This window comes from Convolutriloba macropyga, chromosome 8 (assembly GCF_964194025.1).
Source record: "Convolutriloba macropyga chromosome 8, txConMacr16.3, whole genome shotgun sequence".
Taxonomy (NCBI): domain Eukaryota; kingdom Metazoa; phylum Xenacoelomorpha; order Acoela; family Convolutidae; genus Convolutriloba; species Convolutriloba macropyga.
The window spans coordinates 17,662,554-17,734,642 of record NC_134475.1 but is presented as its reverse complement, the minus strand read 5'-3'; the positions used below and the strand labels follow the sequence as shown (position 1 = coordinate 17,734,642).

At 36.5% G+C, this 72,089-nt stretch overlaps 1 protein-coding gene and 1 non-coding gene across 2 annotated transcripts; one reads left to right on the top strand and one right to left on the bottom strand.

The window, feature by feature from the left end:
- Window positions 1-14,518: 14,518 nt before the first annotated feature.
- Window positions 14,519-66,917, top strand: LOC142344532 (replication protein A 70 kDa DNA-binding subunit-like). Its single transcript, XM_075396277.1, has 8 exons — window positions 14,519-14,799; window positions 20,877-21,281; window positions 21,894-22,179; window positions 22,381-22,565; window positions 28,130-28,261; window positions 33,506-33,680; window positions 65,318-65,487; window positions 66,098-66,917. Exons 1-8 carry the CDS (start codon window positions 14,536-14,538, stop codon window positions 66,359-66,361), a joined length of 1,881 nt encoding a protein of 626 aa, XP_075252392.1. The 5' UTR covers window positions 14,519-14,535; the 3' UTR covers window positions 66,362-66,917.
- On the bottom strand, window positions 30,728-30,799 carry Trnac-gca (transfer RNA cysteine (anticodon GCA)). The gene has a single exon. It is a non-coding gene; the product is annotated as a tRNA-Cys (tRNA).
- Window positions 66,918-72,089: the final 5,172 nt, after the last annotated feature.

The window sequence follows — 72,089 nt, the reverse complement described above, 5'->3', positions numbered from 1 at the left end:
GTAGAAATTCTTAATGCATGTGTAATCAATGCGTAGCAACGTTAAAATTATATGAAATCTTTGCTAATAAACGCAATTTTTTGCAAGGTCTGCGCTTAGAAACCCTTAGAAACGCTTAGTTAGAAAATTAACCGCACGTTTATAAATTAAACGGTTTCACAGCATAATTATGTTGGAAAGACACCAATTACTGCTTACTTTACGTAACTTTGAAAAACTCCTCGGTCTTGTCTACTGATCACGTAATTTTACCAAACGCTTTCAGGCAAAAACTCGTTTTCGGTCCAAAACACCAGAAAAGAAAGCAAAGTAAAGCAGGCGAGAAGGTTCAATATTTGCAGTAAAAATTTTTAAACAGTTTTCAGTAGAACGACGCCGGTGGAAAGACGCTTTTGCACAATGATTTCTTATTTTTTTTTTACTTTTTTTGAAACTTGCTCCCTGGAAACGGAAAAAAAAAATTTTTCAAATTTCTTTCTGAGTTTTTTGTGAAAATTGAAGGACACACGCCATGAATTGTTAATCCCTCCGACTTTAGACACAAGCAACTTTACTTCTAGCGCTGAAAGCAGTGTGCAACTCTGAAGAAAGAACAGAAGAGACATCCCAGGCCGAATGTGTGAAAAAAACTTTGTGCACGTTGCGAACTCATACACATAATTTGTGCGTACATCTAATCACAGTTAGTTAAAAAAGCACAAAAAAACAGTCTGAACCGTACCACAGCAAAAAAATTCAAAATAGATTTCGGAGCACAAAATAATATTGACGAGATGGAGTTATGTGCGCATGAAAGTCTAACAAAAATATATAGTGAAAGCATATGAGGTCTTGGCATTATTATCAATGTTAGTTTAGGGAATTTTTTTTATCATTGTTAGTTCTCGCTGATTCTAAATTAGGGAGAGCCCTGGTTTTGACATGGACTTTTATATTTGTATAATATATATTATATATATATATATATATATATATATAATCTGACACATAGTTATGTAAATATATATATATATATATATATATATATATATATAAATATATATATATATATATATAATATATATATATATATATATATATATATATATATATGAATATATATACATTCTTACATAACTATGTGTTCGTATATATATATATATATATATGTATATATATATACACAAACACATAGTTATATAAAAATATATATATTTTTTTATTTGTGTGCTCGGGTGTTTGTGTGTATGAGTTTAATCTGTCATAGGATATGGTTCTCAGTATTACTTTGCCTCGTAATTGACCAAATAAACAAGACGCTAATCCAAGTTTCCTTAATTCCTCTTTAATTTTTTTATGTTTTAGTAGTTTCACTCTACTGTTAGTCTTCATTTTCATCTTATATAGACTTCATTTTTTGACGAGATAATTTGTCCCCAAATTTTTGCAAGGAATCTTTCGCACTTATGCCAAATTTTTCATTTTATATCTTTGCTTTTTACTAAATCTTCTTCTGCCTGCTTCTTCTTCCTCAGTGTCCTTAGAAAATGAGTCTGATTTTGCATAAGACCATTTCTAAATTTAGACCAAATGTAGCGCATTCGAGAAGTATCGTGCCGCCGACATACTATGAAGAATTATGGGCTTCTCCTCATACGCTCTTGCAGCCTGAAGCGTGAGGTTGACAGTCCTCATGGTTTCCGTTGTCCACGTTGTCAAGCCTCGCATACATATTCTGACACTCAAATAGATTAACCCCATGCACAAAATTATTCGCTCTCCAATGTGTCAGGTGAAGATTGCATTAAAAATCCCACGCTGCAATTTACACACCCTTCAAAACCTTTTGCCGGGCGAATGATTGGCGTTCGCCAATTGGCGTTGGCAAAATATCGCAATGTTGTCCCGTATTACTGGGCAGTGCTTCAAAAAGCTCATCAAAAATGATATGTGGTTTTTTGAAGGCGATTGCCAGCTCTACATAGTTCAAAAATGTGGTTTGATTATGCTTTTTAATCGATGCAGTCTCTATATGACGATCCCGATAATTAAGCTGTTCTGTTTATGAACGCAAAAAATCTCTCAATTGCCCCAATCAACAAATAACCTTGAAATTATAATAAAATTGTCCCGCTTTAAACTGTGCTGCTCAAAATTCAATCAGAACCTAATCCGACCTGTTTCAGTGGTCACTTGTTTGCTGTACAAAGAAGGCACTGCCCAAAGGTACTTTATTGTCATGGCAATGTCTAATTTAACTTCACTCCCATTGATTGTACTTTTGCGCAGCTCTAGTGTAACACAAAATGATACGGGGACAATGGCCGTGCGTTAGGGAGCCTGAAGAAAATGCTGACTTTCTTCAGGAGTTTATTCAATTGTGTTAAGTTTTTTGGATGCCTAATAGAAAATTTTATCTTGCAAATTAATTGTGAAAGAAAACACGAACTCCAAAACTTGTAAAATACTCGGAAGAAAAGGCTTCGATGTTGTATATGGCTGTTGATCCATTTGGCTTTGTGGGCAAAAAATCTAATAGTATTTTCAGCTGCTTACAATTCGATGGCATCGAAAATACCAGGAAGGATACAAGACCTTCTCTGTGTATGAGATCATTTGGAGTTCAGAGAGATTGCGTGGCTTAACATGTTATTTTAGGTAAAGCCAAGGGAGCAATTATCTAAGCCCAACGTCAATTTTTCTTTTTCGGCGGCTTTCATTAATCGCTCTAAGTTATGGTCATGTTGGCTTTAAACCCTTCCCGATAAGGACGTCATCAAGATATGGCGCGAAGCCCTCTAGGTCTTTTCTTGATTTGAGGTGATCCATGATTCTTTGGAAGGCCGGAACTGGATTGGTTATTTCCAATGGCATCGTAAGGAACTGGTGTATTTTACCACAGGCGGCCAACTCCGTATATTTTTCATCTTTATCTGAGAGCGGTACTTGGTGATATGCATTTAAGTTTCAGTTTATGAAGTCGGCTTTGTCGGTTTGTGAAATTTCCAAGGACAAAATTTCCTATTTAAAAAATCTTTGTTCCAGCCAACATATTGTCCTTCTGTTTTACATAATTGAGATGTTTTTAGTGCATAAACTTTGCCTCCAAAAATGTGAGCAGATGCTATATCGATGGCCGCAAACGTCATTGGTTGACCAGTGTAACATTGGTGAGCCCAGGAATTACCAACTCCGGTTTTTCACTTTGAAAGAGCATGGTGACCTAATTGTGACGAGAGAGAACATCGAGTCCAATAAAATCATCGGCCACTGAACTAGAAAATATTGATAGCCTTGCAGTATAATAATGCTGACCTATTGTTATCAAAGTGTCGCGAGTAACTAGGATTTCGAACTTCTCACCATTAGCTAGACGGATTATTGCTTTGATCCCAGATTATTTTAGACCTAACGGTGAATAAATATCCAAGGTAATATAAGAATGTTGTTGTTGTTTTTGTTGTTGTTCTTATTGTTGGTGTTGTTGCTGTTGTTGTTGTTGTTGTTGTTGTTGTTGTTGGGGATTTCCAGCCACGGTTGTGGGGACCTGGTCCCTGTCGTCTTAACTAAATCATGGTCCGGTTGTTTCTACACGTTGAGCAGTCGTAGCCTATTTTCCACCTGCAGATGTTTGTTTCACAAAAATTTTTGTTGAGAAATCTCCACATCATCTCGAGAATGCGACTTTTTAGTGCTTTAGACTGGCAAACGTCTGTGTGATGGCTGTACGTGGCTATTCGATTGATGACTCGGCACGTTCTAAACACAAATTCGTTTTGTGTTCTCACGGTTCACCTCTTCGGCAAAGTGAAAATCTCGTGCTGTCAACTCTCTTCCTCAGGAATCTCTGGCAGAACCAGATTGCAGTTATTATCCTTTAACAGCAGCACAAGTAGCAATACGTCAGACAGTTGAAGAAAAATGGGCAGTGGAATAAAATTCAACAGTCTCAATTGGTTGAGATAGTTTTGTTCTCCCCTTCCGCTGATCGATTTCATCACCTTTCCTTGAAATTTTTTTAGTTTGTTGAGATCTTTGGGTGACGGCGACACGCAGTTAAAGCCGTAGAGTAGAACCGGAAAAACGAGTGATTGTTAAAGACCCAATTTTACGCTCATTCTGAATTGACATTGTTCGCCTTACAAATTCTTGTGTCAACATGAAGTCCCCAAAAAACCTTTTTTTGCATTGTGACAACAAGCTCTTTGATTGCTTGCCTGCTATCAAGCTTCCCGCCAAGCAGCTTCATTTGATTCGAGACGCCTTAGAAAGTTATCTGCAAACACTTTTGCATTGCAGGATCCATTTTATTTCTTATTACCCATTTTTCTAACACTTGCAGGTTGTCCTCGAAATTCCAAAAAGTATTTCCCAAGGACAATAGCTTCAGACCATCAGCATAAAGGAAGAGCTCTGCAAAAAAAAGCACACCGGGAAGATCGTTTATAAGAATACAGAACAGCAGAGGACCCAGAAGAGAGCTTTGCGGTACTCCACTTGTTACTTCTAGTACTTCACAACATACCTTGTCCACTCGCACAAACTGGTTTCCTTCCTTGAGGTAGTCGAACAGAACTTCAAGAAGACAATCGCCAATGCCAATATGGGCAATTTTCCTCTGCAGCTCACAATCAGAAACTTTGTCAAAGGCCTTGGCAAAGTCAGTATACAGAGCAGCAATTTCAGTTTTGGAACTTTGGCGATAGCCTCATATATCTGTTGCAAAATTTTGAGCATTATAGTCCTAACTGATTTTTTGCTCGAAAAAACTGCTGTTGCTTGCACAAGAATTTGACAAAGTGCTTATACAGACTCGATTATATGCTTTTTTCGAGAACTTAGCTGACTATGTTTTGCAGCGAGACTGGTCTGTAATTGTCTACAATTTTTCGATCTCCCTTTTTGTGAATTGAGGTTACATAAACAACCTTCCAGCTTTTTGGAGTTTTCCTGAGACGTTTAATGTTTTTGAACATCAAATGCAATGCAGAGTTGATCTCTCTAGCGGTTAGTTGGACGAAAGACGGTGGTATACTCTCTGGGTTACGAGACTTCGAGACATCTAAGGACGACAAAAATCTACTGATTTGCTTCTTCGTTATGCAAAAATTGGTCAATGTTGGGTTTTTGTTCGAAAATCTTCAATTTTGAAATCTGATTTTTACGAAAAAACGGAATGGAATATTTCACTCTGTAATTCAAGTTTTTCAGACTATAGCGGACTAACTTGTTCAAGTTTTTTAGGGTGCTTGAAAATGGATATAGTGTTGCGTGCTTGCCTTAGCTTCTCTTGATAGTTTCTTTTGTCCTGTCCTGCTCAGCAGAATCAGTCACTTCGTTTTAAAGTTTTAAGAGAAGTTGTTTAACTAGTGGGACGTCGAGTCAAAAGTTCTCCTTGACTTTTCAATCATTCCTTAAGATTTTAAGTAAACGCTGTTATCCAAGGTAGAGGGGATTGTCGATGCTTTGTGCGTAGTTATACAAAAATTTTATTGACGGATGAAAGAAAAGAATAGAATTCCTCACTGGTGTTTTCAATTTTAGCGAGACGTTTGGGTTGGAATGAGTTTGACGATAGATAAGAATTTTTTCATTGAAATCAGCACTTCCGAAGCTGTGAAAGACCTCAAGCACTAGTTTTGCGAATTGAACGGGACATTAAACCAAAAGGTGAACTGCTTCGATGTCCGAGCAATCATAGACAAACGAGAAATTTGGCAGATGCTTGCAGTGACTGCACGGTTTTTGTAAAACCTCACATCAAGAATGTTGTGCTTGCATGTTGGGACGCCGATGGCTTTGTAGAACAATTGGTTGTGAAAAAGCTCCAAAGTTTTTGGTTTCATAAGAGCCCGTGCTACTCATCGTGAGCTAATTTGTTTCTGGGAAATTTATGTCTCGACAAACTTGTTTTTCGGGAGATTCTTCAAGAGCAACTTGAAATCTTCTGCTTCGAATCAAAAAGAGCTTTGTTCTGGAGGGTTGTAAGAAGAACAAATAACAAGTGTGCACTAATGTTTCACAGTACAAGCGACGCACAACCCCGGCTGATTGGATGTGATTTTCTCGCTTTCAAGCGTAATTTCGACCTCTATTGCAATATTTTTCATCTGGGCTCGGCCAATCTGGACAAAAAACACAATAATTATGTAGCGTAATTCACAGCTATGGATCTGCTCGTTTAACCATGTTACGCACAAACAGATGATATTGAACTCGTTTAAAAAAACGGCATTTTCAAAATTTGCTCTTCTTTCAACATTTATTAAACTTCGGGTATTGAGTTGGAGGATGATCAAGAACCCTAGTCAAGCTTGAGGCTAACAGGAGTTGGTAGAGGGTACACTTCACGCCCTCGTTGCACAGCTCAAGATTTTTAAGTCTTAATTTTTCTCTGGGAACACCTTCATGCAGCAACTCTCTTCTTTTCTTCAGAGATTGGTATTCTTCAAAGGCTTCATCTTGGACAGAGCTGGAAGCACAAAAAAAGTTTTTTAAGAACTTCACAGTTGTCTTTACATCGAGTCAACACCAGTCTCACATTGAACGTGTTTCATAGCGTTACCAAAACTGTCCTTGGTTTTTACTGTTTCTATCAAACTTTCCCAATCGCTTAATGTCAGTAATTTTGGTTGTCACGACAATAAGCTTCAGTACTTTTTTCACTTATTCAGTAGTCGTGACAAAATTTTCTCCTTTTGACTTTGCAGGTTCTAATTTGACTCCGTGTATACGAAAGCATAACTTTGGGTTGTCGTGCCACTTAGCTTTCATTTGCGGTTTCATCGATTTCTAAAACTTTCCTGTAGATTTCTCTACAGCTACAACAACCAAATAGGTCTGTTCAATCTTCTCCCAAGTCTGCTTCATAGCTTTGCCGATTTTTCGTCAACAAGATTGGTCAGTCTCTGCACCAATTTTTTCAACTTTTCTCCTGTGTCAAGGTTGTCGAGCTGGGCGCTCATCTTCTAACTCAAACTTTCGTTCACTGATGCAAGTGCTCTGCCTCTGATGAATTTACCAGGTTCATTGTTCTCAACGCCTGCATTGCGCAACAGTATAGCGTTCTCTCCGAGTTCTCGATTTCCGTTGATTGCTACAGGCGAAAGTGCTGTGCAGTCAGAAGTCAAGTGAATCTGGGCGTTGCACCAAACATATTGATACACTCTTTCATTCGAATTTACGATTTTCTTGCAAGTTTTCCCAATTGTGGCATTAGTTATTTGGAATGTCTAAAGGGACCTGTGCAAGAAAAACAAGCAGTTTACTCGGTTTTGCCTAACGCAATCTTTGAGTAAACAGATAGTTGCTCACAAATTATTGCCGGAAAAATTTACACCCACAAATTTTATTTAATGTGGCGCCTAAATGAACCTTTGCAGGCAAAAACCTAAGCCGCTTTCTCCTTGGCAGCTAAAGGGGCCTTTGAGTAAGCAGATAGTGAAATGTATAATACCTTTAAGGGGCTGCTGTCTACAGTCGGCAGTCGCAAGAACCCCGGTTTCTCAGAAACTCAAATTCTGCAGTGTCTCCAGCTGCGTGAAGTTGAGGTTTGAACTTTTGGTAGAGAATTTAACTTTTGATGAGATTGTTGATGTTGTTGAGACCTTGCTTGTTCAGATCTGAAGTATCTCATTCCATTGACGAAATTTGAAACACTACAATACATCATATTTGTGAACTCGCTGGTCATCTCTTCCGTCTTTTTTTTTCTACTCTTCTTGACTTGGGGAACTCGAGGGGCTGTTGCCTCAAGAGGTTGATTGACTTTTAATGCTCTTTCTTTATTTTCGTTTCGTACGGGGATTCCAAGAACGAATACGTCTTTGGCCAAAGTGGAGACGACGTTTTCAAGATCAAAGATCTCCTTCGATACTGCGCTGGCAGGCTCTTGTGAAAGTTCAAAGCCGTTGAAAGCGTTGTCTCCACCGATGAATAGGATGATGGTTTCAATTATATTAGGCGGGGGCAGCAGGTCGTATGCGTGGGTAATCTTGGCACCGGGGAGAGAGAGAACGTTGAGTACCCTTAGTATATTATTACCCTCAGTATAATATCTGGCTTGCGAATCAACTAGAAAAAGAGTCCTGGTTGGTGCACTTTTGTAGAGATGATATTGTATTACACTAGTCACACAGGATAAACATGCAAGATCTTGTCACTAAAATCCTCCAATTGGAGACCTGAGATACGAGAACATCATCATTACAATATAGAACCATTACAAAATAAAACAAATGTTTATATTGTAATGATCATGATCTCGTATGTTGAGCCTCCAATGTGAGGATTTTAGCGACGAGATCTTGCATCTTGATCCTGTGTGATCTAGTCTAATGCGATATTATCTCTACAAAAGTGCACGGGATCGCATTCATAATGACGCCTTTGTATCTCTCGTTTTGACCATTGCCTTTCGCGTGATAAGGCGATGATCTAGAAAACGGCATAGTAGTAGCACTAGAGGTACAAGTTTTGGGCTATTGCCCCTGGGGTGTCAATCCCAGTGATTAACAGTCTATTTCGGTGTATGTTTTTCAAGTTGTTTCATGTTTGAAATTCGCACATTATTGGCCAGGTGCACTTGTTCAGTTGATTAAAACTTCTTTTGAAGTATTCCCATTAAATCTTGGTGATTTTTTGCTTGTTGAGTCCTTCGCCGTAGTTTCTGTATACACGGGAGACAATATTGTAAAGGTGCTTTGTTCGATGTAATAAGTTTTCATCTGCTTTTGCAAGTCTATTAATCCTTATTTCAAATTAACCTCTGCTATTTTGCCTCCTATTTTTTTCTCCTCATATTCTCAATTTCTACATCGTATTCACTCCTGTTTAGCGATATCAGAAGCAAGTCGCGCATCTCAGCATAAATACTAAGTGGTTGTTGTTTGAGCTTTAGTAGGCGCTCCTTATATCCTGATACTTGTCCATTGGCAATCCACGTTGTCGCTTTTATCTGAAGTGATTCGAATTTCAATAGGTTTGTCTTGCTGACAAACCACGCTTGAGAGCAGTACCTAAGGATTGGACAACATATCCTGCGTACGCGTGTAGTTTTTTTGAGATGCTGCTTTTGTTTGATATGTTACGCTTTATCCGGAAAAAGGCATCAGTTGCTTTTTGGATCGGGATTTCACAATTGTCTGTCCAGTTGACAATTGAGGAGATGAAGAGCCTTCGGTCTCGCTATACTGGGACTTTTTTGAGGTCAGTTTTGTTTAGAATTGCTGAAAGCTGACCTTTTAGATTCAGTAGCTTGCATTTTGTGGCTTTTAGCTCCGTTTGGTTTTCCTTGCACCACATTTCGATGTAGGTGGTTCCGGCTTCCAATTCCCTTTGGATCTGTGCAATCATTTTAAAGTCATTTTCAAAGCCGTAGTTTTCTATTTCAGGTTTCAAATTGGGTAGAACATCAATGAAAATCAGGAACAGAAGGGATCCGAGGATGGATCATTGGGGCACACAACTCGTGACATCCAGGTAATCGGAGGAATCATCATTTATTTTTACGTACTGTTGTCTGTCTTCAAGGTATGAATGCAGAAGTGTCAACAATTTATCACCTACTTCAAAGTTTTTGAGCTTCTCTATAAGGATATGATAGAAAACTTTGTGCACAGCTTCGGCGAAGTCCAGATACAAGACTGTGAGCTTTTCAAGCGTCTCATTATCGTACTTACTATAGATGTAATCTAGGAAAATCAAAAGTTGAATTGTGGCAGATCTGTTTTTTCTAAATCCAAACTGCTTTTGATGCTGCCATACTTTGCGGTGCCTATAATGGGCAATGAAGATAAGTCTTTAAAATACTTTAGAGATGCAACAATGAAGACTGATGGGTCGGTAACACTTGAAGTCAGCTTTATCTGCAAGGTAACGTCGGCTTTATATGTGGTTTTCATGCCAAAAATTTGGCGAAATCCGTTGACGTCAACTGTGTTCCTCGATATGAATGGATAGAGTCAGGGACTCCAAAAATGCAAAACAATTGGTCAGGGACTCCAAAAATGCAAGCATTTAAATATTTCTTAAGATTTGATCTATCGTAGTGGATATGCGAAGTGAATCTGCTGTATTAGTCGATAATAGTAATAACGAAAATATTCCCCACTCTCAATGATTGCGTTTTATGGCTAACCATATCAACAGATAGTCGCTCTAAAGGCCATGACTTGATTAAGCCTCCAGTCGCCTTGACATTGATTTGAGGCATAAGTCAGTGGCAATTTTGACATTTTAGCTATCGCAGATTTCACATAATTGAAACTTAACGGTAAATTTTGGAAACGAATGAAATGCCCCAGTCGTGTGATACCAGGATGAGAGAGGCGATCTTGGATATTATATATATATTTAGAAGAGTAGTCTGCCAAATGTTCGCTAATCGTGACAAAATGTCAGCGCCCCAGTTGAGATGTCGAATTATGAAAAGACCGTGGTCGACCAATATCGGGTATAAAACGACCGTGTTCGGCAAATGTTGGGTATGAAATCATTTTAGTAGTCTTGTAGTCTTGGTCGGCTTTAGGTCGATCCTAAAGCTCATGCTCCACTTTAGGTCGACCGATATGGTCATGGTCGAATTTAGGTCGACCGATATGGTCATTAACTACTTTAAGTCGACCGATATGGCATTGGTCGACCTTGGGTTTTAACTGATGCATTTTTGAATATAATGTAGTTGCAAGTGTTAATGGTTTTACTTCAGTTGGCAAAATCTTTTGGCCAAGGACAAAATTTCCTTTTTAAAAAATCTTTGTTCCAGCCAACATATTGTCCTTCTGTTTTACATAATTGAGATGTTTCTAGTGCATTTAATTTTCTCTTTGTACATACAGAGTGCTCAACACTGGGATTTAAAGAACCCATGAACCCCAAAAAATGCACCAAATATTTGGTAAAAAGGACTCATGAAGTAAACTTTAGGTCGACTGTACTGGATATGAAAAGACCATTGGTCGACTTATGAAAAGACTTTAGGTCGACGGTATCGTCTGTGAACAGACTATGGGTCGATCGTTATCCGGGTTTGAAAAGACCCTACGGTTGACCAATATTGGATATGAAAATACCGTTGGCCGACTTATGAAAAGACTTTAGGTCGACGTTACTAAGGGAGTCGACCGTGTATTTAAGGTAGGGAAACTACCCCCCATGTCGACTTTAAAAGTCTTTCCATAAATTCGACCTCTTAACTGGGGCGGTGACGTTTTCAAAACCTAGTCTGTAGCAAATAGAGAAGAGAAATTCAAATAATTCTAGGCGCCATCTAATCAATTTATCTTTTTTACGGTTTTGTCCCGTAAAAAAGAGAATGATTAGATGCCGTCTGATCCACGGTTTTGTAAAACGGTAGTAGTTGACGGACATACAGTGGCTCAGTGACCACGTTTCCCACATTTCAGATAATTGTGTTTTGCAGGACATTTATTTGCTTTGTTTTCATGCCATCCACAAAGGAAAATCGGTTTTGATTTGTCGATTTTCTTTCGATTTTCTGCAGCAGCGATTGAACTAATAGGAGTCTTTAAGGCGGCATCTCTAGAAGTAATAAACATTTTTCTGGAGAAGCTTTGGTTTCCCATAGCTAGAATAGTTGCGCCCGAATAATATCTGATTTAATACTAGCAACCAGGCCATCTTGAAGAAAGATTTGCTTATGGTTCTTTATAGCAGGGTCTTTACTTTCACAGCGTCCTACCAATAATCGTAGTTTTTTGACAAAATCAGCTATGTTGTCTTCACCTTGTTCCGCTAAAAGAACCGGATGTCTCGCCTAGATAATTCGTGATGGCTTCAAGAATTGCGCGTCCGGATTATCAAGAACTTCAGTAAAGGTTGTGGCTTGTTCCAGCATGGCAAATAAATTAGAAGTACGAAGGAACGTCTTCTGTGATCTCGTTGGTAGTCAGACCATCTGTAAAAAATCTGCGTTGTGGTCAAAAAATCTAGTATTCTTTTCAGATGCTTACATTCTGATGGCATCGGAAATTCCATGAGGAATACAAGACGTTCTGGATCAATTAGTTTTCTAGTTCAGAGAGATTGCGTGGCTTAACATTTTAATTTAAGTAAGGCCAAGGGAACATTTATCTAAGCTCAACGTTAAATTTTCAGTTTTGGCGGCTTGTTTTAATCGCTCTGAGTTATGGTCATGTTGCCTTTTACCCTTCTCAACGATAATGAATTCATCGAGATATGGCTTTGCGCCTTTCAGGTCATTTCTTGATATGAGGTCATCCAAATGGCATCCTATAGAACTGGTATAGTTTACCACAGGCAGCAAACGCAGTATATTTTTAACCTTTATCTGAGAGCGGTACTTGATGATAGGCGGATTTATTTAGGATTCAGTTGGCTGAAGTACTGTTACTGGGCGGCTTCGTCAAGAATAGCAAGCATAAATGGAAACGGATAGGCGTCCAAATTTGTGTAACTATTTACAGTTTCTGAGTAGTCTATGACCATTCATGGTTTCCTGTCTCGGACCACAAAGGTATGAGCGCACCATGGCGAGAGAGAGGGCTGGATAATGCTCAATTTTTGCAGTCTACTTACCTCCTGCTTGATGAAGTCAGCGTCTTATTTGCGTAAATTTTGTTCTAATCTGTTTTGATGCATAAACTATGTCTCCAAAAATGTCAGGAGGTAGTAGATCGATGGCCGAAAATGTCATTTGGTCGACCAGTGTAGCATTGGTGTGCACAGGAATTGCCAACTCCGGTTTTTCACTTTGAAAGAGCATGGTGACCTAATCGTGACTACTACTACTACTACTACTACTACTAATAACATCGGCCACTGAACTAGAAACTACTGATAGCCTTGCAGGATCTTTTCCGTGTGTGCCCCCCCAGTACGTTATGCGCCCCCCAGTTACAGAGCACGTGCCATTACATAGTAAATCACTGTGTAAAAATATTGCACGTTCGTCTGGGGGGTGCAAATAATATGCGCCCACTAAGCTTGGGGGGGGGGACACAAACGGGAAAGATCCGCCTTGCAGTATAATGATGCTGACCTATTGTTATCAAAGTGTCGCGAGTACCTAGGATTTCGAGCTTCTCGTCATTAGCTAGACGGGTTGATGCTTTGATCCCAGAGTATTTTAGACCTAACGGTGTACAAATATCCAATGTAATATAAGAATTTGTCCAACCAGCGCTTTGACAGGATTGTTTTCCTCCCCGATGAAGATTCTTTTGTACACGCTTTTTTGTGGTTCCAAAACGGCACATAAAACATCAACCGAGATACTTCAATCGCCGTCTGCTCCACGGTTTTGTAAAACGGTAGTAGTTGACGGACATACAGTGGCTCAGTGACCAAGTTTCCCACATTTCAGACAGTTGTTTTTTGCAGGACACTTATTTCCTTTGTGTTCATGCAATCCACAAAGTAAGATCGATTGTTCTGATGACACAATGATTACTATTGCTCTTGTGTAGGATTGGCGGGAAGATCAGGAGGTCGAAACTTCATATTCCTAAATAGATATACGCTGAATAAATTGTTATGTTTTGTGACATAATTCACGCAGCCTTGTGACATAACTTTTTTTACTCCAGAGGCATTTTGATGCTCGATTTTAAAAATTTTCCAATCTGCTTCTGAGGGCGCCCAGACCTCGGATGCGTGGCAAAGAAATAGGAAATACGGAAACAGAAATGCAACTCAAAATATTGAATGAGTGGTATAAATTAGCCTGGTGGGCTTGGATAATGACTAGCACTGTATTGATATTGTGGACTGATTTTGAAAGAGAATGCACTGAAAGATAGATCTGACCGTACTATTGACTCAAAAATGGTCGGTGTCCAATATGTCGACGTAATGCAATTTGTTCAGAACTCTGCATGTACGGAATACAGATTCACATCTCGCCTTTTTTGTTCTCCTCTTGGTCAAGTTAAATATATCAGAGACTAGTTTTCATCTCAACTTCTTGCAGATCAATGGAGTTTTCTTCAGAGTACAGTTTTCTGAGCAGTAGGTTATCATTCAATTACATGAACATCTCCAGTGGCAGCAGGTTTAGCTTCTTCACTTAAACCTACTGCCACTGACGATGTTCATTCGGGCCAATGGTAATTGCCAATTTGCAAGACAACGTTCAACTGATTTTCGAATTTCAAGCATGAATCTATATCTCTAATTTTATGTAGGTTTCCAATTTGCTTGTCCCTTTTTGTTTCCATTACAAAAACATAAGGGCATCGTTTTTTTGCATTTTATGTGATTTGGTTTCCATTCAATTAGGTATCTGTTTTCCTTCAAACATTTTCAATTTTTGAAATGCTGTTTCTAGCATCAAGTTTTGACAGCAAATTGAACAATATCGAAATCACCTTTTTCTGAAATGTCATAACGTATATGATAAATATCGATGGTCTTGAAACTGTGCCCTGGGGGATACCATGGTTACCATATTAAAGAGAACACCATGGTTAACAACATATTTAATGAGCGTAGATTTACTGCGTAGAGGAAAACGGGATGTTACATCACAATGGGATGTTACATCATATTAATGTATTCTGGTTTTATAGAAAATAAATGTCAGTTCAACTTTCCGCGGGTGCAATTGATAACTTTGGAAATGGAGTCAAGTTTAGAAATGGATCCTGCCCAGTTGTACTTCAAATTCTCAATTCGAAAAAGATGCTAACTGGTGGCAGTGAACGTTTTCGTGTGTTAGTGTCAGATGGAGTACATTCGTTGAATTCGGCCATGCTGGCTCCCTCTCTTAATCCAATCGTGGAGTTGCAACAACCAAATGTAGTTTTCAAGTCCTCGAAGTACAATATTAATACTGTCGCTGTAAGTCTTAATGATTCATCCGTTGAGCTAAGAGTGCAGAAAATATACCGTTAAGACATCGAATCTGTTCCATTATAGCCTGTGTCATATTTCCTATTACCGTATTTATACCATAAGGGGGGCTATAATTTCGAGGGAGGCTAATATGGGGGAGACCCAAGTCTTCTATATCTACAGTTAAACAAGACGTCTGATACAAATCTGTGCATAGTCCTAGTTCGTTTTAGTCCTAGTACATGAGCTGATTGATCGTCCTATTGTAAAAGAAAAGTTTGAATGCTTCCTGAATCGATAAAAAAATATGTAGGCTGGGTAATGGGAGTTTGCAAATAAAGGTCCGACACCTCTCTAAACTCCAGAAGAAAAAATACAAATCCTAATTGTAATCTTGAGAGTGATCTTTCAAGATCTCAGATAATTCTGACGCTTTGACTGAATACTTAATAAACCAACCAATTTTAGTGTTAACAACTGACTGCATTTTTTATCCCTCAGACTTGGGTGGAATTTCTGAATAAAAAATCACTGAGTAGCTTTGCGCCTATTTGGGTAGAAAAAATATAAAAAATTTTTTATGTTCCCAGGCTTCCATTAATACCTTGCAAAATTAGTGAGAAAAAAGCTGAAGAACTACCCGGGTTGACAAAAATTTTTAATCACAGAACTTTCATATTATGGACCATTTTATTGCCATAAATGAAATTTCTATGACTATAAAAAGGTTTTAGATGGTACCGAAAATTCGTAATATGATATGGAGTGATTTCGAAAAGCAAAACAGTGAGATACTGATTTTCATGTCTTGATGAGGTTAAACATTTCATTGATATCAGCTAAAAAGATATTTTTCAAAAGCTATCGGATTCTTGACGAAATAATCAAGGGAAATGAAAAATGGCCTTTCAACGGAAGAATTTACTGTTTTCAAAAATTAACCAAAACTGCTCTATGAAGTTCTATGACAACAACGTTTTTTTCTAATTTGGTATATGAACTCCCACCTCCTGAGAGATAACGTTTCATTAAATATTTTAGGGGATGCAATAAGTTTTAAAAATATTTAATTTGTTCAAATTTTTTTAAAATTCTGTGTTTGCTTTTAAAACTTAATATTTCAAATTCTTTTTCAGTTTTTTTTTAAGTTTTTTGAAACAGTTTTTTCTCCTTCCCATTAAGTTTTCAAAAATTTCATGAAAATTCAGTTTCATAGAACTCCTTTTTCTGAAAGAGTTCTATGCCTACAACCCTTCGTAGACGCCATAATATGAAGTTGTACTTTCATAATTTGTTGAATTATGGTGCCAACCGGGGTATATAAAGCGGGCGAAACTACACGAAAAATAGTTCTGAAAAAGAGCTCCTTTGTACTTACTCCTTAGTTTTAGACTATTTTGAACTCCTAACCGGAAAAATGCATTAAAGTGAACCTTAGAGGGATCTTTTCCGTTTGTGCCCCCAGGTTGGTGCATTTTATTTGCACCCCCAGACGCACGTGCCCTATTTATAAATAACGACATACTATATAATGGTACGTGCTCTGTAACTGGGGGGTGCATAACGTACTGGGGGCACAAACGGAGAAGATCCCCTTAGAGGGAGCAACATTGTTAGCTTTAAACCTGCGTTTGTGTAAGGTTGCATTAAAACCAACTGAGAAAAGCAAAGTAATTTGAAAAATTTGAAATAATTGTCCCATTTTTTTTCAAAAGGGATGGAATTCTACATTAGATTTAACTTATAACGCTTCTCATAAAATTAAAATTCCGAAAAGTCAAACCTGGAAACAACATTAAAAGGAAGTAATCGGGACCCTAATAGCAAAAATACTAAAATTTGAAGCATCCGTTTTGAACACATTTTGACACAGCATGTATCATTACTTAGTAAATTATTGTAAAATGTGGCACGTCCTCTTGAGTGTGCAAATATTATGCACCCATGAAACAGGTGGGGGACACAAACGGAAAAGATCTAAAAATACTCATCAAACATGATGAGAAAGCAATTGATTTTGGATTTGAGCACTGAGCGCTCCTGAAACAAATCAAAAGATATTAGTGGGAGTTGGGATCTTTTCCGTTTGTGCCTCCCCCACAGCTTAGTGGGTGCATATTATTTGCATCCCTTGACGCACATCCCATATTTTTGATGATGATTTACTAGGTAATGGCGCGTGCTCTGTAACTTGGGGGAGCATAACGTACTGTGGGGCACAAATGGAAAGGATCAGGGAATCATAATAGATTTGGATCAGTGGAGTTTGAAAGTTGGTTTAGTGGCACCCAGAATTAATTAACTCCTGCTTTTTCGGGATTCCGGAGAACACGTTATTTTTTCTCAGAATTTTGATTTAGAGGGTGAAGGGCAGAAAACGGGATTAAGCATTTTTTAACTACTTTTAATATTATCAGGGTAGTTGCTCAAGCTGACAGAGCGTATTATGAAACATATATTATTGTATTATTGCATATATTATTGTATTATTGCATATATGTATTATTAATTTCCACAGCTATGTTTTATGATCCAGCGAAAAAAATGATGACCAAAAGAGTAAGTCGAAGTCGGATGTTGATTAATTGCTCTCAAACGAAGTTTGTAGCAATTATATTAGCACTGTCGGTCTTTTTTTATGCGATTTTTCGCTTTACCGATTTTTCGTCTGACGCTTTTGACTTTTCGTCCTCAAAAACGGGTGGCGCCCAGCGGGCATTAAGTGCTCTTAGAGCATTTCAACTCTGTCTCAGCTCAAACTGTTTTGGAGACTTATACTTATGGTGTGAAGGGCGGTTCTTAGAGGTTGAAGAGCACCCCCACTGTTGACCCCCGCCCCCACTATTGCAGCACCCCCCACCGCGCTGTTGCCCCCACCCCACTGTTGCCCTCCCCCACTGACGAACAGCCGATCGCTACAAACACGCAACTTTATACTAATTTTCAATTTTTTTAAGCTTTTTGAAAATTTTTCATTTTTGAGTTCCTTCAGCCCTAGGTGTCAAGGATACTCCTCTAAGTTTTTATAATAGGTTACTGAATAGTTTTTAGTGGTAGTGGAATGGTCTCAACATTTTAACATCACGAATTTTGTGTATTTTTCTTGAAAAAACGTGCAAATTTTTTCCATTTTTTTCATCCAGGCGGAGGGGCCAAAAAACTTCCTTAGGGGTTTGATAATAAGTTACTGAAAAATTTTTATTTGCCATGGAAAAGCTTTCAATTTTTTAATATGAAAAATTTTAGAGATTTTTTTTATAAAACTTGCGTTTTTTCAAGTTTTTTGAAAATTTTTTGGATTTTTCCAGCCTGAAGTGCCAAGGAACCTCCTCTAGGTTCTGATTATAGGTTACTGCATAGCTTCTAAATGCAATGAGATACTTTTCAAGATTTTATCAGCAATTTTTAAAAATATTTGCAATTGTTTCAAGTTTTTTGAATATTTCTTAACTTTTCTATCTTTTTTTTCCGGCACCCGGGTCCTTGGGACCTCCTCCAAGGTTTGATATTAAGCTGTTGCATGTTTTCTAGAGTTAATGGATTGTTTATCAATGTTTTCATGACTCCAGCTTTAGCAATTTTTTGCTAAAATTTTATTTCAACTTCTCGGAAAATTATCATGTTGAAGTTTTTGGATCATTATGAGCCAGTGGAACTATTTAAAGCTTGAAATAGGGATACTGGACGGTCTCTTGAGACAATGAAATGGTTTTGAAGATTTTATTATCTTGAATTTTCGCAATTTTTTTTAAAAATTCGCTATTTTCATCGAAAATTTTGAGTATTTTTGTCCTTTTCTGAGTTTAACGATCATTACTGGCCAAGGAAGCTGTTCAAGTCTTGCAGATGGGTTACTTGACATAACTCCAGAAGCAAAAGAATAGTTTTGAACTTTTTTACTGCGAAATCTGGAGGCTTTTAAAATTCTGCAATATTTTGTAAATATTTTTGAAATATCAGTTTTTATTTGATTTATTTACTAACAAGGCTAGAAAACTAAAAGTTGCAGAGTCGAATCCAGCCAAAGCCAGTCTCACTAAACCTTGGCTGGCTACTGAAGAAGCCAACCGCTCGCCGGTCGTTTGAGAGCAATTCGGCCGACGTTAGTCGGTTATGTTTATTCTCATTAACTTGGCTGTCTTTTTCCTTAAAAAAAATCAAATAATACCTTATTTTAAAACCTTAGAAGACCCTCAAGCCTGAAAATTGAGTAGGATTGCACGACAATACCCTCATCTTTATATATTTTCGCAGAAAAATCAAACTTTTTATTCTCAATTTTTGTTTCAAAAACGCTTTTGCGTTATAATTGGAACATCTGTTGTCAGTTTTTTACAATTAACTTCCAATGCATACAACTCTTTCTCAGACAGTTGTTTAAAACAGGGTGAAATCTGGAACGATATGGAAAGCTTGCATTGTTAATTCGGACAAAAACACTTCAATAATTATGTAACGTTATTCATATAGATCAGTAAAATTGTTGAAAATTGTATTAAATTAGACACTTTAGTGCCAAAATTTATTGGTTCCAAATGTTTTCGAACAATTTGTTTTGGAGGTAAACTTAAAGAGTGCTAACATCGTACTTTGTGAACTAGAAACAGACTTGCATATTTATTTCCCGGTTTTCTTGGAAAATGTATCAATAATGATTGATAGTTTCAGAAAGCATGTGAAAGTAACCAAAACGGAATTGATTGTCAAAAATCAGGGAATTTTTGATTGCATTCTCTATTTCATTATAAGTTTACCATACGCAATATTATTTGCTATGTAAAGTCGTGAAGTAATTGCTAGTAATGTTTATTTTTTCGTTAATATTATTTTTCGAGACGCTTGAATTCTCGACTTGGTTTCTTGATTTTTGCGCGATCTAAAAAGATCTACTTAAGGATTTAAGCCGCTCACGTGTTTCGCTGGAATTTAAAATTGGTATCATTTTGAATGTTAGCAGTGATCTATAATCAGCTCTAATACCATCATTTCAAAAAGAAAAGGCACAATGGACCTCATCTATTGTTTGAGAGCAATCTAATCAACTTCAGTCGGTTATGTTTTTAATCTGAAACAATGAAACGAAGAAATAGTACCCGACCGTAAATTTTTTTTGTATAAAGTGTTTGCTTTTGACAACGTTTTCAGTTAAAATTCTGGTTTTCCTTCATTGTGAGTCCACCGAAAATTGGTAGACTTTCAATTGCTCTGATTTCTTGAAAATGAAGAAAGCAATTAAGGGCGAAATACAGACAGATGTTTGCCAGTTTTCCGTATACTTGAAGTAAATATATACATCGTGAGCTGATTAGCTGGATTATCAAATTTAAAATATTTCAGGTGTGATTGAGCTTACTGCGGCTTCCGGAAAACTGGCAAACTTCTATCTGGATTTTCTCATTAACTGCTTGTCTTTTCTCTAGAATTTATAGTGATTGAAATTATATCGATTTTGAATGAACTCATAAAAATAACGAAAACAGAAATGGGTAACTAAACCCGTCTTCAAAAGCAATCAGCTAATTGTGTGATTTTTGAAATCTGAACGTCTACTTTTTTAACGAGTGTATTAACGCCATTTAGCTTTGCTCCAGGACCTCTCAATGTAAATGATTTGATTGATTGATTGAGTTGGCAATTTCATCGACAATTTTCCTTAGTTGGTTCTATCTATAATATGGGATATTTTGTCAGAATTTATTGTTTCGGCGGTTTCCTTTTGGGAAACCGCTAATGAACGACATCTTGTATAGTTAACGTGTTAAAAACGCAACATCGTAAGAATGTTAATATACCGATGCGGTTGTTTTTATTAAAGTAGGCAAATTCCAAAAATATTAAATCCCTTGATGTAATTTTGAGCAAGACCGTTAAGTAAAACATTTATTGCCGGGCAGCATCATACACGCAAGACTTAATGGCAAGGTTTTGCTGTTATTGACAAAAATACAAAGCAAACATTATCCAAAAATGCTGCAATGGAAACTGTTTTCCTGCTTCACTTGTTCGTGCATACTTATTTACGGAATTGACCACGGGGCTTCAAAAACTACTGTTTATAATCTGTGACAGTTTTGTTTGCTCAGGGCGACAGAAAAATTGTCGTTTTCATGGACGCGGAGGTCGTGAAAGAGGGTCACGATTGCGAACGGATTGGAAAGCCAGTGACCTGGACCAAGGCTCCTGAAGATAACACGACGCGCAATAACAACTCATCAGCAATTGCAACTAAAAACAGCCAAGCAATTACAACCGCCTCTCCCCAGCAAACTGGTGGCAGGGTTTTCTCTGCGAACCCTACGACCCCGCTCGCAAATCGGACGGGCGCACTTCAGCTCAACTCCCCTCGACCAGCTAGCGGAAGTACGCATCCTATCATGGGTATTAATCCGTATCAAAATAAATGGGTCATCAAGGCACGATGCATGAACAAAGGAACTCTTCGCAATTACAACAACGCAAAGGGACCGGGAAAACTTTTCAATTTCGAGGCAAGTACCAATGCTTAAAGCAAGCGGAAGTGAATGAAAATTAGAGGTTATGTGACTCTGATCAAGTTGCTAAGAATTTCCGGCATTAATCGACGAGCGCGTAGTTGTTCAATGTTTTAGCCAAAATCTCGAAGTGACTTTTCCAGAATCACGTAACCATTTTCAGGGGACCGCTGACGAAATCTCATTTCAATGCAGCTATGCTTGTGATATTTTTATACTAATGCATACCAATTCCACGCGGGGTTTCAAATTAAGCTGATTATGCTACTTTCAGCACTCGATGATTGAGTAGGGTCAACGGGCTACGTGCCGTAATCACCCTCAGTCTACGGGCTTCATTTCATTACATTAATAACTATGCGTCAGGGCTCTATAGTATACTTATTAGTTATTTGTGATCCTGTAGTTTCAGAAGAAAATAAAAAGATTCATTCTCTATCCCCCGTTAGTGCGTCTCCCAAAAGCATGGGCTATTTCTCGCATAGTAAGATGCTGTAGAGCAATCCTGGCAAATTGGGGGACACGCTGAGGGGGGGGGGAATAAATTCAAAACTTTGGAAGTCCGGTTATTAATCACGCTCTGGGCTTTGATGCAAACGCGCTTTCTAGGTTGCAGACAGTTCGGGTACGATCAGAATCACAGCATTCAATGAACAAGTAGACAAGTTCTACGATTCCATCGAAGTAGAGAAGGTTTATTTGATAACGGGATGTTCAGTGAAGGGGGCGAACAAGACCTACAATCATACGGGACATGAGTACGAGCTGACCATGACTAATGGGACTATGATCGAGCCGGTGACCGATGACGGAGAGGCGCCCAAGATGAGCTACGACTTCAAGACCATTGACAAGCTATTTGAGAACCAGCCAAACAGCATCGTGGATGTTATTGGTATGTATGTGGTCGAGCTATTGCGTTGAATGATCTCTCAAAATGCTTTCTACACACTTAGTTTACGTTCAATTGCCCTCAAACTATTCAAAGCTGTTTAGAGATCCCTTTATGCTCCCTTTAGATTGCTGTACGGGAGGGGGAGGGAGGCTGGGGGTAGGCGTCCTTTACCGTGCACTGAAATGATGTTTCTAATTTCAGCGGTTGTTCAATGTTTCGACGACTGTACCGAGGTGGTGTCTCGTCAGACCCAGAAGAGCTTTACGAAGAGGGAGATGACAGTCGTTGATCAGACTCAGAAGGCAGTCAGAGTCACTCTGTGGGGTGGGGATGCAGAGAAGTTCCAGGTCACTGAGGACAACCCCACGCCTGTCATCGCCATCAAGGTCAGTGATTGTGGATTACTGTATTATTAAGTACTCACAAGCACGTTCTAGATTGTGACTCAGCAGTGTCAGATTTAATAAACCAGATGTTCCTATAAACTAGCTGGAGGTAGAATTCTGATTTAATTTGGACAAACAGTTTTTTAATTACCCCGAAGTGATAGGGAGGCTGGCTATTATGCTCGAATTTTTTTAATAGCCGCGTAACGAAAGCGACTATTATTGGGGACATCGTGTTTTTACAATCCAATAATTGGATTGTGTTGCTGTTTTTTTTTACAATTCAAAGAATTTGAATTGTATTGGGCGCTGTGTTTTTTTAAGATCTGTTCACATATTTTTCAATAACTTTGATCTTTCAAAACGGGATAAACAGGTAAAACCCAGCGGGCATTAAGTTTCATTAGACTCCCAAAGTGGGCTTTAGTAGTCCTTCAAAAGCTTAGAGTGGTGCAGCTGCTGGGATGGTAAGGTTAAAAGGTCAGTTTTAGGAGTTTTCGGGCTCAAAATGGTGCAATTTTTCATGTTTTTTGTGTTTTTATTGCATTTTTTACTTTGCCTGAGGTTGAAGTTTTTAAAAGTTGATGAAGGTCTGTTGCGAGACAAAATTACTTGTTATGGTCATTTTTTGAGCTATATGTTTTGGTCCTTTAAATACAAACAGGCAAAATGATACTAATTTTTGCAATTTTTTTTTCAAGTTTTTGTAAGTTTTTTCTGTTTTTTAGTTTTACCAGCCTCAGGGGCTAGGGCATCTCCTTAGGTTTGGTAATAGGGCACTGCATAATTTCTAGTAACAATGGAATGGTTTTCAAAGTTTTGTGTTTTTCTGATATTTGTCCTTTCTCAAGTGCCAGAAAACCTATTCCATGGTCTGACAAAAAGTTACTGCATGGTTGTGAGTGTGAATGGAATTGTTTTCAACAAATTAACATTTCGGGTTTTGGGAATTTTTTTGAAATTTGCAATTTTTTCAAGTCTTTTGAAAATTTTTGTCGTTTTCTGAGTTTTTCCAGCCTCAGGAGCCAGGGAATCTCCTTTAAGGTTTGTTGATAATAGAGCACTGCATAGTTTCATAGTTTCTAGTAACAATGGAATGGTTTTCAACGTTTTAATGTCTCAAATTTTAGCATTTTGATAAATTGAATAAATCTGCGATTTTTTTAGTTTTCCAAATTTTGTCAGTTTTTGATATTTTTGCATTCTAAAGTGCCAGAAAATTTACTGCATGGTTATTAGTGTCAATGGAATTGTTTTCAAGATTTTAACATTTCGGATTTAATAAATTTTTTGATATGAAATTTGCAATTTTTTTCAAGTTTTTTAAAAACATTTGTCTTTTATTCGGTTTTTCTTGCCTCAGTAGCCAGGTAATTTCCTCCAGGGTTTGATACTTTGTTATTTAATAGTTGTTAGTGGGGAATGAAATGGTTTTCAACATTTCAATAGAAGGAATTTCGATTTTTTTAATTTTGCTTTTCTAAAGATTATTTCATGTCGATCTTGGAGCCATTGATTTTCTTAAGGCTTGCAATTGGGTTACTGGTTTGCCTCTAGCGATACAGAAATGATTTGAAAGATATTTTCAGCAACATTTTCAGCAACATTTCATTAACATTTGCAGTTGATTTTCTTCTGAGTTAATCGATCTTCAAGGGCCAGTGAATTTTTTTCAGGTCTTGCAGATATAATCCTGGACCGATTTAAGGTCCAAAAATTGTTTGGAACATATTTTTGAAATAGGTATATTTAAGGGGATTAAATTTTGCCTTAGTGGTAAAAGCTTCACGATTTTCAGCCATGAGTATATTTTTGTTTAGTTTGTTTGATTGTTTTAACTTAACTTTTTGATGATTTTGTTTGTTTGGCGCGCATTATTCAATTTATCTGCTGGTTGGGTAGAGTACTTCTAAAATTTTCTTTCATTTCTTTGGATTGTTTTTCAGGACTTGTCCTGTTGTGTTTTTTTTTTAATGTTTTCACACAATTTTGATGACATTGATCTTTCAAGACGGGATAAACAGATAAAGCTCAGCGGGCATCAAGTTTCATTAGCAGCCGGTAGCAGCGTTTAGTGTTCCTTCAAGGGCCAAGAGCAGTGAAGCTACTGGGAAGGCCGTAATTCAAGTTTTAATTGTCATTTTTAGGAGTTTTCGAATCCAAAATGCTGAAATTTTTTTTGCTGTTCTTCGACATTTTTCTAGTTTTTTGTTGCAAAATTGAGGTTTGTAAAAATTGCTAAAGGTTTTTTGCAAGACATATTTACTTTTATTGACCATTTTAGGAGCTATATGTTTCGGTACTAAAAACAAACACGCAATTTTATATATAAAAAAATTTTATCTTTTAAAAAAATTGTCCTTGTTTTTTCAGCCCTAGGTGCCAGGTAACCTCCTCTAGGGTTTGATAATAGTTTACTGCATAGTTTCTAGATGTAATGGCATGGTTTTCAGCATTTCAACACGAATTTTAGCAGAATTTTTTTTATAAAAGGACGAAGAAACACGAATTTTTTAAAAAAAAACTTCGAAATTTTTAATTTTATCATTTGTCATTAAAGTTTTTTTCCAACCGCGGGGCCCGGAAAGCTCCCGTAGAGCTTGATAATACGTTACTGAAAAAATTGTATTCGTAATGGATTAGTGTTCAACGTTTCAATATCAGAAATTTCAGCAGTTTTTTTCATAAAAACTTGTAATTATTAACTTTTTAATTTTTTTTGTCTTTAAGTTGTTCCAGACCCAGGTGACAAGAAGCCCCCTATAGGATTTTAAAAGGGGTTACTGAAAAATGTTAAGTGGTCATGGATTGGTTTTAACATTGTCATATTCCAAATTTTAGCAATTTTTTTTTTGATAAATTTTGCTCTTTGAAAAGTTGTCATTTTTTAGGCTTCTAATGCCTCAAGGCCCAAGGAACCTCCTCTAGGGTTTAATAATCTGCTACTGCTTATTTTCTAGTGAAAATGAAAGAGTTTTCAATTTTTAATCTCACGATTTTTAGCAGGTTTTAAAATATAACTAGCATTTTTTGCAAGCTTTTTTGAAAATTTTTCAGCTGCAAGTTTTTCCGGAACCATGGGTCCACGAACCTCCTCTAGGGCTTGATAATAGGTTACTGCATATTAGCTAGCGGTAATGGATTTGTTATCGATATTTAAATAACACGAGTTCTAGTAATTATTGATAAATTCAATTTTAAACTTTTCTGAAACCTATTTTCCGACTTTATCGTGCTTTTTGAGCGAATGAATGTATTTAAGGCTTGAAATGGGAATACTAGATAGTCTCTGGAGACAATGAAATGGTTCTGAAGATATTATCATCACGAATATTAGCAAAATTTTGTTAAAATTTGCTATTGTTAAATTTTTTGAATTCTCTTGTCATCTGAGTTTTACTTTTGTCATCGATCTTTACTGGCCAACGAAACAAGTCCTGCAGATGGGACATGACAGAACTCCAGAGACAAAGGGATGATCTAAACATTTTTTGTGAAATGTAGAAACTTTCCTTAGATTTGGCACTTCCCAATTTTCTGACGCATGTCATTTCTCCAGGCTCATGCGTGATTTAATGAGTATATTGAATTGTATCTGATTTGCGCTTCAGGGTAAAAGCTTCAAGAGTTTTAGCAGAGATTGTTTCTTTATTTAGTTTGTTTGATTATTTTAGTTTCTCAATTTTTGATATTGTTGTTTTGACTGGGATTGTTCAATTGATATGCTGGTTAGGTACAAGAGCTCTCAGATTCAATTCTTTGGATTGTATTTCAGGACTTGTCCTGCTTTTTTTTAAAGAAAAATTCGCTGTCTGCATCGATGATTCTTGCGACCATTGATGTTTTCAATTTCAAAGACTTCTCGTGCTTTGCAGTTAAAATTGGTGTGCGTGACCTCATTTTTTCGGCTTTTAGGTCAATTTTGTGACTTTACCTCACTCTGACTTCTCAACTCACTTAATTAACTTTATTTTTTATGAACTTTTACTAGTTAAAGATTAGTAGTGTATATATAAGTGGTGCCAAACTTATATGCCCTAATTCTTGAGTATTAGCGTCTTCAGTTTTTGATTTCGAATCTTAATTTTGAAAAAGCTATTTGTCTCGTAAAAATGACAGTCCGAATAAAACCCAAAAAGTCGAGTGGTCTATTAAAGAATTGGTGGTCGATCTTATTTCTTCAGTTGTTTTAATTCATGGGAAAGCCACGAGCGTCTATCGCGGCTTTTTCCGGCAATCTGCCGGCCATGTTTTACAGTACAAAAGGATTTAGATTGTGTTGGAGCGATATCTTTCTAACGACTCGAAGAGCGGTTATAGTTTTCCTGTTTTCACTACTCGAATCAATTTCGAACAGAAAGAAAGAATGGTTTTTTATTTATACCTTTTTTAGACAGCTTAAAATGTAGGTGTAAAAAATTTTTTGCTGAGCTAGTAAATTTTTTCACTGCTGAGCTTTTTCATGCTGTTTTCTTGTTAATAACCGCCGACAGCCTCTCAGCGGCTATTTTTTTAGGCGGTCTCCTTTTTTAACAGTTCAGATAATTTGAATTGTATTGGAGTGCTGTCTTTTTTTATTACTCTCGAATGAGAAGCAATTATTGTAAACGTCTTTTTATTCAAGTTTTTTTTGCTTGACCGTTTTGCGCTTTTCTTCTAGATTAATATTTGATTTCTCAAGTGACTTTCTCACGCACTTCTTGATTTCTGAGTGGTCTTAATTGATCTCACTCCGAAATAAAATTTGTTAAAAAAACATTGTTAGAGAGTAAATTACAAGGCCCTCATAGCCGAGTGGTTAATACCTCCGTCGAGGTGAAGTAATCGGATTCAGGAAGTCGGGGTGCGAATCCCATCTTCGGCTGATGTTTTCGCCCCATGAAGAAAAATTTATCTAGGCTACGGCCCGTGAATCAAATTGCACCGGCGCCTGTCAATCGTGGAATGTGCGTGTGACGTCAGTTGTTACAACATTCTGTATATGTTTTTAGATCAATCGTGATAAGTTTCAGAGCACTCATACTAACTTAACTCAATAAAGTGACTTCGGCACTCTTTATTAAATCTAAACCGGCAGCTATGTATCTAAATTTAGGGTTACGTGACTATCTCGCTTCAAAATTGTTATCCACTCCGCTGCTTTTAATTAATGCAGGAAGTTCTCCCTGATTTCAGCAGAGTAAGATGACTGATACAGCTACCTTTTCTGAAAACAAGGGGAAGATAGCGCCATTCTCTCAATTGAAAAACTTGAACCTCTATAGTTAATGCTTTTCCCTCACGCTGTCATATGGAACTTTTTGGACCATTACAGCTCACAAAAATATGTGCTCAAGAGTTTGTGAAAACAGTATTCTTCTCAAACTTCTCCGAAATATTAGAAATCATAATTTGAGTTAACAATGGCATAAAATTCTTCATATTCTAATCGCTCTTTAAATTGAATGAAAGCTTAAAACTAGGCTTTTGTGAGCTGTAATGAGAAATAGTAGAGAGAGAGAATAATGGATTTGCAACAATTCGTATTTTTTGTGAAACATTTAATGATAATTTCTATTGTTTAGAGTGCAGTCGTAAAAGACTTCGGTGGGCGTTCGTTGTCAATGGGAGGATCGAGCAGTTTCCAGTTGAACCCAGACATCCCCGAAGCTCACCAGTTGGCTGGATGGTACCAGGAATCAGGTGGAAATATCAAGGTAAAATTATCCGGATCATCTGCATCCCCCCTTCCTTGTTAGTAGGCGTATAACTTTTGCGCCCCAGGCGATCCTGCTAATAGTAACGTGTTATTTCATAGTAGCGTGCTATTTGACGACGCATAATTTGCAAGGGGGCATAAAAAACACAATGGCGCTAAAACAGAATAGATCCCATTTTCTTATTTCACTCATGAATTTGTTTTGTTTAATAGCCGCTTCAGCTTCTCACCCGGCTATTATAGCGCTCCTATTTTTTACAATTCAAAGAATTTGAATTGTGTTGGGGCGCTGTCTTTCATGATTTTTGAATTCAAATTGGAGTGTTGATTTGGTCACGCCGAAAGATGACGTGGAGCGAAAAAGCGAGTGGTTTTGCGGCTTGAATTTTTTCGCTCTAATTAAAGTAGAGTGAGAAAATGGTGTTTGAACAAAAATTCGCTTTCTCGCTAGTGGTTTTTAGTTCACATGCGGCAATTTCACTTTGACTTTTACTGTTTTCGATTTTTTGGATACGATGGTTTTCCCATTTCATTCATAGTTCATTCTAGGCCTAGTTTTTTGTTTCAAACAAATTTCCATTCCTCGCAAGTTGTTTTGAGGTATTTTGACGTTTGACGTGCAAGGTATTTTGACGTTGATTTTCTGTTTTTTTTTAATTTTTTTGATCTGATTTTTTTAGAAATGGTTTTCCCAATTCACTCATAGTCCGTTTTAGGTCTATATTTCGCTTAGTCAATGAAAATTCTTTGAGTTGTACGTCAGCACTGGTCCTGCTATGTTTTTTTACTTCGTCGTCTTAAATTTTTTTCGCTTTGCCTTATTTCACAGCTTGTTCAACATTTTGCGTGTAATCTTTTTGACTTCTCTGGGTTAGTTTTCACTCTTTTCTCATTCTGAAAGTGTTTTTAGACAACAGTTGCTCAGCAAAGAAAATTCAAAATGAACCGAGTCAGTATCAAAAAACAAAATCAGAAACAGAAAAAGAAACCGGATAAACCCATTAAGCCCAATTTTAGATGCCCGTTACTCGAACTTTGTTCGTAGTTACCTTCTCTAATGCTTATTGATATTGGTAATAACCCCTGTGTCATCTCACTACGAAACAAGAGTATGTTCAGCTCCAAAATGACATCACAATAGTTCGTACTTTAGAATTGTTTGTACAAAATTCATTTTTTTCATTAGTTTTTTCTCTTCTTTCAATCCCAATCTTGGTTACGGGAATCAACGGCGACTATATTTTGGCAATCTGTCGGGTATGTTTTTTATGCTTTTTGATGCTAAGCATCGGTTGACTGGGGCCATGAGGACCTATTGATGACCTGTTACTTATGTTGTTTCGGATCTTTTCCGTTTGTGCCCCCCTCCCGGTACGTTATGCTCCCCGTTACAGAGCACGTGCCATTGCATAATAAATCATAATGTAAAATTGACACGTGCTTCTGGGGGTGCAAATAATATGCACCCACTAAACGGGGCACAAACGGAAAAGATCCGTTGTTTCTATGGTGCTCTTTGTTTGTGTATGCAGAAATGTTGCAAACCTACTTGAGAAAAGTTTTTTTTTTAGTTCAGCAAATTTATGCCGATTGGACTTTTCCCTTAAGCCAAATATTGCCGATAGATTTTTTATGAGAAAATTTGATTATTTTCCCAAATATAGAGTTTTTGGTTTTGAGTGCAGGTAAACTGAGGGGGGGGGGGGGGTGTCGAGGCTTACCATTTAACTATTAAATTTAGTCTCTTTCACAAAATTTCTCTTGCGCTATCAATCTACACCCACATCATTAGTCAGCTTAGACATGTGGTAACAATGGTTGTCACAAGTCTAAGCTGACTAATTTGCTGCTTGTACTATGCAATCTGCTGATTATGTTCTTTTTGTTCTCCTGAACTTTTCCATGGTTTTTCTGCAACAAACAATTTTTTGGTTGGTCGTGAATTGTTGAGCTTGAGATCTGTTTGCTGTTCTGGTCCGTCAGATTTTATTCAGCTGTTATTGACTTCGCTTCAACAGGAACCCAGGAACCAACGAACTGAAAAGTTTTTTTTTTTGGGGGGGGGGGGCGGGGTAAATTAAAGTTGCCAGACATTTTAATGCTGTATGAGGGTACGGATCTATTCTGTTTTGCTCCCCCCCCAGCTTAGGGGGCTTATATCCCAGCTGACTGAGGGGGCTTTTACGCCCCCAGGCGCACGTGCTATTTTTTACATAGTAGCGTGCTATATAACAACATATAATTTGGGGTCTTTCCCATTATAGCCCCCCCCCCCCCCGCAGCTTACTGGTCAGATAACCTATAGCCCCCCATCATAGTAATTATACCATAATGGGGGAGGGGGCTATAATTTCATGGGTCATGAGGGGGGCTATAATGGGAAAGGCCCATGATTTGTAACCGGGGCTTAAAAAACATGGGATCCAAAACAGAGTAGATCCAACGGTACACATATGAACAAAAGAGGGGACACCCGGGTTCGAACCGAGGACCTCTCGATCTGCAGTCGAATGCTCTACCTCTGAGCTATATCCCCTTAATTCACTGATTAATAGAGAAGAGTGAAAAGAATTGAAGCTGTCTTCTGTTTAGTATCAGCGTAGCATCGTATTGTGGAAAAGACAGCACTGTCTTTGTGAATAAGGAACTGATCTCAATGATCGAGTGCAAACAATTCGACTGTTAAATCTCAGCCGTTTAAATTGAGTTTTATCTCGTAAGCTTTACTGTGGCCCCTAAAAGCCTTAAATTGCCAAGTAAAGTAATCATAGTGTTTCATCTATAGCATTAAGAACTTTAGGTTTTCACACATGGAAGCAAAACATAGAGTATAAAAAGCCGTCAGATTTACGATTTTGTGAGCAAAAAATGATGAGCATTTTCGCGGAGTATTAACTCAAGATAATTCTGGGATCTTTTAACATTCGCACCCAATCCCCCCCCCCACGTTTACAGTCCGCTTATTATTTATAGCTTGGAAGCTTAGCATAGCTATATTGCGCTGATCTTGGTTTTTGTTTGGTCGTCTGACGCTCTTTTTCGTTTTACATTTTTCTAAACGCTGCAAACTTGAAAAGAGCAGTTTTTTTAAAATCTTTTCATGTCGCTATTTCACTGCTCTTTAGCTACTTTTATGTGCGTGACTTCACTTCTTGAATTAATTGCAAGTGAGTTTTAACCTGAACTCGTCCTCAAAAACGGGATAAACAGGTAGCGCTCAGCGGGTATTAAGTGCTCTTAGAGCCTTTGAGCTCACTAGTCTTCAAGTATGCGATTCACAGAATCTGTTTTGGAGACTTAACTTATTGTGCGAAGGGCGGGGATATTGGCTCCCCGCCACTGTCCCCCCCCCCCACTGTTTCAAAGCAATTCAAAGTGAACAGAGTCAGTATCAAAAAACGAAATCAGAAATAGAAACGGGATAAACCCATAGAGCCTAATTTTAGATGCCCGTTACTCGAACTTTGTTCTTAGTTACCATCTCTAATGCTTATTGGTATTGATACCAGCCCAAGTGTGGTCGCACTACAAAACAGGAGTACGTTCAACTCCAAAATGACATCAAAATAGTTCGCACTTTAAATTTGTTTGTACAAAAATACTTTTTTCACTAGTTTTTTTCTGTTCTTTCAATCCCAATTTTGGTTTTGGAAATCAACGGCGGCTATTTTCCGGCAATCTGCCTGGTAAGTTTTAGTTTTGAAAACGTTTTAGTCTATAATATTTTTCGCAACTGCATCAGTTCAATTGTATCTGTTGCTATCCATATTCTACATCACGTAAGTCTGTTTCGCTGCTGTTTCGGCAACCTGCCGGCTTTGTTTATAAAATTCAGAAGTTTTTGGCTATCTGTGCAAATGTAAATATTTCTAAAAAAAGAGAATTAATTAACAGGATTGTAATTAGGAGATAGCAGTGCACATTTTTAGAATCCTGGTGCAACAATTACCGATTTTGATGTTCATTTTTTTATAGCCGAAGTTTTAAAGCGCGCTATCATGTTAGCATTCATATTTGATTACCTACTTAGCTTCAGTATGTTACCAAAGCAACTTTAGTTTAATAATTAATTTACGTAATCAGCCTCAACGGCTATTATTTGGGCGTTCTTTTTTACGACTAGAAGAGTAATGGTGATATATTTTTAAGTTTAAATTTTAAATAGAATTTAGATTTGATGCAGCAGATTTACGCAAATACGTTCAGGGCCAGAAAATGAAATCAATAGAAAGGGGATAAACTAATGACGCACTGGTAGTAAAACCTAATGTTCGAAGAGATTGCATTGAGTTATCCAAGTTCCTTCAGAGTATACTGCTAATAATTTCTATTATTACGCTTATAGTCCTCCAATTTAGAGCCTGTTTCCGCCTTACTTATCGATTCTGATGAAACTACGGACCAAATTAGAACCTTTTTTGACACTTTCAAATTTGGTATCATCGGTTTTTCGTAGTTTTTCCCAAGTCAGAGGGTCAACCGCGATTATTATCCAGCAGTCTGTGGACCACGTTTTTAATTTTAATCTATTAAGGTAGCAGTTCTCTCGTTAAGGTTCAGTTCTCTTGTTTTTTTGTGTGCAGCAGTAGACTACGGTATGAAACAGAAATCCACGATCTCTGCAGTGCTTTAATTTTTTTCTGCAGCCAAAATATTGAAAATGTTCTTGTTTCAATTTTTCCAACAAAATTATTGACGAGGCTTTCCTCCAATACACCTCTTTGAGTCTTAAAGAACACAATAATAGCCAGATGAGTAGAGAAAAAGTTATGAACTCAGTTGTGTGTGTTTGGGTCACACAGACAGACATGTTTATGACTGCACTGATCGGTTCATTTTTCACAGCTTTTCATTGATGGCATTTTAAAGTTATCTACGCAAAAGATTGGCCATAGACGTCTCATTAAAAAGTGCCCCTGCCATGAAGTTCACTCCTATTTTATAACTTTAAAACAGGTCATTTTTGAGATTGGCCATTCGGAAATGGTCCAGAGAATTATCGAGTAAATAAAATCGAGTCCAAAAAATTGACAATTATGGTTTAGTATAGCAAACTGACTTTAGAAACTTTTCAGCTTTTAAAATCAAGCACCACTTGCCGTTTGAATGAATTATGAGCCCATAATTTATAGTTAGTTACTATGGAAAATATCATGATGATGTAGCTTAAATTATGTATCAAGTATGCTGGGGAGACAGAAATTATCCACAAAATGGACAAATATTGCTCTGCCTGTTTTAGATGGAGAACGTATCTCAGATGGGAGGGGGTATGGGTGGTGGTAGTGCTCAGTTGATGTCGATTGAGGATGCGAGGGAAGCCAGATTGGGCATGAGTGGAGACAAGGCAGACTACTACTCGACTAAGGCCACCTTCGTATTCTTCAAAAAGGACGGCAACAATGTCCTATACCCCGGTTAGTTAGTTGATTTTCCCCTTCCATTGAACAAAACAAGTGGTCAACAAAAATTGGTTCGGTTCGTCCATCTGTTATGGCCACGAACTGATGTCCAGAAGAGTACTGAATTTTGTAAGGGTATTCATTTCTCAACTCAATGCTGACGTTTCTAAATTTTGTCCGCGGCTTTTGTACAAATAATCCGGTTTCCGCGGACATTAAGTCCTGGCGCAGCTTTAGCTTTTATAGGCTCAGTATAGGAATGGCTTGTGTATGAATCGCCGAAGCTGCTGAGAAGGCAGATTATTGCAGGTGAGGGATTTCAACAGTTTGTAACTGTTATATTAGTCTCGTGGTCTTTTTCAATGCAATTTTTCGCTCGACCGATTTTTCGTCTGTTATTTTGACTTTTCGTCCTCAAAAACGAGATAATAGATGAAGCCCAAAGGGCATTAAATGACCCAGCAACTCTCAGAGCCTCTCGCCTTACTAGTCTCTAATTATGTGATTCACTGAAGAACGAGATAATAGCCAGCTGAGTAGAGAAAGAAATTACGATCTCAATTGTGTATGTGTTTAATAGCCGCCGTCAGCCTCTCAACGGCAATTATTTAGGCGCTCTCCTTTTTTAAATTCGCTTTGCTTTTTCGCTTGATCACATTTTTCGTTTTACATAGGTCACGATTTTCACGTTTGACTTCTGACTTACCTTACGCACTGTTTCAACTGAAAGGATTTAAATTTCTTTCACTCATTGGATTACGTAATGTAGTGAATATGGTCAAAGTCAAAAGAGCAAAATCAAAAGAAACGGGATAACATATAAAGCCCAGTCATTAAGTCATAATGCAGTAGGTTATCAAATTTCATTAAAGCGATTATATGGCATTAGTATTATTCTCAATAGCATTCATTTTAAAAGCTCAAATGTTTGTTTTTAGAATCTAACAGAATATGCAGAATTTAAACACCAAATAAAAACACTTTGACACTTTGAGTAGAGGAAAGATTACAAACTCCATTGTATATGTGTTTGGGTCTCTCTCTCTCACACGTTTTTTGTGTGTTTCGATTTTTTGTCTGACATTTTGACTTTTCGTCCTGAAAAATGGGATAAACAGGTAAGGCCCAGGGGGCATTAAGTGGCCCAGCAGCTCTCAGAGCCTTACTGATGTCGAAGTATGCGAATCACTGAAACTGTTTTGAGGAGGCAATTTCATGGTGTAGAGGGCGATTATTAATCTAAAATTTTTACCCTCACCTTTCTGATAAACCCTCCACCAACACTCCACCCGTCTGGCATCCTCCTGCTGGCGATTGGGACCCCCTCTCTCAGCCCTACACCCCCCATCGCTTGAGCCCCCAGAGCTCGATTTCCCCACCGACCAACGCTCGACCCTCCCCCCCAAACGCACACAAAGTTCGAATGTGGAGTGAAAATAGTGGTTTTTTCATATAGCTGTTTAATTAATTTCAAACGAAGTTTGTAGAAATTATATTAGTCCTGTCGGTCTTTTTTTTATGCGATTTTTCGCTTGACCGATTTTTTGTCTGACGCTTTTGACTTTTCGTCCTCAAAAACGGGATAAACAGGTTGCGCCCAGCGGGCAATAAGTGCTCTTAGAGCCTTTCAGCTCTGTTTCAGCTCAAACTGTTTTGGAGACTTATACTTATGGTGTGAATAGCGGTTCTTAGAAGTTGCAGACACCCCCACTGTTGACCCCCCCTATTGCCCCACCCCCCACTGTGCTGTTGCCCCCCCCCCGCAATCTGCCCCAGTACCTCCCCCCCCCCCCCCCCCCCTCCGTGGCTAGCTACTGACGAACAACCGCTTGCTAAAAACGCAAATTTATACTTTTTTGCAATTTTTTTCAAGCTTTTTGAAAATTTTCGACATTTTTTGATTTTTATCAGCCCTAGGTGTCAAAGAACCTCCTCTGGGGCTTGATAATAATTTACTGCATTGTTTCTGGTGGTAATGGAATGGTTTCAACATTTTACCTTCACTAATTTTAGCAATTTTTTGACAAAACGTGCAATTTTTTCAAACTTTTGGACATTTATTTTTCCTTATTCAGGTCTTTCCAGCTCCAGGGGACAGAAAAAATACTCAGGGGCTTGATAATAAGTTACTGAAAAATTTCTAATGGGCATGGAATAGTTTTTCAACTTTTCAATGTCACAAATTTTAGCAAATTTTTTTAATAAAACTTGCTTTTTTTCAAGTTTTTTGTGGAAATTTTTTGTAGTTTTTTAGATTTCTTCAGCCCCGAGAGCCAAGGAACTTCCTCTAGGATCTGAAAATAGGTTACTGAATAATTATAGATTATGTGTAATGTCTTGGAAGATTTTAATATCTCGAATTTTAGCATATTTTGATATTTTTAGCCATTTTTTCCAATTTTTTGACATTTATACTCACAATTCAGAAAGCCTCAGTCAGGGTTTGATAATAAGTTACTGGAAAATTTTGTTGGTCATGGATTATTTTTCATCTTTTTAATATCACAAATTATAGCAATTTTTTTTATAAAACTTGCAATTCTTTTTAAGTTTTTAAAATTTTTGTCATTTCTTAGGTTTCTCTATCCTCAAGGGCCACGGAACTTCCTCTATGGTTTGATAATTTACTATTGCATAGTTTATAGATGTAATAGAATGTTCTTCAAGATTTTAATCTCACGAATATAAGCAATTTTTAAAAATATTTGCGTTTTTTTATATTTTTGATTATTTTCCGGCAACAGAGGCCCGCAAACCTCCTCCAAGCTGCTGCATAGTAAGCTTCTCCATTTGAAAATAAGCTGCTGCATTTGATAATAAGCTGCTGCATAGTTTTTAGAGTTAATGGGATGGTGATCAACATTTTTTATGACTCCAGTTTTAGTAATTTTTTTTAGTTTTTGGATAAAATTTAAACTTTTCAGATTTTTGGAAAATTTGTATGTTCCAAGTGTATGGATTTTTATGAGCCTGTGAAATTTTTTATGGCTTGAAACAGGGATACCGGATAGTCTCTTGAGACAATGAATTGGTTCTTAAGATATTAATGTCTTGCTTAATGTCAGCATCTTCTTTGCGTAATGTCATCATCTCTGATCCTCATTATCAATGAGTTATAGTTGAAAAGTTTTTTATCATAACTGATCTAACAGGCACTTTTTAGGGAACCATTGTTAATTGCTCTCAAAAGCAATTTGTAGCAAATTTATTAACCCTGTTTGTCTTTTATGCAATTTTTCGCTTGGCCGATTTTTCGTCTGTCCCATTTGACTTTCGTCTTCAGAAACGGGATAAAGAGGTAGTGCCCTGAGGCCAACCGCTCGCCGGTCGTGTGAGAGCAATTCGCCCGACGTTAGTCGGTTATGTCTATTTGCTCTTAAACGAAGTTCATTGCAATCATTGTAAACGTGTGTCTTTTTTATGCAAAATTTTCGCTGGACGGTTTTGACTTTTCGAGTGACTTTTTGCCCTTGACTTTTTGCGTTTCGCGTGATCTAAATTTCTCTCTCAATCACAATTTCAAGCAGTTGAACTCAACTGGCGGCAATTTAATACTAGAAGTCAACTGAAAAGTGCGCCGAAATTGGTGCCATTTTTCACTTTAAATTTCACTAGTGGAATATGTTAACCTCTAATGTGGTTATTTAAAATCACTATTGAGCTTCTTAGTCCCATTTAGGCTCCCCTCCACCGCCCCGACTGAAGCAGGCTGAAATTGATTAGAGCTCCCATTAGTCGTTCGAGAGCAATTCTTCCGACGTTAAGTCAGTTATGTTTTATATAGCGGTTATCAATTGGCCATAGTGATAGTTCAAGGCTTGGTATGATAGTATTATGAAGTTTATGGGTAATTAACATGGGGTTTTTGATAACTTGAAGATAATTTTGTGATATTTTTTGCTGGTTTTTAGACTAATTTCCCAGTATTTTGGTTATTGTTTTATTTAATTGCTCTCAAACGAAGTTGGTAGCAATTATATTAGTCCTGTCGGCCTTTTTATGCGATTTTTTGCTTTACCAATTTTTCGTCTGAAGCATGTGACTTTTCGTTCTCAGAAACAGGATAAACAGGTCGCGCCCTGCGGGCCTTAAGTGCTCGCAGAGCCATTCAGCTCACTAGTCTTCAATTAAGCGATTCACAAAATGTTTTGGAGACTTATGTTTATGGTGCGAAGGGCGGTTCTTAGAGATTGACTCCCCACCCCACTGTTGCCCTCTCCCCCACTGTTGCCACCCCACAGCCCACTGGTGCACACCCCTAGCCCCCCACCCCCCCAGCTGCGCTCACTTACGCCCCTTCAATTATGCTAAGCTAGCCTCACTAAAACGTGCCTAGCTACTGACGAAGCCAACCGCTCGCCGGTCTTATAAGAGCAATTTGCCCGACGTCAGTCGGTTATGTTTTAATAGCCGCAACGCGATAGCTGGGCTATTATAGGTTTTTTCTTGGTTCTTTAGTGTCGTTAAGAATTTTGTTACGACCATATGAAATCAGATTCACTTCAAATCTGCTTTTTGTTCTTCCGGTAGTGCAATTTCAACGGAAGTGCGTGCGTGACGTCATTTTTCGCTCTTAGTGGAGCTTCTTGTTCATTCATGTGATCAAGTTTTTGGTCACACGTGATTAACTTTTTTCTCAAAAATGACTTCCTCAATCTGAATTTCTTTTTAATAGCCGCACAGCGACAGCTGGGGCTATTATTGGCCTCCTCTTGGTTTTTTTTTATTTCGTCGTCATGATTTTTGTTACGACCATATGACGTCACAGCCACTTTTTGTTCATTCGTTCATGCAATTTCAACTGAATTGCATGCGTGACGTCATTTTTCGCTCTTAGTGGAGCGAGTTTTTTTGTTCATTCGCGTGATTAAATTTTTGGTCACACTTGACTTACCTCACTCTCAAAAATGACTTCCTCACTTTGAAATTGACTTTTATTTACTTTAATTCAAAGAGATAAGGTCAAATGGGTGTGTGTCACTCTAAATGAAGGTTATTTGAGATCAGCTAATAGAGGCAGCAATAACTTATACAGATTTTTAATCAAAATATACCAGATCAGCCTTCAATGAAAAGAAAAAATTTTTTTTGGTCTGTCTTTTTTACTGTTTTTTTTTAGACTGCCGATCTACGAATCTATTGAGGCTATTTTCTGGCAATCTGCCAGCTATGTTCTTCACTTTAATTTAAAAAGATTAGTTCAAATAATTACGTGCCATCCTAATTGAAGGGTATTTAAGGGTAGCTAATAGAAGCAGCAACAAGGTACACAAAATTTCAAAATCAGATCGTAGCTTCTAATTGAAAGAGTTTCTTTGGTGGTCTGTGTTTCTTTTACTATCTTTTTGAGACTGCAGATCTACAAACCTATTGCGCCTGCTTTCTGGCAATCGTCCAGCTATGTTATTCCATTTTTGGGAACTGAGTTACGTCATTTACTTTATTTATTAATTGCTCTTGAACGCAGTTCATAGCAATTATTGTAAACGTGTGTGTCTTTTTTTATGCAAATTTTTCGCTTGACAGTTTTGCGCTTTTCTTCTAGTACATTCTTTGACTTCTCAAGTGACTTTTTCACGCTTTCGTTCTTCATTTTTGAGTGATCTCTATTGCTCTGAAGTAAAGCTAATATAAATTCGGTTGCAGAATAAGTAGTGAGTTATGTGATCTGTAGCGCAGTGGTTAGTAGTTGTGGCTGTGGATCGGGAGGGCAGTGGTTCGAATCCCGGCGGGGGAAAAAATTTTTGCACCCATAATTTGATCTAGGCTACAGCCCCTGAATTAAATTGCCTCGCCTGTCGTTCAAGAGCAATTCTTCCGACATTTGTCGGTTTATGTTTTAATTTGTAGGCTTTAGGTAGCAGTTGATTACATTTTTACTGCTATGAAATATTGTGTTTTTGGATGTTGAGATTTTTGTTTTTAGGTGCAATTTTAATATATAAAGAATAACGACTCAAAGAGGAGTATTAGAGAACTGTTTTGAACCAATTCTATCAAAGTAAATTTCGATGCAGGAAATGTAATGCCTGAACAATTTTGGAGTTGTTTCAGAGCTGAGCGAAAACGGTGTTTTTTTAGTCATACAGCTGTTTTTGTGAGATCGAGGAATTGAGCTGTAATAAAATTTCTTTAAACGATCTAATTTTATTGTTCACGTGCGGATTTTTGAAGCAGCTTTTTTAAATGAAATGTCTTAGTTAACAAATTGCTTGTGAAATCTTTGACTTCTGTAGGCTATTTTCAGTTTTTCACATTGTGCTCCAAGTGATTCTAAGTAGCAATGGTCAGTATCGAAAAACGAAATCAAAAATAGAAACAGGATAAAGTCCAATTTTAAATTCCGGCTATTGGCACTTTGTCCTTATAAATCGTAGTTGCCATCTCTAATGCTTATGGGTTTTGCTACTTGCCCCCTCTAATTAAGAGACATGTATCCTCTCATTAAGAGACATGAGTATTCCCAACTGCGAATTGAAACGAAAATAATTTGCTCTTTAAAGATGTTTCTGTAGAAAAATTGATCTTCATGTTTTCTGTTTCTTTTTTAAAAAAAATCGCAATCAGGGTTATGGGAATCGGTGGTTGTTTTCCGGCAGTCTTCGGGGTGTTTTTTTATCAGAGTTCTAGTTTCTAGAAGTTAAATTTTTAAGAAGCAATGTTGCCTTTTTCATTTTTTAAAAGCATCTGGAAGCAAATTTTCTTGGAAATGTAGTTTCTTAAATTGAAGTTTTTGATCATTTTGTCATTTTTAGTCTAAATGTTGGAACTTCTTGATTCCATTTTTTGAAATTAAAACATAATTACTTGGAAGCTAATAGTGAACAATCAAGGATAATTAAATTTCTTGTCTTTCTTGCAAAGCTTTTGTTCTTTGGTCTAGTGTTTTCGTCACTCTGAGTTCCTCACTCTTGAAATTACTTCCTCAAACCCAGGCTCTCTCTGACTTCATTTATTTGGTATAGTTAAGATCTGCTGAAAGGTATCTCACTCTTATATGAAATGTTCCTAAGGGCAGTAATCAGAACCAATTCGTACCTTAGATGACTTTCATTTAAATCTAGTTAAGCGTTACAAGAAATTTGTAGAAAAACAGAAATTTTGCAATTTTGGCCTTATTTTTTCCAGGTATTTTGAGAACACGTCTACATATCAATCTCAACCAATTTTCCACAAGCTAGCAATGTTGATTGTGTTGGATTGCCTGAAATAGCTCCAATGAAGGATATGTTGTGACGCGATGCTTTTCAAATTAAAAACTTGCCCGTTAAGGCTACCGATTGAACGCAATGTCAATCTAAAATACCTATGTGGTACTTTGATATTAAAAGGTCCGTGTTTTGCAACTATGATTGCTTGAGTCATCTTGTGAGGCATCAATTTTGATTGTTCTTCAGCAATTTCCCCTTTTAAACTAATTAATAGCCGCCCTCATCTTCTCAGCAGGCTATTATTGCGCTCATATTTTGTTTTCACAATTCATAGAATTTGAATTGTATTGGGGTGCTCTTTATTACGAATCGAAGAGTAATAGTGGAGCGTCTTTTTTGGATCGGTAATTTCGTTTTTTGTATTTAAAACAGGAAGTTAAATGTGTGAAAACAAGTGTTTAGGTCAAATTGCTGCAGAGCAGAGAGAATGGGTTGTTTTCTGTTCATGCTATAATTTTGAGAGAGTGATAAAATAAGGTGTGAAAACATTTCCACTGAGCGAGCGGAAATTTTTGATCACGTGCAGCTTTTTTAAAGCGTGTTTGAACTTTTACAGTCAAAGGTCTTTCGCTCAACTATTTTAACTGGTAATGATGCGTTTGGGAGCTTTTTGGACCATGCAAAGCAAAATTTTTACTTTGGTGTCCATTTGCAGCTATTTTTACATTTTTGCTTCGTTTAAACCTTTTTCAGCAGTTTTTGTATTCTTCTTCAGTTTTTGATAGCATTGGGGGTTATCTGTTTAAAATCAGTTTTTATAGCACTTTTTTGTTGATTACTATTTTGATTTGTGTTGATTTTGAGTTGTTTTTTTAACGAAATTGAGTAAATTTTTTCCAATTTTTGTGATTTTTTAATGTTTTTTTCTTATTTCTATTTTTATGGTTAGCGCTGTCGATTTTCTTGATCAATTCTTAATTAAGAGCAATTTAATAGGTATTGTTACAGTGAAGTGATATTCGAAAGCCAGACCGGCCAGTTTTCACTGAAAAAAGTTATACACATTTTTTTTAAGGTTTTTTTCTCTTTTGCTTTTTTTAAACTTTGTTTTGTTTTGATAATTCTCTGCGAAGTATTTGGTTGGATGAATGATTTAGCAGAAGATTTAATTAATAGTTTACTCCAAATATTGTTTGGGAGGTCTCATTTTATTTTTATTTTTTAAGCGAATTTTGTTCGAATTTCATATAGAATTTTTTTTTCAATTTTACGTTCGCTCGGTTTTTCCAAGAGTCTGTTAGCTCGTATTTCAATTGAAAATATGTTGTTTCTATTTCCATTTTGTCAGGTCTTGTATGTATTTTTGGAGTTGCAACTTGATGTAGATTTTATCAGATGCTTTTTGTTTTCGTCGTTTTATGGTTTTGCAAATTTTCTGTTATTGTTTCAAAATGTTTTGTCTATTTGCCTAATCAAGTAGGCGGTGCTTCAGGTCAGTGAGTATGGTAAGTTTTCTACTCTGAGGTGTTCCCGGAATTTTTCTGGCTGTTTTTAAGATCTGTTTGCACATTTTCATGATTTTTGAAGTCAAATTGGAGTGATGATTTTGCTGACGCTGAAACAGGAAATGGAGGGAAAAAGAGTGGTTTTGCTGCGTGAAAATTTTTCGCATTGTGAGGGATAGTGCGAAAATGGTGTTTGATCAAAAATTCGCTTTCTCGCCAGTGGTTTTTTGTTCACATGTGGCCTTTTTACCTTAATTGTACAGTTTTCGATTTTTTTGATAGGATTTTTTCTTAATGGTTTTTCCAATCCATTCATAGTCCATTCTAGGTCTAGTTTAGTCAATGAAAATTCTTTGAATTGTGGATCAGTACTTGTCCAGCTATGTTCTTATTTCGTCAAATTTGTTTGGCTTTTCCTCATTTTGCCGTTTTCGACGCTTGCAATTTTTTGGCTTCTCTAGGGTAGTTTCAATCTTCGCCCATTCTGCTCAAAATGTTTTTAAACAGCAAAGCAATGTAATAGGAATAGAAGAACAAAATCAAAATAGCAACCGGATAAACACATAAAGCGCAATTTTACATGCCCGCTCCTTTGTTCTTATAAGTCTTAGTTACCGTCTGGAATGCTTATTGGTTTTGATAGTAGGCCCTGTATCCTCTCGTTAAATAACAGGAGTATATCTAACAACAAAACGAAATCAAATTACTTCGCACTTAAAAAAAGTTTTCTTACATCAATGAGTTTTTTTCCCCATTTTTTCTGTTCTTTCAATCCCAATCGTTGTTATGGGAATCAATGGCGGCTATTTTCCGGCAATCTGCCGGGTATGTTTTTAATATAGTTTTAGGATTCAACCGTGGTTGTCAAGGGGTTTAATTTAATAAAAAAAAGTGCTTTGCGGATATGACAATTGGCAATTAGACCCAAATTTTGATTCCTGGGTTTGCATGAGAGTTTTCACAAATACATAAATCGCCTAGTGCAGATCCTGCTGAGTCCAATTTCTTTCGGATTGATTCCACATGAGTTCTATCAGTCTATCATATTTTTCTCAGCAAAGAAGTTAATTGTTTACTGTATGATGCTGTCTGTATTTGATGTCTGGAAGAATTATTCCTTTTAATCTGTATAGCTGAAAGTTGGATCAATTAAAAAATTTTATTGTTTTCTCCATTTATGAGTCTGCGAAATATCAGCAGATCCTAATCTTTTTTAAAATGTAGAAGAGGCAACGCAACGGGTTCGTATTAGCATCGCAATGTTGTCTATTCTATGCCCGCAGTCGATTTGAAAACCTTTTTGTGCAATTCTTGCCAACATCGAATTGACTCCTCGTAGTTCCCAGCAGTGCTATGCCAAGAGAATATTTGGCTAGATCATTGCCCTGTATAAATTAATTTTTGTTTATATGGTTCATTGGTAAAGTGTCCTTTTGGCAAGAATTTAAATTTGCGATTACTAAATCAGGCAACCCAAATTATCGCTTATGATTAGTAGTAGTATAAAAAGCTGACTAGAACCTCAACGGGGGGGGGGACACTATGTATTAAGATAGGGAATGCAGAAATTGTCCCCCTAGGGGGGACACTTAGGGGGACATTTACCGCAAATTCGCAGTAAACGTCCCCCTAAGTGTCCCCCCTAGGGGGACAATTTCTGCATTCCCTATCTTAATACATAGAGTCCCCCACCGTTGTGGTTCTGGTCAGCTCCTATTTTTTTTTCTGAAAAAAATGTGTTTCACTTTTCGGTTGGTTGTAATATGTTCAGTTTGTTGTTTTTGTCTCTAACAGATGTTAACTAGTTTGAAACATGTTCTGTGGGTAAAAAAAGTAGTCGGAAACACCTTTTTCGAAAATTGAAATTTTTGTCCCATAGGGGGACAATAACTTGTAAAATTTTTTGAAAAATGGGGCCCAAAAATTTTTTTTTTGCGTTTTTTTGTCTCTAATAGCCGTCAAATGTTGTGAAACATGTTTTGTGAATGATAAAAAGTGTTCAAAGTCGATTTTTTCAATTTTGAAATTTTTGCCCTAAGGGGTGTCGACACTTGTAAAATTTTTTGAAAAATGAGGCCCAAAAATTTTCTGCGTTTTTTGGTCTCTAATAGACGTTAAATGTTGTGAAACATGTTTTGTGAATGATAAAAAGTGTTCAAAGTCGATTTTTTCAATTTTGAAATTTTTGCCCTAAGGGGTGTCGACACTTGTAAAATTTTTTGAAAAATGAGGCCCAAAAATTTTCTGCGTTTTTTGGTCTCTAATAGACGTTAAATGTTGTGAAACATGTTTTGTGAATGATAAAAAGTGTTCAAAGTCGATTTTTTCAATTTTGAAATTTTTGCCCTAAGGGGTGTCGACACTTGTAAAATTTTTTGAAAAATGAGGCCCAAAAATTTTCTGCGTTTTTTGGTCTCTAATAGACGTTAAATGTTGTGAAACATGTTTTGTGAATGATAAAAAGTGTTCAAAGTCGATTTTTTCAATTTTGAAATTTTTGCCCTAAGGGGTGTCAACACTTGTAAAATTTTTTGAAAAATGGGGTCCATAAATTTTTTCTCGATTTTTTGTCTCTAATAGACGTCAAATATTGTGAAACATGTTTTGTGAATGATAAAAAGTGTTCAAAGTCGATTTTTTCAATTTTGAAATTTTTGCCCTAAGGGGTGTCGACACTTGTAAAATTTTTTGAAAAATGAGGCCCAAAAATTTTCTGCGTTTTTTGGTCTCTAATAGACGTTAAATGTTGTGAAACATGTTTTGTGAATGATAAAAAGTGTTCAAAGTCGATTTTTTCAATTTTGAAATTTGTGCCCTAAGGGGTGTCGACGTTAGTAGATGTATGAAATCAATACTGATATATTAATTGGAGAGTCATCGGATCATGCCCAAACACGTTCAGGGTCACAAAACTTTCCAAAATAAACTGACCAATCACAGTGCTTGATTTATTATTCAAGTTGACAACCAATCAGAATTGAAAGATTTATAAACAAAAACTCTAAACGCTCACGTTCAGTAAACAGTAAAAAAATGAACACAATAGGAACAAAAGACATCAAGCTCATTCATGAGAAAGTTTTATCACTGAGAGGTAACATAAATTTTACACACATATCTTATCGACAATTATATTTCGTAGCTGCTTGTTCTTTGTTAGATCCAGAAGTTGACGGAGAAATAGCACTTAAATTTAGACCCTATGATAGTTTCATTGGAATTGATAATTCAAGACTAGATCCCTTATTGAAACGAAGCAAAGTGCTACGACCTCATGCTGCACTGCATGACGCCGCTGGATTTATAAAAGATTGCCGAATCAAAGGCCCTGGATATGTTTACGCTTTCCGTTACTCACCAGTAAACAATTGTCTTTTTGGACACCTGACAGGAATATTATTCATTCTATCAGTGAAAATTTTTTATTCACAATTGTTTCGTGAATTGGAATGTTAGAAAATTTTGGCAGCAAAACCACAAATATTATTGTCCTCGATCTCGAAGGTTTCAACCTCAAGTCACTTGGATTTATTATTAAAGAACTCAGTTTGTGTTCCAGTTACAACGATACAATATTTTTCAAACCGCCGCTTAAATTCGCTGATTTACCCGCACACGATAGACAAACTGTTATTTGGCTGACCAATAACCTACACGGTCTTGATTGGGACGAAGGTGATATACCTTACTGTGATTTGAAAACAATCTGTCTGAGTTTCAGTTTCCGATTCACACGGAAAATCTTTTTTGCCAAAGGCATTGAAAAGTGTGAGCTCCTCAGTAAGCTTTTACAAAAAACTTTATAATCTGGAAGATCTAAATTGCCCCCGAATCTCAGAGATAATATCAGAAGAACAAGTTCCCTCCTGTTATCTTCATTCAAACTTTCGTTTAACAAACGATCAATTATCAAATCTCTGCGCGGAACGTTCAGCAAGAATATTCTCACAGTGGACACAAAGTGATGCACAGAGAAGACACGGCAACTTTAACAACTTATCTGTCAGACAACTTGAAGATATTCACTTGCTTGACTCCAATTGACGATCAGCCCATTGTAATATTCAACAGAGTTCAGGATCCCTCTCCACCAATACAGAATAATTTTTCAAATGATCAACAGAACCGAGCGAACAATCTCAACAATAAACCAAACACAGCACAACAACCGCGTTACAACTCGCTTTATAGCGCAGCAGCAAAACGTTATTTTGCATCCATTACTCTTTCTCCCGACGAACTAGACAGCTTTAGGGCTTTCCTGCCCGTGATAGATAATTTCTATCACTTCCAACTGTACGTAAAAAATAAACAGAGAGCTCGAGAACATCGGAATCAGTTCAATTATGGCTATGAACAAAACACACCAGAAGCCTATGCAGTACCCCAAAGAGCAGCGAATCCCACGTTGGAAGCAATGGGCGGACAAAAAAGTTCCTCAATTTAGATTGAAGGAAACACCACCAGAACGTGAGCTATCACTAAATGAGATGCCGAATGAGTTGCGATTATATGTCTTGGAGCACCCCGAAGTTGAAAAAGTCTTCAGCCAACCATCGTTCGACGAAAATGACTCATCAACCGTTTGTTATAAACTAGAGATAAAAAGTCATATTAAAGGTTTCAATTTGTTTGAGTTCTGGTACATGAAACAGTTGCCCAGTAAATAATTCAAAAATTAACATTTTATATCATCCTTGTTTCAATTCACTTTTGAATTAATTATTTTTCTCCAATGAATCAAAGAGACGAGGCTGACGCCGGTATCAGTAATTTAGTCTTTGATGTGAACAACAAGGAGAGGCCCCCATGGCGTTGTGGTTCAAATTCAACAGTGCCAAGGTCCGAAGTAATATTTTTTGTTCAAGTTAGTATCATTGTGTTAATGATCATTCTTTGCTTCTCTATGCTCTTTCTATTATCAGAAAGCTGTGAAGAGAAATCAATTTGGATTGCTCTCTTATCGAGTTTAGTTGGTTACATTTTACCTAATCCCAAACTATGAACAAAATTATTCTTACACATGACAGGGTATTCATGTCAATTGTAGGACCAAGTGGTTGTGGTAAAACAGAACTCTTGTTTCGAATGCTAAAAGGTTCGACCTTTTATCCACGTTTTGAGAAAATTTATTATTTTTACAAAGAGTTCCAACCACTTTTCAAAGGTATGCAACAAGTTATACCAGGGATTGAGTTTCTAAAATACTCAGGCTTTGATATAACAAAAAATCTATCACATTGTCTGCTTATCTATGACGATTCATGTGAAGAAATCTTCAACGATAAAGAATTTGTAAAAATAGCTACCTCAGGACGTCATCGCAAATTACATGTTATATACGTCAAGCATAATTTGTTCCATCAAAGCAAATGGTCCAGAACCATTGATCTGAATACAACACACATAATATTATTCAAGTCGCTTCGTGACATTCAACAAATTGAATATCTTGGAAAACAGTTGAATTGTCTCCAACTGATAAAAGAAGCATACAAACTAGCAACTGCGGAGCCCTTTGGACATTTTATTATTGATCTCGATCCCAAAACCAGTCAGGGTTTACGATTTGCGTCACATATTATTGGACCTAATCCTTCAATTTTTTACATTCCTTCGGAGGAAGCCGTTGTTACACCAATTACGAATGAAAAGGAAACATTTGCTTATGCTCAAGCAATGGGCAAATAGCACAAACAAGAACTCCAACATTGAACCCGAGTTACTTAAAGACGGCGACTTCATTTGGTTTCTGAGTGACTGTGTGATGAACGTACTCTCTGGAGTTGTTCCAGTCAATAAAAATGAACTAAAAAAATTTGAAAAAACTCTGCGTCAACTTTCGAACAGGAAAGTAGGGAAAACTGAACGGTTAAAAATAATTCGATCTCCCTCGGGCAACAATCTCATTCAACTCATAGCATTACCCTGCATTGAATATCTAGAACAAAATGCTTACTGAAGAGTTTGTGTTAATACCTAAACAGATGTATACAAGAGAACAACCTCATGTCTCTCAATTACTCAGCAACAAAAATATTCACAATCCAGCCAAGCAGATATCACTTCTCCAGAGAAACAAGTCACCATCAGCTCCTTCTGCCTCGCAACAGGATGCAGAACAACAAACTGACGCTTCAGTGGATGATAGAAGTACAATAAACGAGTCTATGGCGAAATCATTTACGACAGACAACACATCGACTATCAAAAAGGGAGTGCTGAATGATATTAGAATCTTGAAGGGGATAAAGTTTGAAAGAGCGAATACAATACTGGACATAATAGAGGAATCAGATTCTGTTTCCTTTGACTCATCAAAGAGATTGCTTATTAATGGTACAAATACAGAAGTTCTTGCTGCTACGTTTCTTTACAATCTACAGCAAACCACTTGCAAACTATCTTTCGAACAATTCAGTGTATTAACGCATCTCGATATTGGTTCGCATTTGACTTGTAACACATACGCCAAAAAGTTTCTAAATTTATCATCTGAAGAGAGACTGCAATTTTTGGAATATGAGTCGGACAAAGAAGTTGCTTCAAAATCCCAGCGAAAGAAAACAAAAGCTTCCGACAACGACCAGAGGAACTTTGAAGAGGCAGAAAAAGAAATCAAACCAACCAGCCCCTGGGAGAATTACTTCTTATCAAGTTAAACAGTTAGACAAATTGTACACTAAAGGCAGTGCTGCATTTGGTAGCATTGCTAACTTGAAGAAGGCTAGCGGTTTCACCAGAGACAAAATTGTTCGCTATCTTCAGTCGAAAGCCCCGTACACAAAATACAGACAATTCCGGAAAAGTTTTCCCAGACTGAAAGCTGTTGCATATAGAATAAATGAAATCTGGTCTGTCGATGTTGCGTATATGGATAAAGTTGCCCAACACAACAACGGTGTAAAATACTTGTTAGTGGCTGTGGATGTTTTATCACGTTACTTACGAGTTCAACCAATGAAAGCTTTATGTGCAAAAGATGCTGTTGAAGCGTTCAAAAAAATGATCAAGAAGAAACAACCAGAAAAAGTATGGACAGACAAGGGATCAGAGTTCAAAGGAGATTTCAAAAAATTTTGTGAAAAGAAAGGAATTCATTTATATACAACAGAAAGCGAAACCAAGTCGGCATTTGCAGAGAGGAACATTCGATCGCTTTAAAACATCATTTACAAATATTTGGAAGAAAAGTGGACTTGGACATATATTGAAGATTTACCCAAGTTTGTAAATACTATAAACAGTCGTGTTAACCGGGTAACCCATTTAGCACCTAATAAAGTTTTCAAAAAACATGAACCAATTTTAATATCATTAGCAATCAACACAACAAAGTACAAACCAAAATACGAAAAAGGAGACCTTGTTAGGATTGCAAAGCACGACGAAAAATTCAGAAAAGGTTATAAACAAAATTATACAGACGAAGTTTTTACGATATTCAAAATTGCTACCGTGAGTCCACCAACGTACAATCTTATAGATGCAAACAACGTTATAATTGAAGGTAAATTTTACGAACCGGAATTAGTCCAAGTAAACGTGTTAGTTACTGCAGATGAATAAAATGAATCCCGCCAAAGAATTCACAATCGACCTAATATCCAACGCATCAATGGAAGTTTTTGGTGAAAACACAATGGCAAAATTCCGTAACCAGTTATCTCAACCACTTATTTTGGATGGAGAATGGCAAGTAGCTTTATCTTCAATATCCTTCCCATCAAACATCAACACGGGAGTGGAACTCGACGCCTCAAATAATCGCAGTGGACACCTCAGAAAAATTCGCAAAGGCATTTACAGTAGCTTGGATCAACTAATGGATGAACTTAGACGAATTGCTCAGTTTAAACAATTTGATTTTACTTTTGACAAAATTACTCATAAATTGGTTTTACAATTCGGAGCGAATGAGGGTTTTTCATTTGAAAACGAAGAAGTTCCAAGTATTCTCGGCTTCAAGGGTATAAAAGACAACTCGCATGATGGATACATTCATATTGGATACAAATCACACAAAACTCTCAATAGACACCAAAGTGATTTTCCAGTTGATATAACCTGTGGCTCACAATTAATCTTTGTCTACATAGACGTTATAGAATATCAAATTATTGGAGACGTGAGAGCTCCTGTAATTAAAATCATTGAGACCGAAAGACGTTTAAGAAACGGCAGCATAAACACTGTTACACCTATTCATCACAAGACATTTACAATTCTGGATTACAAGCCCATACTTTCTAACAATATTCAAAACATTAAAGTGGAGTTGAGGAACGAAGCCGGAAAACTCATTCCATTTACTGGAACAGGAAAAGTGATAGTAAGCTTAAAGTTTCAAAAAATCAAGTAAAATGGAAGCTTACTACAGCAACCAAGCATCACAGTCGATGCCACTTTTCTCCGGTCATTATCGTCAAAGAGGAAGTGGCTTTGGAGCCCTCGCTGCAGGTATTGGAAGAGTTGCTCTACCATTGGCAAGAAGAATTATATGGCCCGCTGCCAAAAGAATTGGCCGAGAGCTTTTAGTGCAGGGTGCACCTGAATTGGTAGAAGTAGCAACGAAACGAAAGTCGGCAAAGCAGGCGTTGAAAAGCACGGTTGCAAAAACAAACCGCAAACAAATTGGTGGTTCTCTCCATTCACGCATAACACGGGGCCGGCAAGCTATTAGACGTCGAAGACAACACTTTGCTAAACCTCGACAGTACAAAAAACGTTCCACTAAAAAAATCATTTCTCGAAAACCAAAGCCAAGAAGGAGTCGACTGGATTTTTTCTCTCGGGTCAGAAATGCGAACTAATATTGTAATACCTTCCGAAGCCACTCACAGCTCATTAGACTTATTTGAAAAACCGCCTTTGCTTGTTACCTTTGATCAATCATTTGAACAAAAAACTGGGCCACTTTATTCTCCCTCCGGATCGTCACTTGAATTTGAAGTGGTAGGTGATCGCAACAATTTCATAGACTTGCAAAAAATTTATTTGGAAATCAAATGCCGAATACAAAATGTTGATGGAACTGATTTACGATATGACGCAGGTGATCCCGCTAATACTGATGCCGCATTTTTTGTGAATAATGTTCTTCATTCCCTATTTGCTGACTGCACTGTTTCTGCAAATGGAATAAAAATCTCTTCTGCCAATGGACACTATGCTCACAAAAGTTTCATAGAAACAGAATTCTCGCACGGGACGGATGCAAAGAAGACTTGGTTAAAGTGTCAAGGTTATGAGTATGAAGCAAACCCTAGCGCAATTGCTAATGCATTAAAAGATGCAAGAAAGCAGGCTGCGAGAGAATCAGCTCAAATTACTCTTTATGGAAAACTAGCTGTTGACTTTTTCTCGTGCGAAAAACAATTAGTATTAGTAAGCGGGGTTACCCTGAGAATTTCTTTCCGAAGGTCACAAGATGATTTTGCCACTATAAGTGAAGCAGCTGGCAAAAACTACAAAGTAAAAATTGACGAAGCCAATCTTTTTGTTAGAAAGATGACTGTATCAGACAACGTAGTCGGAGCCATTGAGAAAACACTTTTGAGAACACCTGCAATATATCGATACAATGAAGTGATAACAAAAACTTTTCTTGCAACAACGGGGCAGCAAAGTTGGAAGCACGAAGATATTTTTACAAAAGAACCCATAAGACGACTTATAATTGCATTGTGTGCTGGTGATGCTTTCATTGGAACTAACACAGTAAATCCCTTCAACTATCGAAAATTTGGGCTGCGTGAGATTACAGTGTTCCGAAACGGTTTCGCTACAGCCGGTACACCAATGTCAACAATTGACAACAAGCGTTTGTACTACAATTCAATGAGCGCATTAGCCTATGTAGAAAACGGTCATGGAATACCATTGAGTGAATTTTCAAACCATTTTATAATGGTTTTCGACCTGACTAGTACGCAAGAAGCCACACATGATTTTATTCATCCTGAACTAACAAATTCGTCTATATCGGTCGAGCTAAATTTTGATACAGCTTTAACAAACAACGTTGAAGTTTTCTTCCTCGGTGAAAAATCATCTACGGTGTATATTGACTCTGCAAGAAACGTATCCAAAAATATTCTGCCTATGAACGCATACTAATGGACGAAGATCAAATTTATATTCAAGTTCAAAAGTGCAAGCATCTCAAATACAAATTTCGAGGTGTTTATGCCGCTGACAATTATCCATTAAATTTACCTGTTAACAGTTTTATAATTGTAAACGCATCACGAGCTGATTCTTTTGGAACGCATTGGGTGATGCTTGCCAAACGCTACGCATACCCCGTACTATACTTTGCAGATCCGTTAGCACTACCTCTGACTGCCTACAAAGATATTTTCTCCCGTTTACAGCAATGTACTGATTTGCATATGATGATGGATGTTATGGAGCACAGAAGAGATATTCAATCCCCCCTGCAATCAGCAGACTCACAACTGTGTGGTTTATTTTGCATCTATATTGCGCACTATTTCTATAGCAGTAAATTTCCTTTTGTACCAGATGTAAATGAATTGCAATTGCTAGCATTTGTAAAACATATGGAGTAAAAATGAATTGAATTTTTCTATGACAGCTTAAGTTTAGACACTAGAATTTTTACAGAACTGAAAGTTTATTAAATAGTCTGAAGTCTCATGTACAAAACTTCCCTGCCCACTTAAAATTATATCCATAATCTGATAGAGAGAAGAAGAATGTTCACCAAGCATTAGTTGACAAAAACGTTTTACAGTCACATCAGGGATAGTAGAAGCAGGTATGGTAGTAGTAATGGTTGAGAGTCTTTTCACAGGATTAGGCAGAGGAAGTTGTTTTTTAGTTTTCTTGGTTGAAACATGATTAAATTTTGACAAGTACTCCACAGCAACATGTAAGCGAGAAACAATAGCACCATGAGTAACAAAATTTTTCTCCGTAGGCAAAATAAGGCTTTTAAAACAAGTCACAAGGCAAGGTATCGTCGCAGGAGCATACGAAGAAAAAACGATTTTATCTTCGGAACCTGTATCTTCAAAAATGAGATGCCAATGACTGGAACCAAACGAACAACCATCGATAACAGTCGAAGACGAATGATAAACGTATGCAAAATTTTCTATTCCAGACTCTTGAGGTTTTGGTTCTGTGTCGCAAATAGTGTATTTGAATCGTTTTTGAAATTTTTTGAAGTATTGAGGACTGTTTTCGTACATAGCTTCAACCATAGTAAGAGACTAAACTGAGTGAGTAAATAGTGATATACCTCTATGAATTAGTGGGTTTTAGATGAGAACACTGTGTAAACAAATTTTCAAGGTCGTTCTAAGATGAAAATTCATTAAATTTTTCGTTATTTTAATTGCTTGTAAACAAATTCTGTCTAGACATTAAGTAAACAAATCAAGGCTGTCTGGTTTTTCCGAAGCTCTGCAAACAAATCAAAGCTGTCTCGTTTTCCCGAAGTTCTACGATCTTAAACCTGTGGTAAACGTTGGTTGTTTTCTTTGCTTGTGAACAAATTCTGTCTAGACATCAAGTAAACAAATCAGGGTTGTCGAAGTTGTGTACACGAATAATGGCTGTCGCATTTTCACGAAGTTTTGCAAACTTTGCTGTGATTGGTTGACGACTCCAAATAAAATGTATTTTTAGTATTAAAGAAATTTCAACTTCATTGTTCGCATGTAGTCATGAATACACCTTGAATTTCTGCAGAACTTGAGAGACATTTGTTTATTCATATTTTACGGCTCAGTTGACAATTTCTTACAAAAATAAAAAATCTCTTCGCTCATTCCATAGTTAACTTTCCCAGTTATAACGAAATGCCTGCAAAAGATCGAAACCTACCCGTTAACTGTGAAAAATGTGGAAAATCTATTGCAAAATACAATATTGCTCGCCACCGGAAGACATGTATGATGGGCACGCTTTACTGTAAGAAAAGGAATTGTAATTTTGCTACAAAAAATTCTGCAGAATTGTCATACCATATTGCGAAGGCTCACGGAGCAAAAGTTCGTAATACACTGAACAAGTGTGTTGTCTGTCAGAAACAGTTCCCAAGTTTCTACTCACTTCAACTTCATCGCAGAAAAGTACATCAAGCTAGCACAAAAATTGGGTCCTCAAGCACAATCCGTGTTCGTGAGATTATGGAGAAAGTTGATAACGATAGCGAGTCATTGAAAGAAGAACTAGCAGCGTGTCAGCATTTACTTGACGATATGCATTCTGAGCATGGCAGACAGGAAGTTTTCAACTTCAGTTTATCGAATTTGGACACCAAAAAGATCAATGAAAAACTCGATCAAGTTTTTGCAAACCTGAAATGTGCAGCAAAAGTAAACCTCGCATTGGGGTTTATTTTGCAAAATGTAGAGATAAAAGAATACCGATATTATTATCCGCATGAAAATAACTTACTCCTGGATCGAGCTTTTCTGCTAAGCAATAAAAACGATTTATTGAACCTGCAGAACGAAATTGAGAAACTTGACTTGATTGAAACATGTACAAAAGAACGTCAAAACTCAAAATGGCGATTCACAGTAATTACAAATGTTACCGTTTTTGTAGCGCTTCTTACGAATATACCTATGGGTTGTACTGATTCTCCTCTTCCAGAGCCTTTGTTAAGGAATCCTGAAGTAAATTGTCTCGTTTCAAATGGACACAATGAACCATATAACGATAATTTGTGTTTATTCCGTGCAATTGCTATTCATTTATTTGGATCAGTAGATGTTGAACCAAATGCAACTAAAATTTTTCACAGTTTTGTTACTGCAAGTGGTTGCGACCCTGAAAGTTTCACAGGTGTTTCCTTTGATCAAATTCCAATAATTGAAGAACTAATCAAACAAAACATTTTCATCTATGATTTTGACATTGAAGACGGTGAAATTATTGGTGAACTTGTTCGACGCAGCGTTGAACGATATGACGAAAACATTAAACTGCTTCGATACAACAACCACATATGTTATGTTAATGATATCAACAAATTCTTCAAGAAGTTTCGTTGTCCCAGCTGTGATGTCTTTTTCAACCATTCAGGTCATTTCAACCGTCACTTGAAAACTTGTAAAGAACGAGTGAAAAATGTCTATCCGCGAGGTGTTTATTCTTTGCGGGAAACACTATTTGAGAAGCTTGACAACTTCTCAATCGCGTATCCAGAAGATTATACCCTCTTCAATAATTTAGCCGTCTTCGACTTCGAAGCAATATGTGTTCATTCAGTGGATATCAGTAACACAGCTACAACATCGTGGATTGGTACTCATGTACCTGTATCGGTATCAATTTCTTCAAATCTGTTGAAAGAACCAATTTTCTTATGCGAAAAGGATCCCAATCATCTCATCATATCGTTTGTAGCGCAACTTGAATCCTTATCAGCAAAAAACAAAGCGGACTTAAGACCCAAGTTCTTGGAGGTGGAAGCTGAGATCGAAACCAGGTTGAGTGATATTTCCTCTAGACTGGAGATTATTTCCGAAAGTCAGTTGGAAAATAGTATCAAAGCAGAAGATAGTAATGCTTCTAAAAATTTCTTACGATACCAACAAAAGCAGCTCCTTGATCTCCAGTGTCATTTCAATAATTATGTTGACACTCTACCAGTTTTGGATTCAACAGTGGAAAGTATGATCTGAATTTGATCAAAAGCTATCTCATTCCTCATCTCCTTAACGACAAAGCTATTACACCTACGGTAATCAAGAAGACAAATCAGTTCATCTCCTTCAAATTTGGGGTTATTCAATTTCTGGATATTGTACATTTTCTCGGTGGAGCAACAACTCTGGACTCCTTTCTAAAAGCATATCAATCGAAAGAAACAAAAGGTTATTTCCCATATGAATGGTTTGATTCGCCATCGAAACTTGACTGTAGCCATCTTCCACCTTACGATTCCTTCTTCAGCAAACTGAAAAACTTGAATCCACTGGAAAAAGATTTCACTCAATTCGAAAGATTGATTCAATCTGGAAAAGAGCAGTCGGTAGTTCTCCGGGAAATGGGACTGAAAGAAAAGCCTAGGACTGGCATAGAAAACTATGCTCTCCTGGAAGATTTGTGGAAGATGGAGAAAATGAAAACCTTTAGAGATTTCCTTCGTTGGTATAATAACAAAGATGTTGCACCAACTTTACAAGCAATGGTGAAAATGATGGAGTTTTATCATGGTCAGAAAGTTGACATGTTAAAGCTCGGGTGCACGCTACGCAATTTAGCAAATATCTGTCTTCATAAATCGATGGATAGAAAGTTTTACCCTTTCATCGAAGCTGACAAGGACTTGCATGAGAAAATACGAAGTGAAATGACTGGTGGTCCATCAATAGTGTTTACGAGGAAAGCTGTTGTAGACGAAACATTCATCCGGAGGTCAAACAATGTCTGTAAAACAATAGTTGGAGTAGATGCTAGCCAATTATATCCTTTCTCCATGTGTCAAGCGATGCCAACTGGACTCTACACTAGATGGGAGTTTGATACCAATCTTCAAAAGTTCAAAGCTCGTCAAAACAAAATCAGGAAGTTTGAGAACATGGTAATGTCTTTCTATCAAGCAAACAGACCTGAATGTACTATTGAAAGTATCTATACAACTGGAAAACAGAAAAAAATTGATTCCTTTAGTGTGGATGGCTTTTGTGGTCATTGTCAAACAATTTTTGAAGCTCTCGGATGCTACTACCACTTCTGTCCCTGTAGAGAAACTCAACCAATTCTTGATAAAGACGAATTTGAAAATGGTATCCGGAAGCGTGGGTCTGATATCTTACGAAGACTTCATCTGGAAAAGAAAGGATATAAAATTGTTGAGATGAGAGAATGTGAATGGTGGGATCAAGTTCAGAAGAGCTCTATTTTGAAAGATCATGTTCGAAAAAATTTTCCCTACAAGTTACCTTTGAGCAAAGAGACACTGTTGACGCGGATACATGAAGATAAATTATTCGGATATGTACAATGCGATTTAGAAGTTCCTGAGGAGCTTTGTGAACGATTTGCAAACTTTCCTCCAATTTTCAAAAACTGTGACGTTGGAAGAGAGAATATAGGTAATTTCATGCTGGAATATGCTGAAAAAAACGCGTTGTTGTTAAAACCTCAACGAATGTTGATTTCGAGTTACAAATTAAACAATGGAATAGTCATAACACCATTATTAAAGTTTTATTTGAAGCTGGGTCTACGCTGTACCAAAATCCACAGATTCGTTGAGTATACCCCGCAAAAATGTTTCAACGGTTTCGTTCAATCTGTTGTTGATGCAAGGCGAGAAGGTGATGAAAATCCGGACTCTAGCGTTGTTGCTGAAACTATGAAATTACTTGGAAATAGCTCTTATGGTTATCAGATCATGGATCGAAGCCGACATACGCAAACACTTTATCTCAGCGATGAAAATACTCACAAAGCTATCAATAACCGTCTTTTCAGGAGATTGAACAATGTTGGGAGAGGTATCTATGAGGTTGAGCTTGTGAAAAGCACTGTTGAACATCGTGAACCAATAATTGTTGGATTCTTTATCTTGCAGTACGCAAAATTGAGAATGTTGGAGCTCTACTACGATTTCTTTGACAAGTTCTGTGATGTTCAGAAATTTGAGGAGCTTGAAATGGACACTGATTCTCTGTATCTGGCGCTGGCTCATGAAAATCTATATGACTGCATTCGACCCGAAATGAGAAGCATTTGGAACGAGATAAGAAGAGATGACTGTACAGAAACTTTTCGCGCTGACAGTACGTGCAATTTTTTTCCAAGAACTTGTTGCGATAAACATGTGAAGCATGACAAGCGTGAACCTGGTTTATTCAAGGAGGAGTTTCGGTGTACCGAAATGCTATGTTTATGTAGCAAGACATACTGCTGTTATAATTCATTAACGAACAAAACTAAGTTCAGCAGCAAAGGACTCAACAAGAATGTTCTGGAAGAAAACAGTAATGGACCGTTACAGAAGTACAGAAGAGTCCTGGATGATGCAGTAAATGTATCCTCAACTAACAGAGGGTTCAAAACTATGAATCACCAAATTCTAACCTATGAACAGACTAAAAGGGGACTTTCATATTTCTACCCGAAACGAATTGTGGATAGAGATGGAATTCACACAAAACCTTTACTGATCTAAGCTGACAATCTATTTGCTTCCAGAACTTTAAATCTATCTAAATTGATCTCTTTTGAACACTTGATAAGATTGTGATATTAATTTGTCAACCTAGTAAGTGTATTGTATAATTAGTTCCCAGTCGTTGTTTTCGTTGAAACTAATAGATAGAAATAACAGCAGATTTTCAGCATAATTTTAGTCTTCTTTTCGGAGTTGAGCTAGCATAGTTCTTTCTAAGCAGATTCCTCAATTTCTTGGGAGAGTTCAGTGTAAATCCTAGATAATGAATAAGCTTCTTTGTTATTCAAAACTTTCCCGCTGATAAACAGTAACCGTAACCTGGAACGTTCTCGGAATTCTTAACATTTTGCTCTAGCAATCTGATTGGACAACCATCTTTCCCGTTTCCTTTTTAGCATTATTTTCTGGCTAGATGCACGAAATTTCCTTTTAAGGAAATCAATTAAAAACTATGATCTTACCGAACCTTTAGAAGTCTGCTCTGATTCATTTTGCTTCTCGTTGCCCCTGACTTCAGATTGCCTAATTTGATTTTCTGTTAGCAAAAGGAATCATCCTATCGATATGATATTTTCCTCTTTTCATGTGCTGCTAGTGACACAAAATTTATATTGACGTCTTTAATTGTAAGTACGAGGATTTTTTTAGAAATTGAAGGTCTTGAACTAGTTAAAACAAAATTTTTAATGTCTAATAATATCTATAATTAGGGCGTTTTGATAGCATTTTACTATCCCACCATAACCAGATGTGATACACAATAGTAACCACAGTTGAAAATCTTAACGTGTTATAACAAGATTCGATGACTCATCAGCGACTAGAAGACTCACTGTCTTTATCAGTCACAATATGTGTGCCAAGTATTACTCCAGTTACTTGTAACCTATTAGCTATCTTCGTACATTGGTACAATATAACAATGTAGAATATCAATCAGATAATGTACTCAACGCGATGATGTAGTTAGAAATAATCTCTATTTATGTTCGCCTACAGTTAGATAACAAATGTCAATATTACAAGTATCGATGATTCATTAGCAAATTGGTAATATGTAATCAATCCTGATACATGTAAAATCGATTACCTATCTTTATACATTATTGTCAAAAATCCAATCTTAATACATGTAAAATCTATTACATATCTTTATAGGTTGTTCTCTTAATTCTAATGTTAATACATGTAAAATCTATTACCTATCTTTATACAATACTGTCAAAAATCAAATCTTAATACATGTAAAATCTATAACCTATCTTTATACGTTGTTCCAATAACTCTAATGTTAATACATGTAAAATCTATTACCTATCTTTATACATTGTCTCACTAATTCAAAGATGACCTAAATAAGTTACAATTGTTATAACCAATCTTAATACATGTGGGTCGTCACCCCCCCCCCCCCCCCCCCGGGCAGCTCGGTCCCTCTATATACTACTATTAGTCCTATGCTTTGAGCTAGATGCTTGGTCTCAATTTTGAAATTGTGTTGTGTGAATTTCATATCTTCCGTTATTTCACGTTATCCTTCTCAGCTTAATTACTTTGAATTATTACTAAGCTTTTTAAAATAAAAAAGATGGTTTTGGACACTCCATGAGTGCAGGATTTCTAAATACTTCTATAATATGTAATACTTTCCAGGTCGACGTATGCCACTGAATAGTAGTGGAACTGATGAAAATGAGATATTCAGCTAGTGTTTATTTAAACCAAGATTATTTGCGGTCCAGTGAAAACATTGAGCCATTCGGCACCCAGATGATAATCACTTAAGTTCTTCGCAGTTGGTAATCTCAACAAAAAGCCCTTTCGGTAAATGCAACTGGATAAGCAAGCTTCCATACGTACGCAAAGAGCGCACTTCTCGAAGCTTCCGAGAAGTTAAATAAAAACCGGGCGCAAAGTCTTTGTTAAATTGCTCTCAAACGAAGTTTGTAGCAATAATATTGGTCCTGTTTTTTTATGCGATTTTTCGCTTGACCGATTTTTCGTCTGGCCCGTTTGACGTTATTCCTCAAAAATTGGTTGCAGTCCTCAAAAATTGGTTGCAAAATTGGTTGCCTTTTGGTGTGATCGATTTTAATTTTGAGTTAATTAAAGATAATGAAATAATTTTAAACGAATTTTGGCCGATTTTCGTCTGTTTTCTCAAGTTTTTTTTGTATTTCTATTTTTTTTGCTTCTCGCTGTTGTTTTTCTTGTTCGTTCTTTGATTTTGAGTTTGAGCCATTCTGTAGGTTTAAATCCTAAAGGTTGCCACAGGAGACTAGGCACGGGACTTTTATCCAACAAACAAAACACAAATTTCCAGTTCTTTTCAGGTTGGCTTTTTAATTGCTCTTGAACGAAGTTCATAGCAATTATTGTAAACGTGTGTGTCTTTTTTCGCTTTCGTCTTTTTGTGGCGAATTTTTCGCTTGACAATTTTGCGCTTTTCTTCTAGAACATTCTTTGACTTCTCAAGTGACTTTTTCACGCTTTGATTCTTCATTTTTGAGTGATCTCTATTGCATGAAGTGAAGCTAATATAAAATCGGTTGCAGAATAGAGTTAATTGATCTGTAGCGCAGTGGTTGTGGCTGTTGTCTGGAGGTCAGTGGTTCGAATCCCGGCGGGGAAAAGTTTTTTGCACCCATCAAGAAAAATTGATCTAGGCTATAGCCCTTGAATTAAATTGCCTCGCCTGTCGTTCAAGAGCAATTCTTCCGACATTTGTCAGTTTGTTTTTTATGCGAATCTTCCGATTGACAATTTTGCGCTTTTCTTCTAGAACATTCTTTTTCTCCAGTGACTTTTTCACGCTTTCGTTATTAATTTTTGAGTGATCTCTATTGCTCTGAAGTAAAGCGTGTTGCTAATATAAAATCGGTTGCAGAATAGTAAAGGTAAGTGTTTTGTAGTGCAGTGGTTAGTGCGTGTTGGCGGTTGTTCGAGAGGTTAGTGGTTCGAATCCCAGCGGGGGCGAGGTTTTCACACAAAAAGAAAAATTTATCTAGGCTACAGCCCTTGAATTAAATTGCCTCGCCTGTCGTTCAAGAGCAATTCTTCCGACATTTGTCGGTTTATGTTTTTAATTGTTTGATGTTTCTGTGAGGTATTGGGTAGGCGAATGCTCAAGCAGAAGTAATATTTGGTTCTAAAAATGGTTGTCGTGAAGTGGCGTGTTAGCGTTTTCTGGATTATTTTGTCGGAGCATTTTTGTAAGAATATTTTTTGACTTTGTCCTTCGTTTCCTGAATTCTTTCGGCTATGTTTTTAAAATCTGTTAAAACATTATAATTTTGAAATCAAATTGAAGTGATGATTTTGGTCACGCTTAAACAGGACATGGAGTGAAAAAGAGTGGTCTTGCGGTCTACAATTTTAATCTAATTTTAAAGTAGAGTGAGGAAACAGTGTTTGAGTAAAATTCACTTTTTTGGTTTTTTGTTCACATGGCGGAAATTTGACGTCGAATTGTACTGTTTTCTTTTGATTTTTTCTGATATTTTCTAACTAGTTTTCTTAATTCATTCATAGTCTTGACTCCTGACTTACTTCACTCACTGTTTTAACTGAATGGACTTTAAATTCTTTCAATCATTAAATTACGCAATGTAGTGAATACGCCCAATGTCAAAAGAACGAATTCAAAAGAAATTGTATAGAGCCTTAAGTCAGTGCTTGACCGATTTTTGGTCTGGCCTGTTTAACTTTATTCCTCAAAAATTGTTTGCCTTTTGGTGTAATTGATTTTAATTTTGAGTTATTTTAAAGATAATGAAGTAATTAATTTTAAACAAATTTTGGCCAATTTTCGTCTGTTTCCTCAAGTTTTTTTGTATTTTTTTCTATTTTTCTTGCGTGTCGATGTTGTTTTTCTTGTTCGTTCTTTGATTTTGAGCCATTCTGTAGGTTTATATCCTAAAGGGCGACACAGGAGACTAGGCACGGGACTTTATCCAACAAACAAAACACAAATTTCCAGTTCTTTTCAGGTTGGCTTTTTAATTGCTCTTGAACGAAGTCCATAGCAATTATTGTAAACGTGTGTCTTTTTTTCGCTTTCGTCTTTTTGTGGCAAATTTTTCGCTTGACAATTTTGCGCTTTTCTTCTAGAACATTCTTTGACTTCTCAAGTGACTTTCACGCTTTCATTCTTCATTTTTGAGTGATCTCTATTGCATGAAGTGAAGCTAATATAAAATCGGTTGCAGAATAGAGTTAATTGATCTGTAGCGCAGTAGTTGTGGCTGTGGATCTGGAGGTCAGTGGTTCGAATCTCGGCGGGTGACAAATTTTTTGCACCCATCAAGAAAAATTGATCTAGGCTACAGCCCCTGAATTAAATTGCCTCGCCTGTCGTTCAAGAGCAATTCTTCCGACATTTGTCGGTTTATGTTTTTAATTGTTTGATATTTCTGTGAGGTATTGGGTAGGCAAATGCTCAAGCAGAAGTAATAATTGGTTCTAAAAATGGTTGTCGTGAAGTGGCGTGTTAGCGTTTTCTGGATTATTTTGTCGGAGCATTTTTGTAAGAATATTTTTTGACTTTGTCCTTCGTTTCCTGAATTCTTTCGGCTATGTTTTTAAAATCTGTTAAAACACATTATATTTTTGAAGTCAAATTGAAGTGATGATTTTGGTCACGCTTAAACAGGACATGGAGTGAAAAAGAGTGGTTTTGCGGTCTACAATTTTAATCTAATTTTAAAGTAGAGTGAGGAAACAGTGCTTAAGTAAAATTCACTTTCTCGTTTTTGGTTTTTTGTTCACATGGCGGAAATTTGACGTCGAATTTTACTGTTTTCATTTGATTTTTAATATGATATTTTCTAGTTAATTTTCTTTATTCATTCATAGTCTTGACTCCTGACTTGCTTCACTCACTGTTTTAACTGAATGGATTTTAAATTTTTTCAATCATTAAATTACGCAATGTAGTGAATACGCCCAATGTCAAAAGAACGAATTCAAAAGAAATTGTATAGAGACTTAAGTCAGTGCTTTATGTAATCAAGGTGCTTTGCGATTTTTAGCTGACATTAGTATTAAGCCTAATATCTTTCAGTTTCGAAGCTAATTTATGTATAGTTCCAGAATCTAACAAACTGCACATCAAATCAGAACACATTTTTACACTTAGAGAAATTTTTTAATTTCAATTCGTTTTTGTTTCTATCCCAATGTGCGTGAAGTGCATCAACGGCGGCTATTTTCCGGCAATTTGTCGACTATGTTTATCTATTGTGGTGATAATTCTCTAATTGAATTTTGTGTATTATGGTCATAATTTTAATTTGGTGAAACAGCTCCGCGCAAAGTTCTATTTTGTAGGGAATTTTTCAGGTCTCTTGCTGCTGATTGAATCATGAAACAGTTTCATCTATTTTAGATGAAAGAAAAACTGTTTCTATTTTTCTAGATCTTGCAAAAGCTTTTAATTCCATTTCGCATAACGTTTTTCTTTCAAAAAAATTGAAAGGTATGGTTTTGCCAGGAAGCGAAAGTATTGCTGCTTTCATTTCTTGCCAATCGCAGACAAGTAAAACTTAATGGCATGTTCCCTGATTGTGAAATTGCGAATCACGGTGTGCCACAGGGAACTGTTTTAGGCCCACTCATTTTTCCTTATGTGAACGATTTTTCATCTTTTATAAACACAAAGGAGGAAGTTATTCAGTTCGCAGATGACACAAGTATTGTCTGTTATGGAAAGGAAAGTAGCTTTTAAAGAAAAGTCAGGGAACTTTTACAAAAAAAAAACAATATGTAGAGATGAACAAACTACATTTGAATACAAACAAAACCGAAATCATCTTTTTCTGACACAATAATTCTCATTTTAGATCTATTTATAAAAACGAAGCTCTCACAACGAAATATTGCAGATACCTGGGTATTCAAATTGATGGGAGCCTTAATTTCGATGAGCAGCTGAATAAAACCTCAAAAAAGATGGCTCATGCTATGAGATCAATATGCCTAATAAGTATGCGCGCGTCCCCTGAACGCGCGCATTCTTCTTTGAAAATCACTTTTGCTTTCACACATCGTTTTCGGTAATCTTTCAAATTTTCCAAATTTTTGCAAAAACCTCAAAACGCCTTAATCGACAGATTAACTGTGGTATAAAGGTGTGCTTTCTACGCAAAAAGTATGACAAAGCGAGAGATCTGCTGATACAGGCAAAGAGCCTATCAGTTTAGCTAATAATAGCAAAAATGTCACTAATCAAATTTCGTTATGATATAGCCAGACCAGAAAATTCTAAAAATTTTCACCGGTATCTGAGTCTTCGTCAAAGCATTCGACTAAAACAATTCAGAATTAGACAGAATGTCAACCAACTTTGGAATGAATTCGATTGTTCGTCAATGCGTACAAAAACGGAATAAGTTACCACAATGTCTTCGGCTGGCAAAAAATGAAAACTTTTTTAAGAAAACGTTGAATGATTTCTTGCTCTCACATGAAAAATTCCTTCGAATAGTAACGTAGAAGCTATGAAAAGTTTTTTTTTATTTTTAGGAACAAAACAACGAACGAAAATTTTTTGGTGATTCGTCAAGGAAATTGATTGATTGATGTTTATTGTTTTGCTTGAACGATTTGAAGTATTTTTTTGTTTCAAGTATATTTAAAACATATGGTTAAAATTTTAATTTACTTGTTGCAAACAAAATTCGAGACGCAAAGATTTTTGTCATGCCAAACTTTGTCCTCTGCTTGAATCGCAAGACTTACGATTTATTTGTAATATTTTGGTGAATTCGTCGGTAAGCTTAGGTAAATTCTTGGGTTTATTTTGTAATGCAGCAAATGTATCGTTTTTAGGCTGTAAGACGTGCAAGAAGAAGCTGGTTGATGAGGGCAATGGATTCTACAGGTGTGAGAAGTGCGTGACGTCATCGCAGGAGTTCAACTGGCACTCGGTGATCTCTGCTAACATCGCCGATCACTCCGACAATCTCTGGGTCACCCTGTTCAACGACTCGGCCGAAGTGGTGGGTCTTTTCCTCAATTTTATGTTCTTTCACTCTTTCAAACACTCGATCTCTAATTTGTAGGGTTGAAATCGAACATAGTTCTAAGGTATCTGACTGTTTCTGATGTCCAGAAGGCAAAGAAAAGTTAACATATGGAGCTATTAGCTATAAGAGGGGTTCAAAATGATTGTAGTAAATAAAACTTGAAATAAAGCCTCAGAGATCTTAACTGTGACAAAGGACAAAGCCATTATTAACAAGACACTAGAATTTTTAGTGAGGGGACTCTAAGCAGGCGCGACTACTGTGACAATGAACCAACACTGGTCATTTTTCGCAGCGCTATGTCACCAACTGATCTTTTATCTTTCGAACATTGGTAGCTCTTATAACAACTCTTATTTCTCGTTCGAGGCTCCAGCTCTCTAGTCAAGTTTATCTTCAACACGTAGAACTTACTTTCTAAACTATGTGAAGTCTATATTATACACAAATGTCATTTGTTTATAGTTTTAGGCTACACATTTTTTCAAAAAAGCACTTCCTTGCATTTGAAGTGAACCGATTGTTTTTGATTCGCATAGATCTTGATAGTTTAGGTTCAAAATTAGCAATGAATTTATTTCAGGTGTTGGGAACTGACGTGAACGAACTGGGTCGGTTGAAGCAACTGGAGTCAGAGGGCACAGATGAGTCTGCCTCGGCTCAGTTCAACAAGTTCTTCGCAGAGGCCAATTTCAAGTCGTATCTCTTCAGAATCCGAGTTAAAATGGAGAGCTACAACGACGAGACGAGACTCAAAAGCCAAATTGCCCAAGTGTCCAGTGTGAACCCAGTTGATCATGGACATAAACTCTTGGAGGAAATCGACAAACTGTCCCAGAAGAAGTAAATTTTTAACTCACTTGACTTATTTTGGCTCTCATAAAAACTCGAAGCCACCGCTCAACATCTATCTATGACGAATTGACATACAAATTAAGTCAAAGTTGCGATGAGTACAATTTAGATTGTAGTTACAAATTATATTTAGTAACAACACTAGATATACGATACCGGTACACTTTTCAGAACCAATTGAGAAGATATTGAATTATGTGAAAACTACTTAAAATATGTGAAATATTAATGCATCAAAAAAGTGATCTAAAAATTGTTGAGAGTTGGTAACATCTTGTCTAATTGAGCCGAGTGTGGTATTTTGTTGAATATGCAGTTACAATTTGTTTTCTTTGTTGAATTTTTAATGTGAGTTTGATTTATTCTTGTACTTTGTTTAATAGGAGTGGAAGAAACAGTCTTTGATTTATGAAGTCTTCCTGTCTTTGAAAGGGGGATACACTTTCTTGAAGTACTCTTGCGATTTGTCATTGTCGCTTTTCGATGGAGTTAAACAGATGTGATTTAATGTGACTTTCATGCAATATAAAATTTTAATTTTTCGTGTAGTTTTCTTTTGGCGGTTATTTAGAGCATAAAAATGTTTTGATACAGTACTTGTGAAAGGTTTCATCGGGGAAACCTGAGGCTAGCAAAATTTGAAAAATTAACAAAACCATCCTTAGAAAAATTCCATCAAGGCAACAAAATTTTCCCAGACCTTTGTACAAATTGCTGAGAGAACAGAGTGGTTTTCTGTTCAAGTCACTAATTTGAGAGCGATTTGAAAAAATTTGAACTTTTTCAGTCACAGGCGTTTCTCTCAATTATCTAAACTCTTTTGTCAAATTAATTTGTTCTAGAATTTTTGGTTGTAAATTTGAGCAGTTTTGCTAATTTTTAATTGCTCTCAAAAGAAGTTATATTAGTACTGTTGCAATTATATTAGTCCTGTTGAAATTATATTAGTCCTGTTGCAATTATATTGGTCCTATTCGTCTTTATGCGATTTTTCGTCTGACCCATTTTACTTTTCGTCCTCAAAACGAGATTAACAGGTAGAGTCCAGCGCACAAATTCTCTACAAACATTGGTTGGATGACTGATCTAGCAGAAGATTTGATTAAAAAGGTTCTCTGAATAATGGTTGGAAGGTTATATCTTATAGTTTTGTAAAGAATTTTGTTCGAATTTTAAAGAATTATAATTCTTTGCCTTCGCCATCGATTATAGCCTTCGCTCATTTTATATCCAGTTACATTGTCTGTCAGTTGGTAGTATTTGTTGCGAGCTGGCTGTATTTGTGTTACAAAGTCTCTAGCATCACTCTTGCAGACGCAACTTGAATTAATTTTTATCAGATGCTTTTTCAGTTTTTGTCAGTTAGTTTTCCCATGTAAATTTTCCTGTATTTGTTTTAAAATGCTGAGTAATCAAATGGGAGTTGTATCAGGTCAGTGAAGATGGCCAATCTTCTACTTCGTGTCATTTCCAGAATTAATTCTGCCTGCTATCTTTTTTATGATTTGTTAACACATTTTCATGATTTTTTAAGTGAAAATTTACATTTTCATGCGAGCTGGCTGTCTTTTGTGTTACAAAGTCTTTCTAGCATCACTCTTGCAGACGCAACTTGAATTAATTTTTATCAGATGCTTTTTCAGTTTTTGTCAGTTAGTTTTCTCATGTAAATTTTCCTGTATTTGTTTTAAAATGCTGAGTAATCAAATGGGAGTTGTATCAGGTCAGTGAAGATGGCCAATCTTCTACTTCGTGTCATTTCCAGAATTAATTCTGCCTGCTATCTTTTTTATAATTTGTTACACATTTTCATGATTTTTTAAGTCCACTTTGGAAAGTGATTTGAGTCACGTCGTAGCAGGAAGTGTAGCGAAAAACCAGTGGTTTCGCGGTGCGATTTTTTTTGTTCCCATTACAAAGTATAGTGGGAAAATAGAATTTGAACAAAAATTCGTTTTCTCGAGTGTTTTGTTCACATGTGGCAATTCGACTTTACTTTTGCTATTTTTTTCCTTTCCAAGTATTTTACCAATCCTTTTAATGGCCATTTTTGGTCTAGTCTTTGGTTTAGTCGAGGAAAATTCACTGAATTGTGTCAGTACTTCTGCTTGGTACTATTCAGGTGTGCTGTCTTTTTTACGACTCAAAAAGGACTCGGACAATTTTTTAGGGTATATTTAAAAGTTGACGCAAAGGTCATTGACGCATGTGCAAACTAAGCGTTTAGGTGAAATGGTTGAACGAACTGAAGATCAACCGCGGCTTTTTGAAGCTGATTTTTAAAAATTAACTGCAGTTTTTAAATCATGGATGTTTCTCTCAATTAGATCGAAGTGTAATAATTTGGAATTTTGTTGGGCTATCTGAATGACTTATTTATTACACTTTTAGGTCCAGTTTTCAGATCTTTACCAATTTGCCATGTTTTTTTTGAAGTTTTGTAAACCTCAAATTTTTATAGCAGCTTGGGAATCTACTAGTAAGTCTAGCAGTTCTAGTGGTCTTTCAAATAGACTGATTTTTATTTCGAGTTCTTTTGCAGGAAAAAAGATAAATTTCTTTCGATTTCGTCTGTTTTTTTAAGTTTTTTGACTACTTCTGATTTTGTGCTTCTCGGTGCAGTTTTTCTTGCGCATTTTTTCACTAAGAGTTTTTTTAGGTGTTGATACTATGAGGTAACACTTGAAATCTACAAATTGCCCTTTTATGAAATAAATTATTTATTTTTAGGTTTTTTTGTTCTTTGCATATTTTGTAATTTTTACAAGTATTCTGTAACAAGTACTCGGTCAGTTAATGATATACCCAAAGATTACAATGAACTTTTTTCCAGAATAAAGGTGGGAAAATTGCATCTTGGCTTTTTGTTGAGAAGAGATTATTACTTTTCAATGTCCTTCGTCATTACCCTCCCTTTTCCTCTTATTTCTCTTTATGAAAACATTTTACGTTGTCTGTCAAATGGTAACAATTCGTTGAAATCTACTTGTATTACAAGGTACAAGGTGTTTTTAGTTTTTGGCAATAGTTGTTTGGAAAGTTTTTCTCAAGAAAAAAAATAATTTCTTAGTCCGGTATAATTTTAGTCCCTCTAGTCCCGAATATTTTTAATTAAATTATTTGCTTCTTTTAGCTAAATGAGCGTTTTCCTTCACTGAGCTACCATTTGTTTTTAAAACGTTTAAGTGAATTTGCGAATCTTGCCTTCATTTTTAGCTCTTTTGTCCCTTTTTTAGTCATTAGAACTGCTGGAAAACTATTTTCTGACTTTTAAAGCTATATATGTTGCGGTTAAGGTTTTGGCCTGTAGTTATGAGGTGTTCCTAGTTTGGCGACACTGGTTTTCAAAGTTTGTGGTTTTTGCAAGTTTTTGTCAGTTTTGTCTTGTTTTTCCTTGATTCCCACAAGCTTATTGTATTGTGTGCTCTTTCTAATGATGCATAGAGTTAATGTTTTCAATAATTGTGGTTGTTTAGGACTTCTTAAGAATTGTTCAAGATTTGGCTGTTCATTTTTTCGCATGTAGCGTCAGTGGCTTTGTGGACTCTCGCAGATTGATGTTGTTGTAAAAACATTACGGGTCGGGTAATTAGTCAATTCAATTCTTTGATTTGTAATTCAGGACGCGTCGTGCTATGCTTTTTTGCTTTTCCTGTTGATCACTTTTTTTATTTTACTTAAGTCACGATTTTCACGCTTGACCCGCGACTTACCTCACTCACTCTTTCAACTGAATGAATTTTTAATTTGGCCTAAATTCTGCATAAATTCAGTTTTCAGTTGATAAACCGAATTAAGTAGTATTGAACTGTAGAATTGAACTGAAACTTAAGTAGAATTGAACTGAAACTGCTCGCCAAATTAGTTTACTTGGGCACTCAGATTTTTTCTGTGTTAATCGCGATAAGCATCAAGCGCGTTAACAGCGGCTATCTTATCGTCAGTTTGCCGGCTATAAAATAGAATTTTGAAGGTTTTTATGATTACTTAAACCTAGTGTTTATTTATGCACTTCTGCATAATAAGCAGAATAACTGATTATTCTGCTTTTTACGATGACAGCTTGCTCCTGGTTTAAATGAATTGTGTATAGCTGTCTCTACTCAGCGCAATTAATTTCAACAAAACTCAAAATTAAGTTTTCCTCAAGCGGAACATTCTTTGACCGCTTGAGTCACTTTTTCACACATTAGCTCTTCAAAGTCGCTCTCGGTCTGTAAAAAAGCTTTTTGGAAAAAAGATCTGGAAAAGAAATCAAAGGCATCGTTGCTGTGTGGTTAAGATGACAGACTACCAGCCGGCAAGCCAGTGGTTCATGCCCCTATGGTGTCCTTTTTACGGCCCTAAAACTTCTAAGCCCCCGTCTGTCGTTCATCCAACGTTAGTCTGCGTATGTCAATATTATTGATTGTTTAAAATCAATTAACTAATTTAATAGCCAGTGGAGAACAAAGGTGACTGAGAAAACTTAAATAAAGTACACTACTTAAACCAAAACGAGTACAAACCTGGAATTTTTCGAACTTTTGTGTAATTTGATGGCCAATTCTAAATTGGCTGATTGCTGAACACGGCTTTAAAAAAACTTTCTAAAAACGCGGGGTCTCATGACAGCTCACATAGTTCTAGGAAAAAATCTTGCAGGCAGCACAAAAAGACATTAATGATATCATTTGATTTTAAAATGTTGAAGTTTTGACAGTCTTAGATATTCAACTTGAGTGCTTAGAGGTCCTATATAGCACTGATCTTTGAACGAAATTGATCAGTGAGGCTCAATACTTTATTTTTATTATTTTTATCTTAAAATCAAATAACATATCGGATACAAGATTTGTCAACTCCAAAAACAAGCTTGATACCCTTAATTGTTTTGATTGATTGATGACTTGATTCATTTTGTTTTGTGAAATTTGAGGGTTTTTTTGCTTTACCAATCAATTCTTTATAATCTGGAAATCTTTCTTGAATAATTAAAATAGGCGAACTTTTAGCGGCAAACACATCGAAAGCCACCAAACTTCTGAAATTGAAAACAAAACAATGAAGAGAACATAAATATTAACAAAATCAGGGATTATTTTTTAAAAATTTCGTTACCATTTCGAATAATCCTATCACTCAAAATGTTATTTAGAAGATTTTAGAAAGGAGCCGTCACTTAGCAACAATAACCAGGAACCAGAACAATGATAGAGATTGAAAAAAGGAAGAAAGGAAAACAGATAAATACAGGAAAAAAAGAAAGTATAACAAGAAATGATGTCTACAGACGATTGTCTCTCAGTAACCAATTAGAAGATTTTATAATCTAACGAAGTAGACAAAATTTGCAAGGGTTTCAACCGAACTAACAACTATATAGTTATAAAACTAAAAAAAACTTACTAATATATTTATATACCTAGAATCATACTTAAGTACCAATTATTTTATACACAACAAAACTTAGTCCACGCTCCTCAGAAAAAAACGAACATAACGGTTGTTTGATTTGCTGACGAGTATTCCATGTTTCCAGAAGAGATTAGTCTTCAATAACATTTTTAGTTTTCAATATGCATGTACATTGTTTTCAGCTCGGGAGTAGATGGTGTTCATCCACATACACTCACATCAAAAATACATACGAAATTTCAAATTGGTTTTTGTCGTTGTAAATATTCAAGTTTTCCGAATTTTCAACTGAAATAAACAATTGAAAGAAGAAACTACACAAA

Excerpts from the sequence above, each read along its gene's own strand:
- LOC142344532 (XM_075396277.1), top strand. The coding sequence starts at position 14,536 with ATGTCAGTTCAACTTTCCGCGGGTGCAATTGATAACTTTGGAAATGGA. Across the intron at positions 14,800-20,876 it reads ACAATATTAATACTGTCGCT|GGCGACAGAAAAATTGTCGT; the intron begins GTAAGTCTTAAT and ends TTGTTTGCTCAG. Across the intron at positions 65,488-66,097 it reads TCAACGACTCGGCCGAAGTG|GTGTTGGGAACTGACGTGAA; the intron begins GTGGGTCTTTTC and ends AATTTATTTCAG.